The 72,089-nt window shown below is 36.7% G+C and overlaps 2 protein-coding genes across 3 annotated transcripts; one reads left to right on the top strand and one right to left on the bottom strand.

The window, feature by feature from the left end:
- The first annotated feature begins 29,533 nt into the window (after window positions 1–29,533).
- On the top strand, window positions 29,534–30,740 carry LOC107619150 (LOB domain-containing protein 27-like). The gene is made up of 2 exons (XM_016321390.3): window positions 29,534–30,519; window positions 30,638–30,740. Exons 1-2 carry the CDS (start codon window positions 29,717–29,719, stop codon window positions 30,738–30,740), a joined length of 906 nt encoding a protein of 301 aa, XP_016176876.1. The 5' UTR covers window positions 29,534–29,716.
- Window positions 30,741–32,708: 1,968 nt separating this feature from the next.
- Window positions 32,709–52,383, bottom strand: LOC107633730 (zinc finger protein BRUTUS-like At1g18910). 2 transcript variants are annotated; one of them, XM_088501658.1, is made up of 13 exons: window positions 51,962–52,375; window positions 50,397–50,615; window positions 39,253–39,447; window positions 38,984–39,175; window positions 38,829–38,887; window positions 38,446–38,668; window positions 36,400–38,054; window positions 35,720–35,938; window positions 35,489–35,623; window positions 35,095–35,329; window positions 34,936–34,995; window positions 33,134–33,205; window positions 32,709–33,042 (listed from the first exon to the last, which is right to left on the bottom strand). In XM_088501658.1, the coding sequence occupies exons 1-13, from the start codon at window positions 52,244–52,246 to the stop codon at window positions 32,941–32,943; spliced, it is 3,651 nt and encodes a 1,216-aa protein (XP_088357784.1). In that variant the 5' UTR covers window positions 52,247–52,375; the 3' UTR covers window positions 32,709–32,940. The 2 variants fall into 2 exon arrangements, with proteins under 2 accessions (XP_088357784.1, XP_016192820.1); XM_016337334.3 differs by having other exon boundaries at window positions 38,829–39,175; window positions 51,962–52,383.
- Window positions 52,384–72,089: the final 19,706 nt, after the last annotated feature.

Below are 72,089 nucleotides of genomic sequence, written 5' to 3'. Positions count from 1 at the left end.
AAAGATTCTTCAGTCTCAAAGAATTCACTTGCGGATGCAAGTTCATTACTAAGAAAGCCAGACTTGTGACTATCATCATCAAGGGAATTTGTGTCCTGGGTTATTCCGTCTGATTCTTCATAAACGACTTGCCTTGGGGATTGTGCACTATCCTCCTTAGCATCAACTGTAACGTCCTTGACGGAGTTCTCCTCAGTTCTGGATTCTCATAGAGGTTCAGCATCTCCTAGATCTTCAACCAACTCTTCTTCTTGTACAATGATAGCTTCTTCTACTTGTTCTAGTACGAATTCATTCTCTGTCTTGTCTACTGGAGTTTCTGGTATCTCCTTTATGCTCCGCTCTTCATTAGACTGTCCACATGGGGCTGTGGCTGATCCTTGTATATTTGAGCGCCTAGAAACCCATTGAATTACTGCTTGCTCCAGTTGTCAAATGGTTGTTTGAAGTTTATTTACTGTTTCCTTTAGGCGAACCTCTGCTTCTCGGGGTGCCGAATTTGGACATGATACATAGGAAAGTGGTGGTGGTTGGGAGTGATTGGATTGGAATCGGGGTAAGGAAGGATCATATGGTGGCGAATGGTGAAGAGAAGCTTGTGAGTGTGGTGGTTCGAGGTTATGTTGAAAGGATGGTCTATAGGCACGGGGTGGGGCTTGTTGGTAGTTACAAGGTTGTCCACCATATCTTTCAGCTGGGTATGCATTGTAGAATGGTCCTTGTCCAAGATATCTCGGAGGGTGTTGTTGCCTAAAGGGTTGATTAGATCCTCTTGGCTCCATCCATCCTTGATTGGTCTGAACTTGATGCACATTCTTGCGGTAACTTCTATTTCCTTCAACAAAATTAGAACCAAACTCAAAGCGAGAGGGGTGAGAGTTCATGGTAACTAATGCAAATAAAAATAAAAATAAACAAATAAACAAGTAAAAGAAAAAATATTTACAATAACCAATAATAAGGCACACGTTAGCAGTTCCCCGGCAACGGCGCCATTTTGACGTTAGGATTTTCGCCAGTAAAGAATTTCATAAAAACATTCGCGTTGTAGATATAGTCTCTAAACCGACAGAAATCCCTTCGTACAAACGTTTTGGTTGTCACAAATAACAAACCCCTTAAAAATTGTTAACCGAGTATTCAAACCTCGGGTCGTCTTCTCAAGGAACTGTAGGGAAGTATGTTCTTATTATTGGCTATAAAGGTTATAATCGGGGTTTAGAAGGTGAGAAGCTAGTGATTTAAATGACAAGTAAAGTAAATGGCAATTAAAATAAATAAAACTGTAAAGCAAACTTTTGGCAAGGTAAGAGAAATTGGAAGTCCAACTTAATTATCTCTCTCAACAATAATGAAAGTTGAATCTAAATTCCACTTAGTTAACCTTTACTAAAGCAAAGGAAAGTCAAGGGACTAATTAGTTTGACCTTCGAATCCTATTTAATTTCTAAGAAAAAGTTGGGATTATTGAAGTTCAGTTCAATTAGCAAGATAGCGATTATCAGTTATGTTGAGTTTGATAATGTTGAGTTACTGATTTCTTAACCAAGACCAAAAGTGGAAAAAGTAAAATTGCTGGAATAAAAATGTCCTTAGATGGAAAGCAATGGTAACACAAATTAAAGAGAAAGCAATCAATAACTGAAATACCTCAAATAATCATTAATTCAAATCATAACATGGAAAGGGTTCATAAGCCAAATTGGCAACATTTATAGATACGAATAAAAGCATTAAAGTAAAAGTAGCATAGAAACATAAATTAAAGTAAATACTAAACCTGGATCGAGAGTTACTCTTAAAAACTAAGAGAAGTCCTAAATCCTAATCCTACGAGAGAGAGGAGAGAACCTCTCTCAAACTAAATCTAAATCATGGAAAGTGAAAATTGGCGAGCTCCCTTTGAATGGATGCATTCCTACACTTTATAGCCTCTAATCTGTGTGTTCTGTACTTGGATCTGGGCCAAAAAGGCTTCAGAAATTGCTGGGGCATATTCTGTGAATTCTGGTATGTGGCCTCTGTCACGCGTCCGCGTGGGTCACACGGTCGCATCATTCGGAGCATTTCCTTGCCAGGCATTCGCATCAGTCACGCGTCCGCGTCAGTCACGCGTCCGCGTCATATACGTTCTGCTTAAGGCGCGCGGTCGCGTTAGTCATGCGGCCGCGTCGCTGCTTCTTTGCTTCTGGCACGCGATCGCGTCAGTCATGCGATCGCGTGGATGCCAGTTCCTTCAGGAAATCCATTTCGCACTTCCCTTCCATTTTTGTACATTTCCTTTTCCATCCTTTAAGTCATTCTGCCTTAGAAAATCTCAAACTACTCAACACACTAATCACGGCATCGAATGGAAATAAAGGTAATTAAAATAATTAATTTTAAAGCTTAGGAAACATGTTTTTCACATACATCACATAATAAGGAAGGGAAAGTAAAACCATGCAATTAATATGAATAAGTGGGTGAAGGATTGAATAAATCACTCAAACTAAGCACAAAATAACTCATGAAATATGGGTTTATCAGGCATTTTCTTAGCATCTCTCTGTATCTCTCCCAGGCATCATAAAGAGATTCATTATCTCCTTGTTTAAAGCCTTGGATGTCCAGCCTTAGCTGTGTCATCCATTTTGGAGGGAAGTATTGATTCAGGAATTTTTCTGACAGCTGTTTCCATGTCCTTATGCTAGCCTTAGGTTGGTTATTTAACCACCTCTTAGCTTGGTCTTTTACAGCAAATGGAAACAGTAATAATCTGTAGACATCCTGATCTACTTCCTTATCATGTACTGTGTCAGCAATTTGTAAAAATTGTGCCAGAAACTCTGTAGGTTCTTCCTGTGGAAGACCGGAATACTGGCAACTTTGCTGCACCATGATAATGAGCTGAGGATTCAACTCAAAGCTACTGACTCCAATGGAGGGTATACAGATACTACTCCCATATGAAGTAGTAGTGGGGTTAGCATATGACCCCAGAGTCCTTCTAGACTGTTCATTTCCACTTAGGTCCATGATGGAGAAAGGGAGATGATGCGGATTGCAAATAAATTTTTTTTTTTGAAAACCGAAATTAAAATAAAATAACTAAAAAATTTATTATATTTTCGAAAATTATAAGAAAAAGAAATAAAAGAAAATTGAAAACTAAATTAATTAAAAAGATTTGAAAAAAATGTGGGTGAGGATTTTCGAAAAAATGAAGAGAGAGAAATTGGTTAGGAAGTTTTGAAAAAGATATATCTTAAAGTTAAAGATACTTGTAAGAAAATAAAATAAAATAAAAAAAGAAAAGATATGAAAAAGATTTGATTTTAAGATTTGAGATTAGAAAAGATAAGATAAGCTAGGTAAGAGAAGATAAGGAATTTAAATTAAAAAGTGTTGAAATTTAAATTTTAAATTTGAAAATTGAATTTTGAATTTTGGAAGTTGAAATTTGAAATTTGAAATAAGATAAGATAAGATTTTGACAAAGATATGATTTTTTTTTAAAAAGATTTGAATTTTGAAATTTTAAAACTAAGATAAGATAAAATAAAAAAAAATTAAAATAAAATCTGAATTTTTAAAAGGAAAATTCGAAAAATTAATTTAAATAAAGGAAAAAGATAATTTTGAATTTAATGAGGAAAGAAAAAAACAATAAAAAGACACAAAACTTAAAATTTTTAGATCTAATGCTCCTTATTTTCGAAAATTTTGGAGGGAAACACCAAGAAACACCAAACTTAAAAATTTTAAGATCAAAACACAAGGAAAACTCAAGAACACTCTGAAGACTCACAAGAACAACAAGAACATGAAGATAGAACACCAAACTTAAAATTTTTAGAAAACCAAAATAAAATTTTCGAAAACTAAAGAAAAATCAACAAGAAAACACCAAACTTAAAGTTTGGCACAAGATTTATCCAAAGAAAAATTATTTTTGAAAAAATTTTTAAAAAGAGGATAGCCAATTACCAAGAACATAAGCACAACGCTCTAACTAATTAAGCTATAAATTTAACGTATTTTAATAAGATATTTAATAAATAAAGATATATATATATATATTTTGGATACTAATAATTCGAAAATGCACAAGAAAAACAAGAAAAATCACAAAACAAGAGAAACTAAAGATCAAACAAGGAAAATAAACAAGAACAACTTGAAGATTAAGAAAGAACAATGAACACAAATTCGAAAATTTAAAAGAAAATAAAAAACATGCAGTTGACACCAAACTTAAAACATGAAACTAAACTCAAACAGAAGATTAAATCATGAAGTTATTGGTTTTTTTTTAAATTTTCGAAAATAATTAAGAAAAAGGAAATAAGGATTCTAAAATTTTAACAAGAACAATAATAAAAGACTCTGACCCAAAAGACAAAATCTTCCTAATCTAAGCAACAGGATGAACCGTTAGTTGTCCAAACTCGAACAATCCCCGGCAACGGCGCCAAAAACTTGGTGCACGAAATTGTGTATGTCAATGTCCATATTACTATTTCTTACAATTTCGCACAACTAACCAGCAAGTGCACTGGGTCGTCCAAGTAATACCTTACGTGAGTAAGGGTCGAATCCCACGGAGATTGTTGGTTTGAAGCAATCTATGGTTATCTTATAAATCTTAGTCAGGAAATCAATTATAATTATTAGTATGAATTGCGAAGAATAAAAGAGCATGAATTGAATACTTGTTCTGCAGTAATGGAGAATATGTTGGAGTTTTGGAGATGCTTTGTCTTCTGAATCTCTGCTTTCTCCCTGTCTTCTTCTTCACGCACGCAAGGTTCCTCCTATGGCAAGCTGTGTGTTGGTGGATCACCGTTGTCAATGGCTACCATCCGTCCTCTCAGTGAAAAGGGTCCAGGTGCGCTGTCACCGCACGGCTAATCATCTGTCGGTTCTCACTCCTGCTGGAATAGGATCCATTGATCCTTTTGCGTCTGTCACTATGCCCAATCTTTGTGAGTTTGAAGCTCGTCACAGTCATTCAATCCCTTAATCCTACTCGGAATACCACAGACAAGGTTTAGACTTTCCGGATTCTCAAGAATGCTGCCAATGGATTCTAGCTTATACCACGAAGATTCTGATTAAGGAATCCAAGAGATATTCATTCAATCGAAGGTAGAACGGGAGTGGTTGTTAGGCACGCGTTCATAGATTGAGAATGGTGATGAGTGTCACGGATCATCACATTCATCATATTGAACTGCGAATGAACATCTTAGATAGAAACAAGCGTGTTTGAATGGAAAACAGAAATAATTGTATTAATTCATCGAGACACAGCAGAGCTCCTCACCCCCAACAATGGAGTTTAGAGACTCATGCCGTCAAAGAGTACAAAGTTCAGATCTAAAATGTCATGAGGTACAAAATAAATCTCTAAAAGTTGTTTAAATACTAAACTAGTAACCTAGGTTTACAGAAAATGAGTAAACTATGATAGATAGTGCAGAAATCCACTTCTGGGGCCCACTTGGTGTGTGCTGGGACTGAGACTTAAGCTTATCACGTGCTTGGGCTGTTTCTGGAGTTGAACGCCAGGTTGTAACCTGTTTCTGGTGTTGAACTCCAACTTGTAACCTGTTTCTGGCGCTGAACGCCAGACTGCAGCATGGAACTGGCGTTGAACTCCAGTTTACGTTATCTATCCTTGAGTAAAGTATGAACTATTATATATTTCTAGAAAGCCTTGGATGTCTACTTTCCAACGCAATTAAGAGCGTGCCATTTGGACTCCTGTAGCTCCAGAAAATTCATTTCGAGTGTAGGGAGGTCATAATCCAACAGCATCTGCAGTCCTTTTTCAGCCTGAATCAGATTTTTGCTCAGCTCCCTCAATTTCAGCCAGAAAATACCTGAAATCACAGAAAAACACACAAACTCATAGTAAAGTCCAGAAATATAAATTTTATTTAAAAACTAATAAAAATATAATAAAAAGTGACTAAAACATATTAAAAACTACCTAAAAACAATGCCAAAAAGCGTATAAATTATCCGCTCATCAAGGACACCGAAGCTACTGAAGATGTGTTTCTAGAGAAACTTAATCACTACTCTTGCATCATTAGCGGGTGAAGCAACTACCTCAACCCACTTGGACACATAGTCCACTGCCACAAGGATGTAGGTGTTCGAAAATGAAGGTGGGAAAAGTCCCATGAAATCTATTCCCCACACATCAAACAGCTCAATCTCTAGGATCCCTTGCTGAGGCATGTCGCGTCTGAGAGGCAGATTGCCAGCCCCTTGGCAGCTATCACAGTTATGGACAAACTCTCGGACGTCCTTAAAGAGTGTTGGCCAGTAAAAGCCACTCTGGAGAACCTTGGTGGCTGTTCGCTCACCTCCAAAATGTCCTCCATAAGCCATGGCAGTGCCATAGGATTTGCTGTCCTTCCTCTTCAGACACACACCGGTAGATTATACCGTCTGAGCACCTTTTGAAGAGGTATGGTTCATCCCACAAGTAGTACTTTGCATCATATATGAGTTTTCGAGCTTGCTGTCTACTGTATTCCTTGGGGATGAACCTTATGGTCTTGTAGTTTGCAATATCTGCAAACCAAGGGGTTGTCCGAATCACAAAGAGTTGCTCATCAGAAAAGGTTTCAGATACCTCATTAGAGGGAACCGCAGCCCCTACTAATGGCTCAATCCGAGATAAGTGGTCTACCACTTGGTTCTCAGATCCTTTTCTGTCTCTGATTTCTATATCAAACTTTTGCAGGAGTAGCACCCATCTTATCAGCCTTGCCTTAGAATCCTGCTTGGTGAGAAGATATATGAGAGCAGCATGGTCAGTGTAGATAATGACCTTAGACCCTATTAAATAAGATCTGAACTTGTCAATGGCATAAACCACTTCAAGTAGTTCCTTCTCTATGGTAGTATAGTTCTTCTGTGCGTCATTTAGAACACGACTAGCGTAATAAATGATGTGTAGTAGCTTATCATATCTCTGCCCCAGAACTGCGCCAATTGCATGGTCACTGGCGTCACACATCAGTTCGAATGGTAAGTCCCAGTTGGGTGCATAAATAATGGGTGCAGTTATAAGCTTGGCCTTCAGAGTTTCAAAGGCATGCAGGCACTCCTTGTCAAAAATAAACGGAGTGTCAGTGGTCAATAGGTTGCACAGGGGCTTTGTAATTTTCGAAAAATCTTTTATGAACCTCCTGTAAAATCCTGCATGTCCCAGAAAATTTTTGATTGTCTCAACATTAGTAGGTGGTGGTAACCGTTCAATTACTTCCACCTTAGCTTGCTCCACTTCTATCTCCTTATTTGAAATCCGATGTCCAAGAACAATTCCTTCAGTTACCATGAAATGGCATTTTTCCCAATTTATAACCAGGTTTGTTTCTTGGTATCGTCTCAGGACTAGGGCCAAATGGTTAAGGTAGGAGTCAAATAAATCTCCAAAGATAGAAAAATTGTCCATGAATACTTCAAGGAACTTTTCCACCATGTCAGAGAAAATGGAGAGCATGCACTTCTGAAAGGTTGCAGGTGCATTACATAGGCCAAATGGCATTCTTCTGTAAGTGAACACCCCAAATCGGCATGTAAATGCTGTCTTTTCTTGATCCTGAGGATCTACTGCTATTTGATTGTAACCTGAATATCCGTCCAGGAAACAATAAATTACATGTCTTGCTAGTCTCTCCAGCATTTGATCTATGAATGGTAAAGGAAAATGATCCTTTCTTGTGGCGTTGTTGAGTCTCTTATAGTCAATACACATACGTCACCCTATAACTGTTCTTGGGGGAATCAATTCATTTTTTTCATTATGAACCCCTGTCATTCCTCCCTTCTTGGGTACAACTTGGACAGCGCTCACCCAGGGGCTATCTGACATAGGATATACGATCCCAACCTCCCAGAGTTTTGTGACTTCTTTTTGCACCACTTCCTTCATAGCTGGATTCAGTCGCCTTTGTGGTTGCACCACAGGTTTGGCATCATCTTCCATCCAAATTTTGTGCATGCATCGGGTTTGACTAATGTCCTTGAGGTCACTTATGGTCCACCCTAGAGCTCTCTTGTGTGTCTTCAGCACTCTAAGTAGTGTTTCTTCTTCCTGTGGCTCTAGAAGAGAGCTTATAATCACAGGGTAAGTGTCCTCATCTCCTAAAAATGCATATTTCAAGGATGATGGTAATGGCTTGAGCTCGAGTTTAGGAGGCTTACTCTCTTCTTTAGGAGCCTTTATGATCTCCTCCTTTTCTGCTGGCACCTCCATATCAGGCTTGGCATCATAAAAGATGTCTTCCAGCTCTTCCTCGAGTCTCTCAACTATGTTTACTTCTTCCATTAGGGAATCAATGATACCAATGTGCATGCATTCCTCTTGGGTGTCTGGATGCTGCATAGCTTTAACAACATTCAGCACAAATTTATCCTCATTGACCCTCAGGGTTACTTCCATTTTCTGAACATCAATGAGGGTCCGTCTTGTAGCTAGGAAAGGTCTTCCTAAAATATGGGATGCATTCTTGTGCTCCTCCATTTCCAACACCACAAAGTCTATGGAAAAAGCAAATAGTCTAACCCTAACAATCATGTCTTCCACCACTCCTAATGGAAATTTGATAGAGCCATCAGCAAGCTAAAGGCATATGCGGATTGGCTTGACTTCTCGAGTCAAGTAGAGCTTCTTTATTAATGATGCAGGCATGAAGTTAATGCTTGCTTCAAGATCACATAGGGTTGTCCTTGTACAGGCGTCCCCTAGGGTGCATAGTATCATAAAGCTCCCAGGATCCTGAAACTTCTTTGGTAAGTTCTCTTAGATTACTGCACTGCATTCTTCAGTGAGGAGGACTGTTTCTACCTCTCTCCAATCCTTCTTGTGACTTAATATGTCTTTTATGAACTTAGCATAAGAAAGTATCTGTTCAAGAGTTTTTACAAAAGCAATCTTGATCTCTAATGTCTTGAGATAGTCTACAAAGCGGGCAAACTATTTAACTTTTTATGCTTGATATAGCTTCTGGGGAAATGGCATCTTGGTCCTGTACTCATCAACCTTAGTTGATGTAGGTTGAGTGCCTACAGTACGGGAAAGGGGGTTACTGACTTGCTTAGGAAGGGTGTTATCAGCACTTGCACATGTCTGATCACCCCTGCTTGGGCGTTCAAAGCCCTTGCTACCCACTTCCTGGCATTGAACGCCAGAAGTACTACTCCCTTCTTGGCATTGGACGCTAGGAGTATTGCCCCCTTCTTGGCGTTGAACGCCAATGGCACTCCTCCCTGGGAATTCAACTCTCTCAGAGTTTCCTTGCACTACAGTCTGGTTGTCTTCTGTCAGCTTTTCTTCCCTTTGTCTCCTGTTGTTCTGAGGCTGGGTGTTCAAGGTTTTTCTACTCCTCGGTTAGATAGCCTGACACTCTTCTTTTATCTGTTTAGATAATTGCTGCCTAGTTTGACTCAGTTGTGTCTCTATATTCCTATTGGAAGCCTGAGTTTCTTGCAAAGCCATTTGCAATTCCAACAATTGCTGTGAAAGGGTGTGTAGTTGCTGAGTCAATGGGCCATTTTGTTCTGGAGGGTTAGATTCAGTAGATACTGCTTTAACCTCTCCTTTCACCGAAGTCTCACTAACTGAGTACAGATGCTAGTTGGTGGCAACTGTCTCAATGAGTTCGTGAGCCCCTTTAATTGTTTTTCTCATATGTATAAAACCACCAACAGAATGGTCTACAGACATCCTAGCCACATCTGTGAGTCTGTAATAGAAGATGTCTAATTGCACCCATTCTAAAAATATGTCAGTGGGGCATTTCTGTAGCATCATTATGTATCTCCCCCAAGCATCATGAAGAGACTCATTATTCTCACCTTGGATGTCCAGTCTTAGCTAGGTTAACTTCCTTGGAGGGAAGTATTGATTTAAAAACTTGTCTACTAGCTGCTTCCATATTTTCAAGCTAGACTTGGGCTGGTTGTCCAACCACCTCTTTGCTTGGTCTCTTACAGCAAAGGAAAAGAGCAGTAATCTGTAGATATCCTGATCAACTCCTTCAGTGTGCACTGTGTCAGCAATTTATAAGAAATTTGCCAGGAATTCAGTAGATTTTTCCTGAGAAAGTCTAAAATACTGACAGTTTTGCTGCACCAGAGTAATTAGCTGAGGGTTTAGCTCAAAATTGCTTGCTCTAATGGGAGGTATACTGATACTTCTTCCATAGAAGTCAGGAGTGGGGTCCGTATAGGACCCCAAAGTTCTTCTGAACTGTTAATTCCCACTTAGGTCCATAGTGAACTCTTCTTGTTCCTATACACACAGTTAGAAAACAAGGAAATAGAAAGTGGGTGTCTCTATGTCAGAGTATAGAATACTTTCAGTGAGATGTCTTGAGAAGACAAAAAGAATGGAGGTAGAAGAAGAAGTGGAATTCAAATTATTTAGAGGAAAGAGAAAAGAAAATTAAAAATTAAAATATTTTGTTTTATTTTATTTATTTAATTAATTGATTTTCAAAAATACAATTAAATTAAAAGTCAAGACAACTAATTACTAACAAGATTTGAAAATTAAATGTGATTCTAAAAGTGGTTGTCGAAAATAAAAGAGAGAAAAAATCAATCAAAGATTTGAAATTCAAATTTAAAAGAAAGTAAAGATCTAAAAAGATAAGAATTTGAAACTTTAAAAGAAGATAAGATAAGAAGGAATTAAAGTAAAAAGATATGATCAAGATTTGAAAAGATAAGATTTGATAATTAAAATTTAAACTTTACTAACAAGAAAACACCAAACTTAACATTTTTAAATCAGGATAAGAAAAGATAGTAAAGATTTCAAAAATTTTAACAAAGATAAAAGAGATATTTTTGTATTTTTCGAATTATTAGGGAAAAGAAAAATAACCAAAAGATACCAAACAAAAAAAATTTAAGATCAAATGATGCTAATTTTCAAAATTTTTAAAAGAAAAATACCAAAAGACACCAAACTTAAAAATTTTAAGATCAAACAAAGAAAGGAAACAAGAACAATTCGAACACAATGAAGAATATTCAAGAACAATTTTCGAAATTTTAAGGAAAATAAGGGGGACACCAAACTTAAAAACTGACACAAGACTCAACCAAAAGATAAAGAAATTGAACTTGGTAGTTTGTCAAACTCAAACAATCTCCGGCAACGGCGCCAAAAACTTGGTGCGCGAAATTGAACTCTGCACAACTGAACCAGCAAGTGCACCGGGTCATCCAAGTAATACCTCAAATGAGTGAGGGTCGAATCCCACGGAGATTGTTGGATTGAGCAAGCAATGGCTATCTTGTAAATCTTAGTCATGCGATTAGAAAAAATGGTTATTTGTTGAAAGCATAAACGAAAAGTAAAGGAAACGAAATACTAGATTAGTGTAAAAGCAATGATAGATATTCAATTTAAGGCTTTGGAGATGCGTATTCTTTCTGGATTAACGTTTCTTATTGTCTACTTTAATGACGATTAATTCATTCAATGGCAGCCGTATTTGACTAACTCACGTAGCATTCTCATCAAGTTAGTCTCTTTTAAACTATGGCAGTCCACCATATCCGAGCAACTCATGTAGCATCCTCATACAGTTAACTCATGGCTTCCCACTATAGTCGAAGGTGAAGACCTAATCAATTTACTCTCCTTTACGATCCTACTCAAAACGTCACAGACAAAGTCGGATCTTCCAGATTAGGGAACACTGCTTCTCATACTCTAGCCTTAATGCCACAGAGACCTCAGTAACCCACGGTCAACGGGATTATATGTCACATATCCAAAGTCGCCCAGGCACGCTCTTGGAATCTGCAGTGTATTCTCTAGTTGTGGTTCAATGCTATCTGGGCCAGGACTCACACAGAACCCATGTAGAACAAGGATGATTGTCACAGGTCATCCTCAATTCGTGAAATGAAGAACAAAAATGCACAAGAGAATGGAATCAAATATGTATTGAAATAGAAACAATAATATTATTAATCCATCAGAATCAGCGAAGCTCCTAACCCTAACTTAGGAGGTTTAGTAGCTCATGCTTTTACAGAAAACAATGGTGTAATGTACAAATGGGAAAATATCCCTTATAGTGGTGATCTTTGTTCTATAAATACTAACCTAATAAATAAGAAGTACAAAAAGTATGATAGACTAGACTAGAGGTGCGAAAATCCATCCTTGGGCCCACTTTGGTTGAGTACTTGGGCTGAGCTTGGCGTCCAACTTTGAGGAATGGGCATTGAACACCCATTGGGGATGATTGGCGTTGCCTTGTGCTTTGGTGGATGTTGAACACCCCAAGGGGGGTGGTTCTTGGGCGTTCAACGCTGGCTTGTCTCCTTGGGGTGTTGAACACCAGCCAGGGGTGCCTTGGTGTTTAACGCCCAATATGGGCATGCTCCTTCGAAAAAAAATATAAACCATTATATATTGCTAGAAAGCTCTGGAGTTTAGCTTTCTAACGCCATTAAGAGCGCGCCATTTGGACCTCTGTAGCTTCATAAATGCCCATTTGAATGCATGGAGGTCAGAATCTGGCAGCATCTGCTTCGCTTTCCTTGCCTCTGAATCAAACTTTGCCAAAGCTCCTCAATTTCAGCCAGAAATTACCTGAAATCATCATAAAACACCACAACTCAAAGTAGAATCTAAAAATATGAATTTTGCACTAAAACCTTTGAAAACATAATAAAACTTACACAAAAGATAACTAAAACAATATGAAAATGATGCCAAAAAGCGTATAAAATATCCGCTCATCAAAAGGTCAGGCATATAAGCCAAAAGCAAAATGACCGAGCTAATGCCCTCTTCAAATTAGCCAATACAAAGCCTGGGAAAATAATAAAATCCCGATTCAAGAAACACTACAGTAATCTTCAGTATCAAAAGAAGTCAAAAAGACAAACATCCTAACAATCTAGAGATGGATGACTCCAAGCATTGAATATATCAAATTCAACATCCTTCCTCAAGAGTAAAGGGAGGAAAGAAGATTAATGAAAGAAGCTCAGCATTACATCTCAGTTTGTAATATTCTCTATAAAAGAGGGATCTCAACACCTCTATCAAAGTGCGTCCTGACTTCGAATACAAGAGGTTATAGATGAAACCCACAGTGAAATCTGTGAAATTCATCCGGGGGCAGGTCACCGGCAAAAAGGTGTTACGAGCTGACTTCTACTGACCGAATTTTCAGAGCTCACACAAATGCTATAAGCACATGAAACAACTCAAACTAGCATGGAAGAATCTCCCTTTCAACATACATATGGCACAGAAGCCATGATTTTCATCGACATAAATAAAGAAAAATCAAGGGCAATATTCTACAATGAAGTCAGAGCACAAAAGAAGAACTCGACGTCCTTTCAGAAATCTGAGAGCAAACTCAGATAAGAGAAGAGGCATTAAGAAATTCTACAACAAAAATTGGTAACATTCAAGCTCAAAAAAAAGAGCTCAACCTCCTTCTAGAAATCTGAGAGCAAACTCGGATAAGAAAAGTGGTTTTGAGACAAAGGATGGCTATGAGGTACGACAAGACTCGCCACAAAAGACCTCATCCTGATAAGAAATAATATCGGGCTACTGGGTCAGGCGAAGGGAAGTTGACAGCAAATTGGGTAAGACACTACAAGTTTACTGAAGTCTTAGGAAAGGGATACTACAAAGTGTTTGACCTCAAGGGTGAAGAACTGCCCAGGTCGGGACACGCCTCCAACATAAGAAGATACTACAATTTCTTACGGAAATTAATTTTCTACAATTAAAATACACCAATTGAAGCTCGACAAACTGCAAAAATCACGGGCCGACCCTATAAAGATCGCTCGGATAAAGTGACAAGGAACCAATTGGTGGAAAGAAGTTACATACGCGAATTGGAAAAGAACACCTCGAATCAGCTCGGGCCCAACGGGTTGAAAAAGTTGTGTTTAGAACAAGTCGCAAAAGTAACTTAACTGAATATGCCCCTCGAGGCATAAATTCAATTTAACAACTCGACTCACACGAGTAACAAATAAATCATACAAAATTTCAAGCCCACGAGCTCATCTCTACAAGTTCGAAAAATAAACGACTTGTATTAAAAACAAGTCGTATAAAATGGAACAAACTTCACAAAAACAAGTTGCCCGAAAAAAAAATTATTCTAGCATCCACCATAACATAAGGACAACTCGGTTTAAACGAGTTGTGCTAGTCAATCATATTTTCAACAAACTTGTATCAAGCACAAGCCATGTCAACGTGAGAGCAAAGCTTTAAAAGTGATTTGTATCAAAACAAATCATTAACGCAAAACATTAAAAAATTATTTGTATCAAAATGAATCACTAAAGCAAAATTGAAACAACTAGATATAAAATGAGTTGTAAAAAATTAAAAGGGACAAGAAAAAGAATCCTTCAACCAAACGACTCGTACAGAAACGAGTTGGAAAAGAAAGAAATGATTGTAAAAGTTTTGAATAAAATCAAAATGTAAAAACAATCCTCCAATTAAAATAGTTCGGGAAAAAACGAGCTATATCATAACAAGGATGATAACCTTGTAAAAACTTAAAAGGGGAGTGATGAGTGGATATTTTATACGCTTTTTGGCACCATTTTCATATAGTTTTTAGTATGTTTTGTTTAGTTATTATTATATTTTTATAGGTTTTAGTGTTAAATTCATATTTTTGGAGTCTACTTTAAGTTTTTGTGTTTTTTTGCAATTTCAGGTCATTTTTGGCTGAAATTGAGGAGTTGGAGCAAAAGCCTGATTCAGAGACAGAGAAAGCACTGCAGATGGTGTCTGGATCTGACCTCCTTGAACTCAGAGGAGCTTTTCTGGAGCTACAGAAGTCCAAATGGAATGTTCACAATGGCTATGAAAAGCTGACTTCCAGAGCTTTTCGGTAATGTATAATAGTCTATATTTTGCTTCAGATTAGAAGGCCCAAAACTGGCGTCCAACGCCAGTTTCCTGCCCCCTTCCAGCGTCCAGCACCCACAAAGCAGAGACCAGTGTCCAAACGCCCAGAGAGGCCCTAACCAGCGTTCAATGCCCTAGGAGCCTCATAGCATGTGGATCTCACCAAAGCTCAGCCCAAACACTCACCAAGTGGACCCCAAAAGTGGATTTTAGCACTAAAAAGACTGTTTTACCCTTACTAGTCATTAGTTTAGTATTTAAAGTAGAAGATCACACTTTGTTAGGGATCTTCGCCCATCATTCAACCTTTTTATGACCTCTTTTATCACTTTACACGTTTTACATAGTATTTTCCTTTCAGTATAAGTTTCTAAACCTCCTAACTTGAGGGGAGGAGTCCTGCTGAGTCCTATGAATTAATAAAAGTATTATTGTTTCTCTTCGATCCGTGTGTGATTAATTCTAAGATGTATATTTGTACTTCAACATGGTGAATAGGATTATCAGTGACAATCAGCTCTATTCATCATACTAAGATGAACATGCCTGACAAACACCCGCGTCTACTGGGTTCGTGTGAATACTTCAGTGGAAAGCACGAACCGCCAGCTTGAATCATACATCTCTCAGACGGCTAATCCACGACTTCGTTGGGACTTTTCGAGACACCAGTTTAGCCGATTTATGGGGAGATTAGGGTCTCTGTGATAGAGGCTAGAACCCAAAGATGCAACATTCTTTGATCCGGAAGATCCGACCTTGTCTGTGGCTTTGAGTAGGATCATTAAGGAGAATGGACTGTACGAGCTTCACCCTCAAGCAGAGATGGATCCACACTAACCTTGGGGTTTAGATCCGGAAGAGTATTGGCAGCTGCTCAAACCAGCATCAATCACTTACAGCCTGCCATTGAAGAGATCACTCACAAGCAAAGAAGACAGTAATACCAGAGTTAATTCAGAAAGACAACGCAACTCCAATCCTTAACCATATTCCTATTACTAATTACCCTTTTCTTTATTTACATGCCAACTTAGTTTAGATCTCACAAATATTTATCAATCAACTTCTGTTTTTGCCTGACTAAGACCTGCAAGATAACCATAGCTTGCTTCAAACCACAATCCTTGTGGGATCGACCCTAACTCCCTCAAGTATTACTTGGACGACCCAGTGCACTTGCTGGTACAGCTGTACGAAGGTGTGGGATTCATGCACCAATTTTTTGGCACCATTGCCGGGGATTGTTCGAGTTTGGACAAACTGACGGATTGTCTTGCTCCCTAGATTAGGTAATTTATTTTATTTTGTTGAGTCTTTTATTTTTATCTTCTTCTTTTTTTTTCGAAAAATTTAAAAAACTTTTCAAAAATATTTTTATTTTGTTTGTTTAATCTTTGTTCTTAGTTTGAGTCTTTTGTGTTTGTTCTTGGTTAAATTTTCGTTCTCTTTGAGTCTTTCCTATTTTCTGTTTTTTAATTCCAAAAATTTTAAAACTTCTTCAAAAACTTTGTTCAAAAATTTTTATTTTCTTTATTAGATCTTTGTTTTTGGTTTGAGTCTTTTTGTTTTTGTTCTTGTTGAGTTTTTCATTTTCTTTAAGTCTTTTTTTCAAAAAATTTTCAAAAATATTTTTCTTGGTTTAATCTTGTGTCAAATTTCTAAGTTTCGTGTCTTGTTGCTTTTCTTTAAACTTTCGAAAATTTTGTGTCTAGTTTTAAAAAATTTTAAGTTTGGTGTTTTTTACATGTTCTTGTGTTCTTTAAATTTTTTTAGTCTTGTTCTTGGTATTCTTGTCAATCTTCAAAGTGTTCTTATGTTATCTTTTTGTTTTGATCTTAAAATTTTTAAGTTTGGTATTCCTTTGTATTTTTCCTTCAAATTTTCGAAAACTTGGGGCATTAGATCTAAAAATTTTAAGTTTTGTGTCTTTTACTTGTTTTTCTCTTTTCTCATTAAATTCAAAAATAAAAAAATATATTTTCTATTTTTATTCTAACTTAATTTTTCAAATTAACATTAAAAATTCAGATTTCAATTTCAAATTTTTATCTTATCTTATCTTAGTTTTCAATTTTCAAAAATCCAATCTTTTCAAAATTAAAAATCATATCTTTTTCAAAATCTTATCTTTTTCAAATTTCAAAATTCAAACTTTAAAATGAAATTTTTTTCAAAATCAAATTTTAAATCTTATCTTTTTAAACTCTTTTTCAAATCTTTTTTGTTGTTTATCTTATCTTTTCTAATCTCAAACTTTAAAATTAAATCTTTCTTAAATCTTTTTAATATCTTTTCTTATCTTTTTAATTTCAAATTTTTAAAATTCAAATCTTTTCTTATCTTATCTCTTATCTTATTTTAAATTCAAATCTTTTCTTAATTAATTACTTATCTTGTCTCCTTTATTTTTCAAAACTTCCTAACTAACTCTTCTCTCTCAATTTTCAAAAACTTTCTCTTCTTCTCTCTCTTCTATTTTCAAAAACCACTAACTAATTTTCAATTCATTTTTTAATTATTAACCTTATTTTCGAAAATAATTAACAAATAAAATAAAACAAAAATATTTTAATTCTTATTTATCTCTTTTAATTATAATTCTTCTCTTTTCTATTTATATTATTCGAACTCTTCTTGTCTACCATCCTCCATCTTCACTTTTCTATCTTCTTCTTTCTTCACATCTCACTGGAAGCTCTTGGTTCAAGTGGCACAAAAAGCTTTCTTTCTTTCTTTCTTTTCTTTTTTTCTTGTTTATGACTAGGAACAGGGATAAAGAACCCCTTTTTGATCTGGATCCTGAACCTGAAAGAACTTTGAAGAAAAGCTTACAACAAGCTAGAGCACAACACTCCAGAAGAAACTTTTCAGAAAACTTTGAACAAGAATTAGGAGACATGGCCGAACCTGAAGGTGATGCCAGAAAGGTTCTTGGTGACTTCACCATGCCTACCTCTGACTTTTATGGCAGAAGAATCCCTGTACCTGCCATTGGAGCTAACAATTTTGAGGTTAAGCCTCAGTTAGTCTCTCTTCTTCATCAGAACTGCAAGTTCCATGGACTTCCAATGGAAGATCCACATCGGTTCTTAGCTGAATTCTTACAGATCTGTGATATTGTAAAGACTAATGGAGTAAATCCTAAAATCTACAAGCTTATGCTCTTTTCCTTTGCTGTAAGAGATAGAGCTAAGATATGGCTCAATTCCCAACCAAAAGAGAGTTTAGACTCTTGGGAAAAGCTGGTTAATGCTTTTCTGGCTAAGTTCTTTCCTCCTCAAAGGATGAGCAAAATTAGAGTGAAATTTCAAACCTTCAAACAGAGAGAAGGTGAATCCCTCTATGAAGCTTGGCAATGATACAAGCAACTGATCAGGAGATGTCCTCCTGACATGCTCTCAGAGTGGTCTGTCATAGGCGTGTTTTATAATGGTTTATCTGAGATGTCCAAAATTTTATTGGACAGCTCTGTAGGTGGATCACTCCAGTTGAAGAAAACACCTACAGAAGCTAGATAACTCATTGAGATGGTTGCAAACAACCAATTCATGTATACTTCTGAAAGAAATCCTATAAATCATAGGACCTCTCAGAAGAAAGGAGTTCATGAAGTTGATACTCTGAATGCCATATTGGCTCAGAATAGGATCTTGACCCAACAGGTCAATATGATCTCCTAGCATCTGACTGGAATGCAAACTGCAGCTTGCAGTAATCAGGAAGCTTCTTCTGAAATAGAAACTTATAATCCTAATCAACCCACCATGGAAGAGGTGAATTACATGGGAGAACCCTATGGAAATACCTACAACCCTTCATGGAGGAACCATCCTAACCTCTCATGGAAGGATCAACAGAAACCTCAGCAAGGTTTCAATAACAATCAAGGTAGAAGGAACTAGAATAGGTTCAATAACAGACCACCATTCCCATCTTCTCAAGGGAATATGGAAACCTCTAAGCAGAGCCTCTCTGACTTAGTCACTCTGGTTTCCAGCCTCTCTAAGACCACTCATAGTTTCATTTATGAAATAAGGTCCGCCATTAGAAATTTGGAGGTGCAAGTTGGTCAAATGAGCAAGAGGATCTCTGAGACTCCTCCTGACACTCTTCCAAGTAACACTGAGGTGAATCCAAGAGAAGAGTGCAAGGCCATAACCATGGAGGTAGATGCCGAATCTGAGAAGATTAGGAAGGCATTGAACGCCAGTGAAGAAGGTTTCACTAGGCGTTCAATGCCCATAATGGCAGGAAGCCTGGCGTTGAATGCCAGTGAGGAATCCCTCACTGGGTGTTCAACGCCCATCCTGGCAGCAGAGCTGGCATTGAACGCCAGCCAAGGAGCCACGGCTAGGTGTTCAACGCCCAAACATCCAGGCTTTCTGGTGCTGAACGCCAGTGAGGAACCCCTCACTGGGCGTCCAACGCCCAAACATGCAGCCATTCTGGCACTGAACGCCAGTAAGGAACCCCTCACTGGGTGTTCAACGCCCATACACCTAGGGTAGTTGGCGTTGAACGCCAACAAGGATACCCCTGCTGGGCGTTCAATACCCAAAATACTAGAGGGACTGGTGTTTAACGCCAGTAAGTGTTGATAGCAAGGGCGTTTAATGCCCAAAGAGCTATCAGAGCTGGCGTTGAACGCCAGTAAAAGTACACCCTTTGAGTGCTTAAGTCCCACTCAAGAACCTTCTAGCCCTAAACTCAAAGAAGTCCATGCTCATGTAAAAACCATAGAGGTTCCTTTGAATGCACTTCTGCAGTGTATGAGTTCTGATGACTACTCATCCTCTTATGAGGATGAGGACACTAGGAAAGAGCAAGTTACTGGGTACCTAGGAGCTCTTATAAAGCTGAATGCCAAGTTATTTGGTACAAAGCCACTGGAGGAAGAACCTCCATTGTTTTCCAAAGAACTCCATGCTTTGGTTCAGCAGAAACTATCTCAGAAGCTTTCAGATCCTGGACGCTTTCTGATTCCTTGCACCATAGGTGCCATGACCTTTGACAAGGCTCTGTGTGACCTAGGGTGAAGCATCAACCTCATGCCACTCTTTGTAATGGAGAAGCTGGGAATTCTTGAGGTGCAAGCCGCAAACATCTCATTAGAGATGGCAGACAAGACAATGAAGAAGCCATATGGCTTAGTAGAGGATGTCTTGGAAAAGTTGAAAACCATTACATCCCTGCAAACTTCATAGTCTTGGATATTGGAGAGGATGAGGATGACTCTGTCATCCTTGGAAGACCTTTTCTAGCCACTGCCAATGCTATCATTAATGTAGCTAAGGGAGAACTAACTCTACAGCTAGGAGAGGATCACATCTTGTTCAAGATGCCTCATCCCAATTCTCCCTCTAAAAGAAAGATAAATGTGCAACAGTTAGTGTTCTAACCCTCTCTTTCTGTGCTGAGCCTTGCAGAGCCCCCAGACACCAATTCTAAGTTTGGTGTTGGGTAGCCATCAACAAGCTCTAAGCAAAAAGGTGCTAAGAAGAAAGTACCTAAAGGCTAGAAGAACAGGAAAGTCCCAACTGAAGGCCTCTTACCTGGCATGAGAGTTGTCTTCACCAAGAAACCAGTTTTACCACACACAGTGAGTCGTATCCTATCTCTAGAGCACGTGGAGCTCATTCATGAGGAGACAGGAAGAAAGTTCACTGTAAGGGGCAAAAATCTGAGCCCATACTCACCTCTGTAAGGAGCTAACCGTCAAGCTAATAACGTTAAATAAACGCTTATTGGGAGGCAACCCAACCTTAATTATTATTATTTCTATTTTTCTTTCATTTTGTTTTTTTAAGTTATTTCTTTTAGAGTCATGATCATATGCAGCAGTCAAAACAGAGACAGAATTCATAGCAGTAAAAACAAAACACTCTGGATGGAGTGTTGTTAAAGTTGAATGCCAGCCAGGGAGCTCTGGCTGGGCGTCCAATGCCCCTAATGGGCAGCATTGTTGGCATTGAACGCCAGCCAGAGAGCAGACCCTGGGCGTTCAAATGCCAGTGCAGAGAGTAGAAAATCTGAATTTCTTAGCCTCTCAGGACTAGTGGGTCCCACAGCATCTTCACCTACCCCACTTACTTTCACACTTCCCCATACACACTTCTCTAAAACCATCATAACTCCCACCAACCCCCACCCAATTCAAAATCAAATTTCCCACCCAAAACCCAACCCATGGCCGAACCTAACCTACCCCACTCCTATAAATACCCCTCTTCATAACCTGTCATACACACACCTCTCATACACTTATACACCCCACATGGCCGAGCCCTCTCTCTCCCTCTATCTTCCTCTATCTTTTCTTTATTTTTTCTCGAGGACGAGAAAAGTTTTAAGTTTAGTGTGGGAAAAGCCTAGCTTTTTTCTTTCCATTATCATTCATGGCACCCAAGGTTGGAGAACCCTCTAGACAGAGGAAAGGAAAGGCAGTAACCACCACCTCTGAATCTTGGGAGATGGAAAGATTCATCACCCAAGCTCATCAAGACCACTTCTATGAAGTAGTGGTAGAGAAAAAAGTAATCTCTGAGGTCCCTTTCAAGCTCAAGAAGAATGAGTATCCGGAAATCCGAAGAGAGATCCGGAGAAGAGGTTGGGAAGTCCTAACCAATCCCATTCAGGATGTTGGGATTCTAATGGTGCAAGAGTTCTATGCTAATGCATGGGTTACTAAAAACCATGATACTAGTGTGAACCCAAATCCAAGGAATTGGAGCACTATGGTCTGAGGGAAAATCTTAGATTTTAGCCCGAAAAGTGTGAGATTGGCGTTCAACTTGCCTCTAATGCAAAGAGATCCTCATCCTTACACTAGGAGAGTCAACTTTGATCAAAGATTGGATCAAGTGCTCTCAGCCATCTGTGTGGAAGGAGTACAGTGGAAAAAGGATTCCCATGGCAAGCCCATTCAACTAAGAAGGGTTGACCTAAAGCCCATAGCTAGAGGATGGTTAGAATTCATCCAACGTTCCATCATCCCCACTAGCAACCGGTCAGAAGTGACTATTGACAGAGCCATCATGATTCATTGCATCATGATTGAAAGTGAGGTGGAAGTACATAAGGTAATTCCTCAAGAATTGTACATGATAGCTGAGAAGCCTTCCACCAATGCAAGGTTGGCATTCCCATACCTCATCTATCATCTATGCAATTCAGCTGGAATTGTCATAGAAGGAGATATCTCCATTGGGGAGGACAAGCCCATCACTAAGAAGAGGATGGAGCAAACTAGAGAGCATGCACATGAACCTGTGCAACCGCCTCAGCATTAAATCCCTGAGATGCCTCAGGGGATGTATTTTCTTCCTCAAAGCTGTTGGAATCAATGGCAGACTTCTCTTGGAGAACTGAGCACTAACATGGAGTAATTGACGGTGGAGCATCAAGAGCATTCAATCACCCTCAATGAAATAAGAGAAGATCAAAGAGCCATAAGAGAGGAACAAAGGGCTATGAGGGAAGTACAATAAAGGCAAAAAGAATGACATTGAAGAGATCAAGCATCACATTGGATCCTCAAGGAGGAGCACTAACCGCCTCCACTAAAGGTGGATTCGTTCTCTTTTACTTCCTTTCCTTTTTTTGTTTTCTGTTATGTTTTATTTGTTCTTTTGTTCTTGTTGCATGATCATTTGCATTGATGTCTTTAAGTTGTAAAATGTTCCATATATCTCACACCTTGCTTAAAAAAATTTTATTTGAAAAGAATTGAGAGATACATGAATTTCAAGTTTAAAATAAGAATAGTTTAATTACATTAATGTGGTGACATTGCTTTTGTTTTCTGAATGTATGAATGAACAGTGCATATTTGAAGTTGGAACTTTGAAATGTTGGCTCTTGAAAGAATAAGGAAAAAGGAAAAGTATTATCGGTAATCTAAAAAATCTAAATAAATTAATTCTTGAAGCAAGAAAAAAGCAGCAAAAAGAAAAAGAAAAAGCTTGCATGCAAAAAAAAAAGTGGGAAAAAAATAGAAAAAAAATGCAAACAGAAAAAGCCAATAGCTTTTTAAACCAAAAGGCAAGAGCAAAAAGCCAGTAACCCTTTAAACTAAAAGGCAAAGGTAAAAAGATCCAAGGCTTTTAGCATTAATGTATAGGAGGGCCTAAAGGAATAAAAGCCTAGCCTAAGCGGCTCAACCAAGCTGTCCCTAACCATGTGCTTGTGGCGTGAAGATGTCAAGTGAAAAGTTTGAGACTGAGCAGTTAAAGTCGTGATCCAAAGCAAAAGAGTGTACTTAAGAACTCTGGACACCTCTATCTGGGGACTAGCAAAGCTGAATCACAACCTGAAAAGGTTCACCCAGTTAACGTGTCTATGGCATTTTTGTATCCGGTGGTAATACTGGAAAACAAAGTGCTTAGGGTCACGGCCAAGACTCTGAAAGCTATGTTCAAGAATAAAAAAGAACTAAACTAGGAGAGTCAATAATATCATCTGGATTCTAAGTTCCTAAAGATGCCAACCATTCGAAGTTTCAATGAGTAGTGAGATGCCAAAACTATTCAGAAGTAAAAAACTACTAAATCCCGCTCATCTAATTGTAACTAAGCATCATTGGAAACTTAGAAATTTATTGTATCTTAATTTTCTTTTCTATCCTACTGTGTTTTTAGTTGCTTGGAGACAAGCAACAGTTTAAGTTTGGTGTTGTGATGAGCGGATATTTTATACGCTTTTTGGCATCATTTTCATATAGTTTTTAGTATGTTTTCTTTAGTTTTTATTATATTTTTATAGGTTTTAGTGTTAAATTCACATTTTTGGATTTTACTTTGATTTTTTATGTTTTTTTGCAATTTCAGGCAATTTCTGGCTGAAATTGAGGAGTTGGAGCAAAAGTCTGATTCAGAGACAGAGAAAGCACTGCAGATGCTGTCCGGATCTGACCTCCTTGCACTCGAAAGAGCTTTTCTGGAGCTACAGAGGTCCAAATAGAGCGTTATCAATGGCTATGGAAAGCTGACTTCTAGATCTTTCTAGAAATGTATAATAGCCGTATTTTTCTTTAGATTAGAAGGCCCAAAACTAGCGTCCAACGCCAGTTTTCTGCCCCCTTCCAGGCGTCCAGCGCCTACAAAGCAGAGACCAGCATCCAAACGCCTAGAGAAGACTCCCTAGCCAGCGTTCAACACCCTAGAAGCCTCATAGAATGTGGATCTCACCAAAACTCATCCAAAATACTCATCAAGTGGGCCCCAGAAGTGGATTTTAGCACTAAAAAGACTATTTTACCTTTACTAGTCATTAGTTTAGTATTTAAAGTAGAAGATCATAGTTTGTTAGGGATCTTCGCCCATCATTCAACCTTTTTACAACCTCTTTTACCACTTTACAAGTTTTACATATTATTTTCCTTTCAGTATGAGTTTCTAAACCTCCTAGGTTGAGGGGGGAGCCCTGCTGAGTCCTATGAATTAATAAAAGTATTACTGTTTCTCTTCGATCCGTGTGTGATTAATTCTAAGATGTATATTTTTACTTTGACATCGTGAATAGGATGATCAGTGACAATCAGCTCTGTTCATCATACTAAGATGAACGTGCCTGACAAACACCCGCGTCTACTTGGGTTCATGTGAATACTTCAGTGGAAAGCACGAACCGCCAGCTTGAATCATACATCTCTCAGACGGCTAATCCATGACTTCGTTGGGGACTTCTCAAGACACCAGTTCAGCCGATTTACGGGGAGATTAGGGTCTCTGTGGTAGAGACTAGAACCCAAAGATGCAGCATTCTCTGATTCAGAAGATCCGACCTTGTCTGTGGTGTTTTGAGTAAGATCATTAAGGAGAATGGACTGTACGAGCTTCACCCTTAAGCAGAGATGGATCCACACTAACCCTGGGGTTCAGATCCGGAGGAATATTGGCGGCTGCTCAAACTAGCGTCAATCACTTACAGCCTGTCATTGAAGAGATCACTCACAAGCAAAGAAGACAATAATACCAGAGTTAATTTAGAAAGACAATGCAACTCCAATCTTTAACCATATTCCTATTACTGATTACCCTTTTCTTTATTTACATGCCAACTTAGTTTAGATCTCACAAATATTTATATATCAACTCTTGATTTAGCCTGACTAAGACCTACAAGATAACCATAGCTTGCTTCAAACCACAATCCTCGTGGGATCGATCCTGACTCGCTCAGGTATTACTTGGACGACCCAGTGCACTTGCTGGTACAACTGTACAAAGGTGTGGAGATTCGTGCACCAGGGAGGGAATAAGCATATAATCCCTTCACCTAAGGCGCCAATTTATGCTCGACAAAGTGCAAAAATAATTTGTATTAAAATAAGTCATTTAAGCTGCAAAATAACTCAAACTAAACGAGTTGCATGAAATCCGATCAAAAAATAATAATCTACAATCTTTAAAACAGCTCGGTATAAAACGAGTTGTACAAAATCAGAATAAATTTCAGAAAGAGGATTTGTATTAAAACAAGTCATGCATCCTCAAAACAACTCGAATTGAACGAGTTGTACGAAATTATGACAACAAATATTCTCTAGTTAAGCAAGATGTGCTAAAACCAGTCATACAGAGCTTACAAGCCTTAAATAACTTAGAAAGAACGAGTTGTACAAATCAGTTCTAGAAAAAAGACTTGGTCAAAAACAAGTCGTATAAAACAGAACAACTCGCACAGAACATAAAAACGACTTGTAATATCAGATTGCAATACCATAAAGTAACAACTACCCTACAACAAAATGATAGCGCATGGAAAAAGCACACAAATAGTTACGGACAGAGGCGGATTTAGGGGGGACCAGCATGGGCCATGGCCCCTAAATTTTCAAAACTTAAAATATATTTGATATAGTGCTAAAAGTTTTAACAACATACTTTCTAGTTCAATGGTTACAAGAAGGCATTTTATACTTTAAAGCATGGGTTCAAATCCCATGTCATGCATTTTAAATTTATTTTCTTTTGTTCTTTCATTTTTTTTTTTTTTTTTGTAATTCTTCTATCTATTATTATATAAAAATACTTTGGTTTTTATAATAATTTCTAATTAAATGTAATAAGAAAATATATACATAAAAATAAATTAGATTAAATTTTATTTTTTATAATATTAAAATTAAAATATATTAAATAAATTATTTATCAATATGAATATATCTTATATATTATATTTATTAATTTATTTTAAATACATATATTAAAAGTATTAGAAAAACAAATTTATATTATTTATGTTATATCTTTTATAATAAGAATAAAAATTCAATTTTTTTCTTGTAATTCTTCTATCTATTATTATATAAAAATATTTTAATTTTTATAATAATTTTTAATTGAATGTAATAAGAAAATATATACATAAAAATAAATTAGATTAAATTTTTTTATAATAATAAAATTAAAATATATTAAGTAAATTATTTATTAATATAAGTATATCTTATATATTATATTCATTAATTTATTTTAAATATATATATTAAAAGTATTAGAGAAACAAATTTATATTATTTATGTTATATCTTTTATAATAAAGATAAAAATTAAAATTTTATAAAAAAAAATTTTGATATAAATGAATTTTTTAAAATTAATTTTAGTTTAAAATAATACTAAAATATATAATTATTTTTTTATTAAAACTTTCAGTTTTAATATAGCAGTTTTAATTTTTTTTATTTCCGACCCCCTCTTTATAAGATTTCTGGATCCGCCATTGGTTACGGAGTAACATTACAAAAACGTTATATTATTCAAAGCATGTTGAGTCGACCAACCTCCTTGGCTTCAGATCTTAAAACTACTAAACAACTCCATAACTCAACATTTCGACTTGGTAATCTAATTGCTCGTGTTCGACTTTGTAAAGCTTGACCTCGAGTAGGGACACTGTTCATACCCTGATCAAAAACACAAAAGTCAAGCCCAATAAGAATGAAATGCCCACCTAAGAGGGTGGCCTCTACCACATACCCGACCTCTTTAAAGAGGTCGGATACGATGAAAAGGGACAGTTTTGCTTATCCAAATAAGTAACTGTCTCCCCGAATCTTTCTCACTATCTCTATTTCCACTAAAAAATAGATTCCAACAAACTCCCAAGATAAAGGGAACAGTTATCCACCGATAAAGGTAGAACTACCCCAAAAGGTGGTTATCAATTCTACTATAAATACACTGACACCCTTTAAGTATATTCATCTTCTAATCTACTAAAAATCTACTAAAAATCTTCCTAAAATCCTTGCTAACTTAAGCATCGGACGGCAGCACCTCGGCTTGTGAACAAGTCAGACGCTGCTTCACAAGAGATCTGAATCTCACGTTCTAAGTCCAAATCAACGTTTCAGGTAACCCTCGGAAGAACAACCATAATAAAATCTAATACAATTTAACAAAATATATTAAATCAAACACAATTCAAACACAAATTTAACATAATAATATACATATAAAATTTTAATATATAAATTAAAATAAAATGAATTAAGATTACTTATATAACTTATAATTCATCAGACTTACATAACTTATATATTTGAGCATTTAAGTAAATTTTTTTCGTGGGAATTTCATAGAGTCAGAAGCACTTCATTTCTGCTACTTGTTAGCATCTTCGTTGCGGATAATGCCAGCAGATATTTAAAAGAAGTGCGAGTTATGATACGAGACTAAAATGCCTGTTATCTTGACTATTTGATATTTACACAGTTATTTTTAATTTATTATTATAGATAATTTTTTATTTATTAAATCTTTCTATCATTTTATATTTATTCATCACTACTATACAATAAATAATTAATATTTTTCTCATCAGTAAACCACAAAATTGTTCCAAAAATTTTCTATAAAAATTAAAAACATAATAAAAATATCCCAACACAAAGTAAATTGTTTTTATATATTTACTTTGAAAATAAGTTTAAAATAAGCCGATTTAAAATAATTTTCATCCTTAAACACTCTTTACCAATAAACAAAACTGGGATATATATATTTTCTAACAAAAAAAATCCATAATCCACTACTTTATTCATTATCTCTAATTATAATAAGTCATTTTTTTAAAGAGAATTGTACTCTATATTTTTTATGGAGTACATTCACATTTGCCATTTACTTTTCATAGAATTTTTTTTATCATGTTTTAAAATTTTCAGTAATATTTTATTATTTTTATGAATTTAATTTTAATATAGTGAGTATAAAATATTTTATATAATTTTTTAATTATATTCATTTTTTTAGACAAATATTCAAAGACCAATATGTGACGTTACATAATTAGATAGGTGTGTAATTTTTTTTATAAAATGTAAAATTTTATTTATCTTAGCCGTTAAGTTTGAAAGAATTTTAGTAATTTAGTTTCCTCCTCCTCCTCCCCTCTTATTGAACTGTCATGTTAAGTATTGAGTTAATGACATTTAGTCATTTACACACATAATGATTGTTGAGGATTAAACTTTGAGAAAATTACACTCTTCTTTTTAGAGATGTTAAAATAATATTTTTCTCCTTTTTATTTATAAAGGATACATTTTTCTTTTTTATAATTTTTAAAAAACTCACTCTTTAATCAATTTTAAATTTTTTGTGATGACTAACGTTAATTTTATCCATTTTTTTTAAATTTATTTTTTATAAAAATATCTTTTAGCAAAATTTTATTTTGTTTTGTGATTAAATTTTGTTTATCAAAATACCTTTTAACAAATTATTTTTTTAGAAAATTTTTAATAATTAAATTTTTTTTATAAGATAAAATTATTTTTTAATGATCAAATTATTTTTTTTCAAAAACACAAATGACAATCATCTTTGCTTCTGAAAGTTGTCTTTAAACGATTCATACTTCTCCTTCTCATATGGCTTTCTTTTCAGATTTTTTAAATTTTTTTTTAAAATATTTTAGTATAAATATAATTTAATTAATAAAAAATAATTTTTTAAAAGGTATTTTAAAAAATAAAATTTAATCGCAAAAAAATAAACAAATTAACTATTAGTTAATACAAAAATTTAAAATAGATTAAGGATAAAATTTTTTAAATATTATAAAAAAAAGAGTGTATATTTTATAAATAAGAGAGAGATAAGTATCATCTTAGCAGACGACTGAAATTTTCTATTAAACTTTAGATTGTGTGATTTATTCTCTTAACTTTACCCTAAACCATAGCCATATCCGATAAAAGTGGGTAATTAACAAGAAAGTGTCGTGCGCCTATCCCGTACTGTGTCCAACCAAAAAACTCTGCGAGACTGAAACAAACAGCATCCCAAAAATTGAAATATAGAAAATGGGAGTAGAGAGAGAGAGAAAGAGCACTACTAAGAAAGAAACCCACGCACCACTACCCCAACTACTGGTACTGGAAAAGAACCACGTCGCCACTTAAAAGTTGCTACGACCACTATATATGGTAACTCCAAAAAAACACAGGACTACCATTCCAAGACACCTGTCCCTAATAACGGTATCACTCGAAAAGAACCAACTCCAAACATTTGGCTCCTCTCTTTCACTTACTAAATATTCTCTCTTGTTTTACTCGGTCTTTCCATTCACTCCGCAGGATCCGCATATTAACAGAAAGCAAAGCCTTCTCTGAATTGGACGTGATCAACAAAAATCAAATGCAAACACATACCCCATCATTTCAGTGCTGCCAAAAAGCTTCACCATTGTTGCAAGTTGATTTCTTTTCTCTTCCTCAGAGGTTCCAGCATCTGAGTTAGGTGGTGGAAACAAAATTAAACAACCATGACCCTTAAGGGTGGAACCACACAGGCCTGCGCTGCATGCAAATTTCAGAGAAGAAAGTGCACTCCTGAGTGTCTTCTTGCACCATACTTCCCTGCAGACCAACCAAAAGTGTTCCTTAATGTCCACAAGCTATTTGGGGTGAGCAACATTGTGAAAATATTAAAGGACGTGGATCCTAGTCAGAAGAAGAATGCTATGGAGTCCATCATCGTTCAAGCTAGTTATCGCGATAAGTACCCGGTTCGTGGTTGCGTGGAAGAAATTTGCAGGCTGCAAAACCAAATTTGGCTGCACGAAGAAGAGCTTCATGCTGTGTATCAGCAGCTTGAGATGTGCAGGCAACACCAACAGCAGCAGCACCAAGGGATTCATCACGTTGTTCCTGATGATCTTGCATCACAGTTAGAGTTGGGAATGGCGCCACGCGCTGCCAACAATGCTCTTCCGCTGTTTAATCACGCGCCACAGCCCCAGCAGCAGCAGCAGCAACAGGTTTACAATACTTCTGTGGCTGCTTTGCCTGTGTCACAGCAACATTCATATTCCAACAGCAACAGTGTGGATTATAACTCCCTTTACATTGAATCCAAGGAAAACAACAATAATGGAACAAATCCTTTGTGGGTACCTTATGCAAATAACAATGGAAGTCCCATAGCAATGCAGTCTCAGATGGTTACCTCACAGGCACTATCCATGCAGCAAGAAGCTGCTGGGGATTATGATGAGATGCATCCATTTTTCGAAACAATTGATGATAGGCAATCATATATTTATTCCAAGGAGGCTTATGAATCAAGGTATATTTATCAGTTTTGGCATAATAATCAACCAGATAGTATTTTGAGAATTTAATGCAGAAATTACATAATCTATCTCTGCTCATTTTTTTTGCACTTTATATCTATCTGCTTGCAGCTCAGAAGAATCATTGAAAGATTCAAGAAAGTGCACCGAGCACGTTGCTGAGAATGAATTGAAGAGTGCTGCCGCATGCTTCAGCCTTACCAGTGTCAACTGATAAGTGAGCTTCGCTCCTCCCCTTGAACAAATTGAAAAGATCTAATAGGTTTCCTTTCCTTTTTGGATTCATTTTTTGCTTTTGATTATTAAATTTTCGATCCTTAACTTGTAAACATTTTAAATAGAAGCACATACTTTTTATCATCTATCAATTGCATGGCTTATGTAGTGGAAGAGAATATTATACAGACCTCATGTTTTCCTCAATTCTGTGTTCTGTTTATATGCTTTGGCTGTTATCTACTGCCATTCTTAAATGTTAACACTTTGAGGGCTGACATACCCATACAAAGGCTCTATTTTCGGGGAGAAAAAAATCAGCATAACTCCATACAAATTTGGGAGCAACTTTATATATTTCCTTCCAATATTTATTAACATCATCTCGGAAAAAAAAAATACTTATTTCAATAACAAAGCCTTATGAATCAAGAAAAAGCTAACTGTGCCGTCACAGGCCTAAGCCATATCGAGCATCATTATATGAGAAATTGAAAGGAGACATAACATGAAAAAGCAAGTAAAGAATATAAATCAAGCACCAGTATGGTGGTTAAATTAATATTTTCTTAAAAACATTGTAGGCCATTCTTCTATTATACACTTTTAACACTATAAAAAAGACTTTCTACTCTGTTTTTTCAACAAAGCAAGTAAATCTGGAAACAATATGGTAATTCATTTTGTTAAAAATATAACTCCGGAACATTCTTCTGTTGTCATAAGTGAAGAAGGCTTAAATAAATCAAAGTATTAAACACTCATTTGACAATCAATACGCTAACTGAAGTGCACTGGAGGGTTGGATATATCTGAATCAACATATGGCACAATATGAAGATCTTTGCTAGAGTAACTTCAATGTACTTAAATCTACCAGACCATGCATGCATTTTGAAACTAGAGGTTAACTGCCTTCCTATTTGTTGTACATGTTATAACTATTTCTGTATTTGAAGATCACTGACTAAGTAATAAATAGTTTTCTTCAGGATTGCTGTTTATTGGTTCTATCTTCTATGCATTGATGAGGGCTCTTCAATATCAAATAAGAAAATACTAATATTATTTGCTTTTCATGTTGTAAATAATTATCCATCTCCATATATTATCAAAATGTGAGAAGTGTGGTATTCCTTGGGTGCACTGAGTCTGAACCTCATTATTAGTGTCTGGGAAAAACTTCTATGATTGAAACTAGCAAATTACTGTTGGAAAATATGGATCAATATCACTCACCAAGTTCCTCCTTTTTGAAGTTTTTGTTTCATTAATGAAGCCTTTTTAGATTCAAATTTATTATTGAAAATAAAACAAGAAATGTAACCAGCAGAAAATTACAAGAACTATAACAAGTCTTTTTTCTAGTAGGGTAGGGTCATATATCAAACAATGCCTATGATTTTGGGCAAAGACCTAGTCTCCGTAGTAACCATTTCTCCTTTCTTTTATCATATTACAAAATTAAAAGTATAGAAAGTATTGTAAATGCATTCACTAATTCTTTATGCCAGTCCTAGTGTCACTATGTGCTGTACACATCAACTTCTAGCCTCTGTACTTCTCAATTAAAATCATACACAAACCTATAACTTCCTTATTATAGTTTTTTCTGGTTGTGGTCAAACAGACGAACACTGCTGCTGTAGTGCTGTATGAAATGATCAAATATGTCAAAATTATAGTTTATGAAGTTTAGGCTTATCCCTCACTCCTTTAATTTGCCAGTATATCTGATATCATCTCAGCTTTCTTGGCAGCCACTAAAGATGGCAATAGGTAGAATAAGGTGAGTTTTGACCCAACCTGACTATACCCCACACACTTTTAAACAAATCTCAATATCCACCCAAGACATCTTGCAGGTCCTAAATGAAAAATACTCGCACCTTATGAACCAAGATAGAACTAAAGCAACACCAGCACTAGAAGGCAAATCGCTATGAATGGAAAGTTATGGCTAGCATTTCTTGATTTGTAAACTGATCATGCATTGATGATTCTTGATAATTGCGGAGCAAGATTAGATTTTAAATCAGTACATCTCATAGGTAACAAGATAACTGTTTTTGCATCAGAATACTATTATTTTGGCTTATGCCATAGAAGGCAAACTTCAAAACATAAAGTACAATATAATGTTTTAATACACAGAAGCTAAGGAGACGCAGGTACTTATTATTCTCACAGTGGAAGTCTCATAGAACTCTGGTGTTGTAGGAACCACAATAAGGGCATTTGTGGTAACGCCAGTGGAAGGGAGCTACTCCTTTCTTTTCGCAGTCATTACATAATATAACCTACAGTTTTCATAGGGTCAATCAAAGATATGCATTTCATAACATTGTAAAGTTTATATCAGACATGATTCAAGTAAAATAGTTGACAAACCTGAGTTCGACTGGAAAGCTCATCAGACATTTTCTCTTCGGCCAATAAAGAATCTAACTTCTTAAAATAGTCCTGAAAGACATTCTCATGACTTTAGAGAGATGAATGATGATTACAACCAAGATAATTGGAGCACTGATAACAAAAATGGAAAACCAACTGGGATGTTCTGCTAATTCAAACAGGCAAATTGAATCGTGAACAGCTGCTAAGAGTTTCTTAATCCCGTATTACAGAATAAAGTGATAGAATCTCACAAAGTCTTAAAAAGTAGAAAGAAAGAAACGGGAAAAAGATCGCTTATGCAGTTAAAATATACGTCTCCAATGAATACGTGTCGTTTGGTATCCAGTAACAAATACAAATACAAAGAGACAAGAGAAACAAAATTTAACTCCACTTTTAAGACAGAATGCTTTATTTCTGTCTTTTGATCCAGAAACATTCCTTAAGTTGTTTGGGTGTCCTTAAGTTTATTTGACGAGTTTGACAAAATTTTAGCAATAAAAATAAAATTATTAAAAGATAAAAAAATAATTTTTTTTAAAAATAATAATTCATATTTTTTTAAAGATTTTTTTATTTAAAAAATATTTTTAATATAATAAATAAATAAAAAATATTTTTATATTATTGTATCTAAATATAATTATTAAATAAAAAAATAATTTTATATGAGATATTTAAATATAATATTATTTTTATTTTTTTAAAAAATCTTTTTAAATTTTTGTTTTTTGTAAAAACTCATCTAAACAAGTTTGTGACTCTTTTTCTCTATATTGATATACAAAATTACTATTTATACATCAAAATTTCTTGTAAAATAGGTTTTATAAAAAAAATTTTCAAGTATTAAAAATGTCTTTTATTTATTTTTTTAAAATAAAGTATTGTTAGTATTTAGAAAAAGTAAATAATTTATTTTTTTAATAAAAATAATTTTTTAAAAAGATGTATTCAAATAGATTTAATATTAAATAAAAGTATTTTATTTTAAAAAAATATTTTTTAACTCAAAAAAACCAATTCAAACCAACACATTATTGACTTTTAGAAAAAACAAATCATTTACTTTTTTTTAATAAAAATATTTTTTAAAAATATATCCAAACATGTATAAAACTCAATAAAAATACTTTATTTTTTTTATAAAAATTACTTTTTTTTTAAACCAACACTAAGTATTGGCAGCACATGTAGCCTTATAACATATGAAGTATCGATACTTCGTTGAGTTGCTGTGTCTGCGTGTCAGACACATTTTAAATACGATACTCATCGATACTCGTCGTCCGACACGCGTGTGTGCTGTGTCTAATCGTGTTTTAATAAAAAAATTATTTTCTAGACACACTTAAGCACATCTAAATACTATCATGTGTCAGTGTATTTAATTTTATTTTTCACATATATTCTTGAAATAAGTTTAGAAATCATATATATTATTATTTATTAAAACAAAAAATATTTTAAATACTTTATATAATTAAAAAATATTTAAAATTTTATATTATATTTTAATATCAATAATATATAAAAAAATCATTATAATTCATTTAAAAAATACTTTATATTTTATATATATGCAATGTACTCATATCTTATAAGATTTTAAAATTCGTATATTCACGTATCATGTGTCATGTCGTGTCAAAATTCGTGCCCGTCTCCATGCATCATAGCGTATAACTTATAAGGTTGTCCTCAAAGTTCAGTGATAAAATGTACTTGAAGCTACCTGGACAATATTTCCTTATACATACATACAGGATAAGGAATAAAGTCAAATAATAACTAACCTGCATGTCTACAATTGACTTGCTACATATGGGGCAGGTATAGTTAAAGCCGGTATATTCCTGGAAGAATCATCATAAATACTAATAAGTAGTTGTCTTTATTTTTTGCATACTTGAGGAGCTTTTCTATATATTTTATACTTTTTAAGGTAGTAGTACCTGAAAGCATGCTGAGTGCATCACATGACCACATGGAAGGGCTTTTACCGGAGCCAGGGATGTGAAGATATATTCATGACAAATTGGACAGTTGTCCTCTAAATGTTTTTCCCGGCATGTGTGTACCAAAAGACTACGCGACATACATGCATTGCAACTCATGCAATGAAAGTACGTGGTACCCAAGCCCTTCCCAACTCGGCACAGGTTACAATAGGGACAGTGGTAAATTTCCCTGTAGAAGATTTCAAGTGTTAACGGTTTTGCAATAATAGTTTTTCGTTTAAATGATAAAAGATTAATCGGACTAACAAAATTGGATAGCTTAGCATAAAGATAAACAGTTAGATAAAGGTGACAAAGCACAAGTTCCAGAGAAATTAAGTTACATTACTTTTCATCCTCAAATAATCTGCAGATCCAGCAGTAATATTTTGCCATGGTTAACTTGCAGGAAGAAGTTGAGCATGTGGCATTAATGGGCTGAATGTTTAAGCACTCCATGCACATCATTTTTGTAATAGATTTCCTAAAATATATAATTAGGCAATCGGTTTAAATATGAATTCAGAGAAATGAGATTTCTTAATTCAAAACTTAAAATATTAACTGACTGTATGTTTACCTGTCAATTATATGGTCTGATACCTCATTATGGCAATGTATGCAAGTATGAAGTTGGTTGCAACAGGGGCAAAATATCTTACAGTTTCTCCTGTAATGTTTGCAACCATAAATTAGTTTGAGAGGATCCCTATAGGATGGATGCTTCCCAGGAAATTCCTGCTCATCATTTTTGACATCAACTTCTGTAAAGGATATCTTCTGTCTAATAATCCAACGGCTGAAATAATGTAGATATTAATGTCAAATTCCTATGTCAAATTCCTCCGTCATATTTCCATTGGTTCTTGAAGAGTAGAATAAAACTATATAAGTTCCACATAATTCATGTATACTTAAAAGTTAGGATGCAAACTTCAGTTGATTTTAAATATCAATATTCTCTGATGCATGTTGCAATAATTCATGTATATTCCACGGCTATTCAGATGTAACAAATAGATTTGATCCTCTTGGTGATGCATAGTTTACCACTTTGCAAATTTCAATGATAAAAAAACGAGATTCCATAACCTTGCTATTAAATTGTGTTCTGATAGTCTTATGTAACAAACGTACAAAATTAGCTAAAAACACTCTTGGCATTTTGATTATATGATTCTTTAAAAGAAAAATAAGTAGTTATAAACAAAGCAACGTTATTAAATAGATGCTCCAGAATATGAGATGTGTTTGACCTACCTTATTAGCAGGTTCTGTATTATGTATGACTTTTCTTGAGGATCTAAGCAGGAATCGCGAGTTACCCTTCTTATTGCTTTCTCCAGATCATCTTGACTCAGTTTCAGAAGTCGGTCATGATGCCTGGAATTGTGACGAAATTGAAATGATTGATCTTCAATTTTGATTGGATTTGTGATTCCTTCCTTTTCTTGATTCCAACCATGTTTGTTGTTATCATGAAAACGATTTGTGGATTTTGAAATTTCATTTTTATTCTGTGCTGCAGCTTGAACCTTAACGGTGCCATCAAATTTGTTGTTAGACAGCTGGACATTATCACCAATATGATCCTTCTGATGAAAATCAGTATTTGTGTTGGATGAGGGTTCTTCTTGTAATTCATCAAGAACTTCTTCAGAAAAGTATTTAGATATAATCTCCAGTGGCTCAACAGTCTCTTTAAGTGCATGCTTTGTTCCCTCTTCTGGCTTAGTTATACTGTACCCATCCCACCATTCACTTAACCACTCGTTGAACATTGTATTTTTAGTAGCCATGGACCATAAGAACATTAAAACATGCTGTTCTTTCTGTGTTAACGATGCCATTAGCCAAGGTATCATATCTTGCAATATCTGTGCTCCTATTCTTCCAAGCATACATCCTATGATCTTCCCTTGCTCTTTATTTGAGAAGAATTCTCTACTTAGAGGCCAAATTTCAGCTTCCTCCCGGTCAATATGGCCTGAAAGTGATTTATGCATTGATTTGCAAATTTGTTGCAGCTTCCTACATAAATGCTGATACCTTACCAAGGATGTAGAAACCGAAATATCTAATACAGACATCTTATGAAGGATGTGGGATATTTTATTGAAGTGTTTAACTTCAACATTGTGATCGAAAGCATAGGCATGGCTAATGTTTTTTAGCCTACCACTTGCCTCCAAAGCTGGGAAAACTATTTCATCCTCTGCATCACTATGGATTTGATAAAGAAAATATATGATGTGGAATCGCTTGTGGAAATCCATAAGCAACTCAGCATTGTCTTCTAACTGAGCTGAGCCAAGAACTAGGTAGTCCAAATCTTTCTTGATAGCCTTGTGAAAGAAAAAAATTATGTCAATTGGTTTTGGATCTTCAAGAAAGGAAACAGAAGAACTATTTGCTGCATGGCATCCCAGCTTCTGATGCAACTTAACAACTGTGGCCGGAAAAAGTATATGCAGATTAATTCCTGTGGAGTATGGTGTCTCGTACTTGTTGGATCCCGAAGGTGAGGGATAGGACAGACACATCTTGCTAGAGACCTTATGAGGCAGGCAGTCAGAATTTAAAGAAAACCCAGGCGCTTTCTTGATTTGCTCAGGTAAGAAAGAGTATTTGCTTTTGAACATATGGTGCAAGTCCTGTCGGAATTTTTCAATAGCAGTTTTACCTGAATAACCAATGCGGAACCACTCTTGTAAGAGCGATGCAAAACCTTTACAGGCAACATGATTTCCTTTCTTTTTGAAATAGAGAATGGACCTGGATTCTTTTTCAGGCAGGTGAACTGAAAACCAAGTTATAGCACCCTTTACTAACCCAAGTGGCATCATATACAGGCTCAAGCTCAGAAGTCCCTCTTGCATCCCATTGCTGCAATTCTTTCTAATGATAGGAAATACCTGATCAAAATAAGGGTGTCAAAATTTCAAACATTTTAAGCATCCCTTTATAGAGGGAGTACAATGTTTTCATAAGAAGAAGTAATCAAAACTAGACTTTTCCTAGACACATCACTAGTTGTATTCTGCCTTTCATTTCTTGTTCGTTCTTCTCTCCTAGTAAGAACCATAATTATGAATAACTTAATTAACGAATGTGTATGCATATGCTGGTAGGTCCGTTTAGTAGAAATACAATAGTTTCAAAACCACAATATGCGTATATGTCCCATCATAATATATGTACTAATATGATGTTCTCTTGTTCCCTTCCTAGATTGGTAAAAGAAACTAAGAACCAAGTAATGACTTTAAAAGGTACAGTGCAGTTGTAACCAAGAGAAAGGTATACCTCATTTTCTTGAAAAGCAAATTGCTTTCTGAGCCTTGATACGAATGAGTCAAGTTTTTGACAAAGGTTCCCTACGAATTCGCACAAAGGCATTCCACTTTCCGATCTATAGAATAACAACTGCTGTAAATCTTCAATGTGACTTACGTCACAAAAGTGTTCCGTAGACTTTGACAACCAGTCACCAGCAAGTTTCTTCAATACTAATCTTTTCTGAGCATTGCTGTGATTGGAAATTCATATTCAACGATCAGACAACTGAACAAGCATTCTAGAAAGAAGCGAAGGATAGTTGTTCATGAACTTTAGCAAGAAAAACTTGGCTAAAACGAATTAGTTAGATAAAATTTGACGAGCACAGAAAAAAATGTCAGAGGCATTACCTGTAGAAGGTGAGGACATCAGCAAAGAATTTCAGTTGGATAAGCAGTGATTCTAAATTCTGAAAGCAGCTGCAGTTTTTTATTAAACAAAGTTCTTTCAGAATTTCTTCCAAATCCTTTATGATGGCATCATGCCAAAGATGAAGAACATTAACCTGGGTGATCCCATCTTTGTCTTTTGAGCCATTCACTTCCATCTGACTTGAAAGTTCTTTGAAGTTCCTATTGCAAGAACCCAACGGAAATGATCTTGCAATATCTAAGGATTGAGCACCACCTTGAACTTCATCCTTAAAAGAGACTTCAGTGAAGCTTTGTTTGTTGCTTCCAATCCAAGAAACCAAAACCTTCGATATGTTATCTGAATTAGAAAAATACACAAAGTTCATAGAAAGAGATAATCAAGAAGTGAACTGGGGCCTACCTCTTGGAGTGTTTTTTCCATTGGTGCAATTTCATTTATACACTGAGTGACTTCTGCTTGTTTCTCTTCGGAAAGGAAGGATACCATCCATGGTAAAAGTTCCTCCAGCAATATTATAGGAACACTACATATGAATTGCCACACAAGCGAAGCCTGTTCTTCGGTAGGTAATTTTTGTATCACCAGTGGAAAAACCTGCATCAATATACAATTTTTTTATAACAAAAATGTCACTATTGAAATTCAATTCCACATTGTACGAAAAATACTCGAACCAGGATACATCTTTTTATTTGAATTAAGTAGGTTTAATTCAACTTCAAAGACTAACATATGAGAGTGAGGGTTGTCTAAGCGCTTATAAAGCCTAAGTTCCATTTAGAGGTGATGTGATACTCTCAACAATATTAAAGAATATGATACCAAAATTATAGATGCTATGTAGCCCATATAGGTCAAGAAAGATGATCAGTTCGTACGATTTGTTGTCTTGTTTTACCCATCATGTGGTTCAGACACTGCTTTGACAGATAATAACTGTATGTACCAACAAACTTAAAAGTAAAGCAATTAATAGTGCTGGCCAAACAACCAATCGTAACTGCTACCCAATTATCATTTTTCTTTGGTCAGATCAATGTCTGCTGAATGCTAGCACACTATAATATTTTCCTTGGATAGATTAATAATATTAATATTTCCTTTTTTTTATGTTTTTGTTTTGAGAGTATTTCCCTGTGATCTGATCCGCTATACGCTTATAGTAGTTATTTGCATGGTAAATGCTATGGTGCCTAAAAAGTGGTGCTTATTTACTCAAAAAGGTTAAAAGTTATTATTTAATTTAAAAAATATAAAAATAAATAATTTTAAAAAAATCAAAACTTACTACAAAAGTAAGTTAGATAAAAACTCATAAGCACCATAGAATTGGCCTATTTTCATATAGTAGGTTGTCAAGCAAATTCAGTACGAAGGACAATAAAAATAATTTTTTGTTGAATTTAAATTTTGAATTTTTTTTAATTAAATTTTGAATATTCTTATTTTTAAGAAATTTTTAAATGTTTTTGTTACGGCTTGGCCCAGATTGAATGTGGGCCGGCCCGACTTGGGCATCACCCGACCAGGATGGTTAGGAATAAGGCGCCCGATCGCCGACTCGGACACGCGTCCCTGACAGCTTCGCTACAGCAGTTAACAAGATGTAAGACTTGGAATGCCGGCTAGCAGACCGGAAACACGACCAGCACACCCCAGAGCAAAGCCACTCTCGTTCTCATTCAAGGAGCCATTCCAGACGCACAGCCAGCCCTCAGGCTGAATCCGAGAGCGCTGGGGAAAGAGGGCGCGCGAGAAGACGCCACGACCCCCTCATCTACGCCAGGCACGAGAGGCGGCGTACGACAGATCGCAACCACGAGGACACTCGTCAGGAGGACGACGAAGGGAGAACAACGAGAATGCGGGGACCCGTGATAATGGGAGCGACCCCATTTCATCGTTCCATCCTCGAAGTCCGGTTGCCAAAACACTTTGACAAGCCAACGGACATGAGGTATGACGGAATGCAAGACCCGCTGGAACACCTCACGGCCTTTGAGGCCAGGATGAACCTGGAGGGAGTGGGAGACGAGGTAAGGTGCCGCGCTTTCCCGGTCACCCTGGTGGGACCTGCAATATGGTGGTTCAATAACCTCCCGCAGGGCTCAGTGACCAGTTTTGCGGACATCAGCCATACCTTCCTAGCCCAATTCACGACAAAAATTGCAAAAGCAAAGCACCCAATCAACCTGCTTGGAGTGACCCAACGGCCCGGAGAGCCGACCAGAAAATACCTAGACCGATTCAACGATGAGTGCCTGGAAATAGACGGGCTGACGAACTCAGTTGCGAGCTTGTGCCTGATAAACGGACTCCTGAACGAGGACTTCAGAAAGCACCTCACCACGAAGCCGGTGTGGACCATATAGGAGATTCAATGTGTAGCCAAGGAGTACATCAACGACGAAGAAGTTAGCCAAGTCGTGGCCGCCAACAAACGGCAGCCCTCTTACAACCAAGACCGGCACCGCGGGAGTAGAGAAGGACAAAAGGAACACGCTAGGGACGGCGGCCCGAGCAAGGCACCCAGACCGTTTCCTTATGTCGGGAAGTTCACCAATTACACTCCCCTCACCGCACCAATCATGGAATTTTATCAACAAATCGCCGAAAAGGGGATCTTGTCGAAGCCCCAACCACTAAAGGAACGAACAGGGGAAAACCGAAGCCTCTACTGTGACTATCACAAGGGCTATGGACACAAGACACAGGATTGTTTCGACCTGAAGGACGCATTAGAACAAGCGATCAGGGATGGAAAGCTAGCTGAATTCTCCCACCTCATTAGAGAACCGAGACGACGGAATCGCGACCACGACAGCGAAGACAGGACACGGGCAGCAAAGCGACGCCAAGAACCGGAGGACGACGACCGAGGCCTCACGATAGTGAACGTGGTAACAGCTAGGAATGCGGCGCCTAGGTCAAGGTCGGCACACAGGAAAGACGCCGAAGTTCTGGCGGTCTCCTCGTCCTCAGCACGAAGCACGAGGAAGCACCCATCCATTTCATTCGGCCCGGAGGATCAATGGTTCGACGAAGTCGGAGAAAGCCCTCCCATGGTCATAACGGCCAGAGTAGGAACCGGTCTCGTCAAGCGAATCCTTGTAGATACGGGGACCGACTTGAACATCATGTTCCGCAATGTGTTCGACGCTTTAGGCCTAAGGGACGCCGACCTACAGACTCACTAGCACGGCGTCGTAGGGCTCGGCGACCATTTCATCAAGTCGGATGGCATAATCACCCTGCCGACCTCATTGGGACAAGGCCAGGGGAGAAGAACAATAATGGCGGAGTTCGTGATCCTACGAGACTCCACCGCCTACAACATCATCCTGAGGAGAAAGACCATCAACGACCTATGAGGAGTCATCAGCACAAGGATGTTGGTAATGAAGTTCATAACTGAAGAGGGGTCAGTAGGATCTATGAGGGGAGACCTGGAAATGGCAGTCGCTTGCGACAACGCCAGTCTCTCGTTAAGAAAGAAATCTAGGGAAGCATCGGGGGTATTTCTCGCCGACTTGGATGCCAGAATTGACGACAAGCCCAGGCTCGAACCAGAATGGGACCTGGAAAAGTTTAGGGTCGGGAACACGGAGGACAAGATGACGTTCGTGAATAGGAATCTCCCCCATGAATTAAAAGAGCCCCTGATGGAAATGATCAGAGCTAATGGCGATTTGTTTGCCTGGACACCCGCTGATATACCGGGGATAGACTCTGGACTCATGTCACACCGCCTAGCCATCAGGCCGGAAGCCAAACCAGTGGCTCAAAGGAGAAGAAAAATGTCTCAGGAAAGGGAAGAGGAAGTGGCCAGACAAACGGCCAGCCTCCTTGAAGTAGGGTTTATCCGGGAACTAGACTATTCTACCTGGTTGTCAAATGTGGTCCTGGTAAAAAAGCACAACGGGAGATGGAGGATGTGTGTAGACTACTCTGATCTCAACAAGGCATGTCCCAAGGACTGCTACCCCCTCCCCAACATTGATGCACTCGTTGACGCGGCCGTGGGGTACCGGTATCTAAGCTTCATGGACACCTACTCCGGCTACAACCAGATACCGATGCACCGGCCAAATGAGGATAAAACAGCGTTCATAACGCCAGGAGGGACCTACTACTACAAGGTGATGCCTTTTGGCCTGAAAAACGCGGGGGCGACATACCAGAGGCTGATGAACAAAATATTCAGTGATCTTATTGGCAAAACGGTGGAAGTCTACGTGGACGATATCCTCGCAAAGACCGCCCGACCCGATGACATCCTAAGCGACCTGGAGAATGTGTTCACATCCCTCCGACAACACGGCATGAGGCTCAACCCGCTTAAGTGCGCCTTTGCCATGGAGGCCGAAAAGTTCCTGGGGTTCATGATGACCCAAAGGGGAGTGGAAGCCAACCTCGAAAAGTGCCAAGCGATACTCCAGATGAGGAGTCTGGTTTGCATCAAAGACGTTTAGCGGCTGGCGGGAAGGCTCACCACGTTGTCCCGATTCCTTGGTGCATCAGCAGCAAAGGCCCTACCCTTCTTCAACCTGATGAAGAAGGGAATAGCGTTTGAATGGACTCCCGCGTGCGAGGAGGCATTCAACCACTTCAAAGAAATCCTAGCAGCACCACCTGTGCTCGGAAAGCCCAGAGCCGGAGAACCACTCTACCTATACCTAGCCATAACAGAAGCAGCGCTTGCAGCGGTGCTGGTGTGAGAAAAATGGAAGGCCCAGCAACCGATCTACTTCATGAGTAGAGCGCTGCAAGGGGCAGAACTTAGGTACAGCAAGCTGGAGAAACTGGCACTAGCGCTCTTGATCTCTTCCCACAGACTACGACAATACTTCCAGGGTCACCAGGTGGTCGTGAGAACGGACCAGGGGATCCGTCAGGTGCTCCAAAAACCTGATTTGGCGGGGAGGATGATGACCTGGGCCATCGAGCTGTCCCAATACGATCTGAGCTACGAACCCCGACACGCGATTAAGGCACAAGCAATGGCAGACTTCCTAGTGGAAGTAACCGGAACCGAGGACACGGGCACACGGTGGAAGCTCCATGTAGACGGAGCTTCCAACCAGACGTCCGGGTGCACCGGGATCATCCTAGAAAGCCCGGCCGGAGTTATTTACGAACAATTGGTTAAGTTCGAGTTTCCCGTATCAAACAACCAAGAAGAATACGAAGCCCTTCTGGGGGGCTTGGTTCTAGCTCAGGAAGTCGGGGCCACAATGTTGGAAGTATGCAGCAACTCACAGGTCGTCACCGCGCAAGTAAATGGAAGCTACCAAGCCCGAGACTCGCTGTTGCAAAAATACTTGGAAAGGGTCAAAGAGCTGAGCGAACAATTTGAGGAGGTCACGGTCCAACACGTCCCAAGGAAAAGGAACACACGAGCAGACCTCCTATCCAAGCTGGTAAGCACGAAACCTGGAACCGGCAACCGCTCCTTCATCCAAGGCATCACGAAAGAACCCGCAGTTGCTCTACACCTGACCAAGATGAGCCCCTCTTGGATGGACCCCATCACCGATTTCTTGAAAAACGGCAAACTCCCTGGGGACGGGAAGGAAGCCAAAGCATTGAGAAGGGAGGCTGCCAAGTACACGGTCATACAGGACCAGCTATTCAAAAAGGGACTCAGCCAACCTTTGCTGAAGTGCCTACACCCCGACCAGACGGACTACGTGCTCAGAGAAGTCCATGAGGGATGCTGCGGCCACCATATCGGGGGCAAAGCCCTAGCAAGGAAGCTTATCCGAGCTGGATATTACTGGCCGTCAATGATGAATGACTCCAAAGAATTTGTGAAAAAATGCGCCAAGTGTCAACAGAACGCCAACTTCCACAGGGCGCCAGCTTCCGAGCTGAGCCTACTGACGTCTTCCCGACCTTTTGCACAATGGGGAGTCGACATCTTGGGGCCCTTCCCGGTTAGCCCAGGGCAAGTCAAGTCCTCATAGTTGCCGTCGACTACTACACCAAATGGATAGAGGCTGAACCGCTGGCTAGCATATCCTCATCCAATTGTAGAAAGTTCATGTGGAGGAAGGTGATAACCCGGTTCGGCATTCCGGAAATCGTCATTTTGGATAATGGGACGCAATTCACCGACAAGAAGTTTGCAGAGTTTCTCACCGGCCTGGGATAAAACAGAAGTTCTCCTCGGTTGAACACCCCCAGAAAAATGGACAAGTGGAGTCCGTAAATAAAGTCATCCTGCTAGGCCTCAAGAAGCGTTTAGATAGTAAAAAAGGCGCATGGGCCGACGAGCTCGCCTCAGTCCTCTGGTCCTACCGAACAACCGAGCAAAGCTCTACTGGGGAAACCCCCTTTTGCCTAACATACGGGGTCGACGCGGTGATACCTGTGGAGATTGGCGAATCGAGCCCACGACTACTTCTAACGGGAGTAGAAGAAGCGGTGGAAAAAGACCTGGTGGACGAGGCCAGAGAGATGGCCCACTTGTCGGAGGTAGCACTGAAACAAAGAATAGCCCTGCGTTACAATACCAAGGTCCTCAGAAGGGAGTTTGAGGAAAGAGACCTCGTCCTGCGACGAAACGACGTCGGGCTACCAACCCCAGGAGAAGGAAAACTGGCGGCAAACTGGGAAGGTCCCTACAGAATCAGAGGAGTGCTTGGCAAAGGCGCCTACAAACTGGAGAGACTCGACGGCAAAGAAATCCCGAGAACATGGAATGCAGGTAACCTGAGGAGATTCTATTCGTAGCTTGGGTACACCGGTTAAGCGGCCTGACGAGCTAGATAACCTTTTAATTTCCAGTGATTTACTTTCATTAAGTGCCTACCATGTTCATAAACTTGTTTAGCTGACGATTAATGTTTACTTGTCTGAATTCTCCCATATACTATTCCCCAATATATATCCCACACCATCGCGTTCTTCAACGGCAACCCGGGACTGATCACCCCGGGAGCCAATCGAATCATAGCCATAACAAACGGCCGCGATAATAAGACCAAGACGGTTTCAACCAAGTTACCAACACAAACGGCAAAACGGACACAAGCAATAAGTCCACACCGAAAAAACGGTAACAAAACAAAAAATGCTACTAAACAGCAAGATAAAGGTGATAATTATAAGCCGACCAGGAGACCACTAAAGTATAACAAAAGTTAACGGTCTCAACAAGTGTTCTACAAATCCACATAAAAAGCGCAAGTTACAAGAGTTCACTTTCGGAGCATGTCAACAATCTTGCCGTCCTGAATTGTTTTGAAGACCCCAATAGCCGACGTGTCGAAGTTTGGGACCACGATCTTCACCTGGGCCTTGAGAGCCTCTTCGTTCATAAAGATCACGTTCTTTCCCTACTCCCTGACCGCCCTATATTTCCTTTTCAGCCCTTCGACCTCAGCTCGCGCAGCCTCAGCCGACGAGACGGCCGCGTCACGCTCCTTCTCCATAGCGACCACCCGACCTTGCACGGCGTTAAGCTGGCTCTCTAGAGGCATCTCCCGCTCGGTTAAACGGGAGACGGTGGCATCAGAGACCTTCATTTTTTCCTCAAAGGACGCAGCCTTCTCCTCGGCATCCTTGTGCCCCTTCTCTGCCGCGGCCAGTTGTTCCTGAAGCTTTTCGACCTGGAACTTGAATTCGTTGTTGGCCTGGGCAGCAGTATCGAGCTTCCTTCGCAATGCCTGCATGCCCGATAACTCGAACTCGGCCTTTCGAGCTATCACCGCTCCGCGGAGAAGGGTGCGGTACATCCACCTCGCCTGCCCCGCGAGTTCGGTACTAAGAAAGTGATCCTCCGTACCGGGAATCAGCTGATTATCAATAAAGGCCCCAGCATCGAAGTTCCTCTCCATCACGGTGAGAGTTCCTTCCGGGCTGGAGGATGCCCTCTGCCTCTTGGGAGTAGGGACAAGCTTCAGATCATCATACTCCCGATGGGTAGAGGACGACTGCCCAATACCGGCCGTCTCCTCGCAAATAGGAGAAGCCTGCATCCCGGCAGAATTCTTGTCGGACATCTCGATATCCCGAGGCGAAGGTACAGCTTGATCCTCTTTCTCCTCGGTAGGGTCTTCTGGATTCCTGGCAACCTTCTCGTCAACCTTCTCCTCGTCGCTATCCTCCAAGAAGGTCTTAACTAAACCTTCGAGTCCGGTTACCGAAGCAGAAATCTCCACTACAACAAACAAACAAATACGTCAGTCGTGAAGTTGGCGATAACAAATTAAACGATAAGCAACACAAAAGTATAAGACAAAACAGCTCACAAATATAACTCCTGGCAACCTCTCGTTCACCCATAAGGAGGTGGGGGTTCACGTGGTTCTTTCCAAAGACCGCCCACAACACATCGGCAATTCTCTTATTTACGGCGGACATCCCCTTATAGGTCACCTTAATGAAGGTGTTGGACCCCACCCCGAAGCTCCAATACGTCGGGATGAGGCGTTCCCCCTCCAACGACAACCAAAAGGGATGGCGACCTTTGGCGGGACGGACCTTGAAATACTTATCCTTGAACCCATCATAAGAGTCCTCGAACAAGCCAAATATCCTCCGACCCTGGGCAGATCGGAAAGACAAGAACCCTTTCCTCGCTTTCCCCTCCTTGGAAGGGTTAGTAAGGTTGAAGAAAAAGAGAAAGATGTTCACAGACACCGGCAGCTCGAGATATTCACACACCATCTCGAAACAGCGGATAGAAGCCCAACTGTTTGGATGAAGCTGCGACGGCGACACGGATATCCGATTAAGAAGCACCATCTGGAAGTCGGAAAACGGTATGTGAACGCCTACCTGGGTGAACATGGCTTTGTAAAACTAAATCCAGTCGGCAACCCGGGGGGAGTGGAAATTAATCTCACACAACCGTTCGTGGGAGGCAAGAATGAAGACGTCATAATTGGCCTCCTCGTCTGTCCCCCCACACAGATACTCGGCTTGTCGGAACTCCGTCAACTCCCCCTCGTCCATCTGATTTGGCGAGTCCTTCACATCCTTAGTCACCCAGGCATAGGGGTCGTAATTCGCGACGGAAGGAGAAGCCCGGGAAACGATGCAAGGCATACCTACAGTGGGGTACCACTCCATTAGTCTATGAGGTCGGGAGTCCAAAAAAAGCCCAGAAACCATGTTCGTCCTATTCAACAGTTAAGATCAAGGATGGCTAAAAGTTATCTATCATGCAAGCTACCTAAAAGCCTACCCTGGAATGGTACCCCTCCCCTAACGCATCTACTTGGCACTAAAAAGTCATCTACCAACAAAAATCAAACAAAACAACAAGAACACGGAGCGAATACAAGCAACAAACGTACAACAATGACGCAGAAAAGAGAAAGGATCAAAGATTACCTGAATTGGTTGCGAAAACTGAGAAGGAAGAAAGAAAGATGCACGAGGATGCTAGAACGACGCTTTGAGATTTTTGGAATAAAGAAGAGGGAGATAGTAGGGAGATAGTAGGAGCAAGAGTGGGAAGGAAAAAAATTAAAGCAAAACTGTTTAAAACTGCCACCCAGGAAGCGCGAAAGACCTGGGGGCAAAATAGTCTTTGCATACAGGGTTTTCTAGCCCATTATGAGCATTAAATATCCCGCGCGAAGAACGAGGCGGCAAGCGGTCGTTTCAACAACGAACAGACACGTGCGCAAGAGGCACGTCCCCTCCACGGATGGCCGACCTGGCGACAACGCACGAAAGGAGAGATGACGCGCCACCAACGATCCTCACGGTCGTTGCCGGTGCGTCGGGGGCACTGTTACGGCCTAGCCCAGACTGAATATGGGCCGGCCCGACCCGGGCACCACCCGACCCCGATGATTAGGAACAAGGCGCCCGATCGCCGATCCGGACACGCGTCCCTAACAGCTTCGCTACAGCTGTGCAAGGGAGGTCTCCAAGAAGGTGGGCCTGCCGTTGCAGGGCCCACCTCTGACATGGTAGAAATGGGGAAGGACCTACCCTTCCCCCAAAGTACGTCACATACCACTCAATCTTTACTCGCATGCACACTTCACTGACTTGAGCGTCGGAGTGTCTTTGCAGGTAACACCCCCCTCTACATACGAAGAGCTCGGGACCTCGCCTACCCTCAGCCCAGAGACGTGCGGCCAGACGACTTTCCCTTCTCTGATCAGGATATCAACCTAACCCGTCCGGTATCCGACCTACCGAACAGTTTTTTTTCTCGTGTTGAAGTTATCAACAATATTAGTTTGTGTAATGTTAGCTTTTACGACTATCTCTAAAGTTTATTTGGATAGGCCTATATTATGTTGAGAATATTTTTTATTTGAATAATGCTATTTGAGTAATAAAATTTATGATTTTTTATTAATATTTTTTCAATTCTAAACTTTAAACCTTAAATTTTATATCCTAAATCTTAAAATTTAAATTCTAATAGTATAAAAATAATATGTTGGCCTAAAATATTAGTTAATATTAATAAAAATATTGGACAAATAGTTTTTATTTATTTTTCAGAGAGATAATTATAAAAGTAGTAAAAACTGGTTTATATGTTTTGAATGTGTAAATTAATTTATATTTGTTTATATTTGAATGTTTAGGCTTGGCAAAACCAGAATTTTAATATTAGGAGGGCCAAATTTTTATAACTATTTTCAATTTTTTTAAAAAAATTTACAATATTTTTAACTTTAGATGTATTGTGTGATTTAATTATTCTGTTACTTTTAATAGTTCCATCAAATTTTTAATTAAACCTTTATAATGTAAAAGTTTATAATTGTGTTTTTATATTAGATAAAAATTAGGTTCACTCACACTATTTTTGTTAAAAATACAAAATATTTTTGAAAATTTTATTTTTGCGTCTAATATAAAATACATTATGAAATATTCTAAAAGTAAATATTCTAATATTTTGCGTTTTATGCTAAAAATAATAACCAGTAAATATTTAATTATAAATTTTTATTTAATATAAATATTTAATTATAAATTTTTAAATTATAAAATTTAATTAAAATTTTAATAAAATTGCAAGAAGTAATAAAACTATTAAATCTTATTATAATAGAAATAAACTACATACACCCACTCCCTATATGATGGTGGTCAAATACTCAAATCTATTTTTAAAAATATATATTAACCGCTCTCACGAGATGTAACACATAATATATTTTAAATTGTTATATTTTGCAAAAATACAATACCAATATTTTAAAAAACATAACGTTAACCTTCTTTACAAAGATATTTAAGTGATGAATAATATCACTTGAATAAATAAAGTGACTGACGATAAATTTTACCAATTTTTAAGAGAGTTCAAAGAATATTAAAATTAAAACTTAAGCAAAATATTTTCTGTATTTTTCCTGAGCTGTATTTTTTTTCCCTTTCTAAAAGTAAGTTGTGGCACGTTTGACTTAAAATTAGGAGGAATAGAGGATGGAGTGTTATTTGGACTATTGAGAATAATAAAAATGTGGGTCTTACAAATTCTTTTCCCAACTAAGTAAAAACACACATAATTCTCTATCTAACCATTTTCATAAACTACAACAATAGAAATCAACTACCTGCTCTTCTTCTTTCAGCATATGTTGGTAGATGGAAGTTTGCAAGATGCCGATGCAGTACACAAGTTCTTGGAACAGCTTGGAAATATTCTTATGAAGGGACATCGGCTCATCCAATAAGTGAATAATGGAATCGTAGAGGTCATTGGTGCTTTTATGTTCAAGGGAATATGTAGATACCACATTTTTCACGTGTCTATCCAACGCAATGAAGATAACCTGGGGAAAAAGTTGTGAAGTTATATTCAGGAATCAGAAGAGCGAGCCTTAGCTTAGATGGATGATAATCGCAGTTATTTATTTAGTTGTTACCTTTTACATCTATCAGTTATTACTATTAAATACAATAGGATATAATATGAATCACACTAATTAAATTTTACAACTCTTCATTTGATAATTAAAGAAATAAATTTCAGGGTTATATATAGCTGAAAATTATATTATTTAACATTAAAAATAATTGTATAATTTTAAGTATAATAAATATATAATTATAAATGTTAGCCAAACAAAATCATAAATATTATGTTAAATAAAGTAACTTTAGTTATTAAGTTTTTAGCATTATTCAAAGATAATTGGTATAAGAATCTCTTCTTAACAAATACGCACAACTCTTATAGCTTAAATTTTATCTAGCGTTAACAAATAAAATAAATCAATAATTTTGCTCAAATATATCATAGTTTTTACTTGTTAAACTAGTATTAACAAACGAAAATGTAACTCAACTACTCAAGTAACTTGCTAGCAAATTGCAAATGTGCAAGGTTATTCCGCTATTTCTTAAAACTTTTTTTATTGGTATTTATATCCTATCATTTTGGACCAACGTAACTTTCAGTATAGAATATACTGATATAGCTACTTCTCCCAATACGAATTTTTTTAAGTTACCTTCCCAATATAATCCGTGGAACACTATTGTTGTATACGAATTAATTAGAATGTTTGCTTCTCTTTCGGACAATTAGCAATTATTTTTGTTTGGACTTGAAACAGGAACCTACTTAGATACAAATTTTAGGCCAATTATACACTGCATACACTGTGACGTAACATGTAAAGTTTATTTAATAGAAAAAATAAAATAAAATAGCATCATCATCTAAGAACCAGACAAGTTTTGGTAGAAATAGATTATTCGATTGTCAACCAACACAAAACAGACTCTGCAAAATTTTGGATTAAGATCGAACTTCATGACTGGAACTCCAAATTCCTCAACCATCGCATACAAATTATAATTAATCACGAGGCATACAAATCCATGATTTCTTAAGTTTATCTATATTCTCTTCTTCGCGATTTGCAACGTTGACAATAACAACAACAATAACAATAATAATAAAGCAAAAGCTCAAAACACAAATTGATAGCTCAAGCCTCAATTAAACGCACAGTTTAGCAAAACAAGCAGTTAGGTAGTTACTTTCTATACCTTCATGTGCTCAACAGTATCAACATTTCCTTTCTTTCCCTATTTTCCTCAGATTTTCTAAGCAACCAAACATGATTAGTAGCTACTTTATATATAAGTTCATATATCGGTTAGAACTGACCTCGTCTTCCGCAGCACAGTGATACTTGAAAGCCAGTTTAAGAAACCGGAACCGCCGTTGAAGCTTGAGAATAACTTCTCGTCTCAGTTCCTGAGACCGATCATCGAACGACGCCGTTTCTGCCAAGCGGCGGAGCTGGCTGAGTTCAGAGCGAACAGCGTGGTGGAAACAAACAAACAAGAGCACGGGAGCGTCGACGAGTCGAACTCGGGAGAGAATGTCCGGTAGTTCGTTCTCGTCCTCATCGTTATCGGAGAGGGAAGAAGAATGATCGCCGCCGTCCATCCACGGCGAGGTCTGCGGCAGAAACCACCATCAAACAGTTACAGAAAAGGAGAGAGAGAAAGGGGAGGTTAAATGAAGCTTTGAAGGGAATTTATTAGAGCCTGTTTGGGAGTATTTTTTAAGAAAAAATGAACGTTGAAATTAAAAAAAATAGTTGGATGTGATATGCATAATATTGTTGTGGCTGTTGCCACGAGTGCTAGATAGGGACTTTGGAGCAAAGGGCCAAGGGTTGTTGCGTCTTAGCGCTTGGTATTGGAATATGATATGCGAGAGCGGCATGGAGAGTGCCTTGTTTTATCTCTTTATGAGTTTTGAATCTGGGACGGTAATTATTGAAGGCGTGAACAAGCCAACTATGGATTTTGGTTACCTGACAACGCTTGTCTAGTTTATGATTTTTCTTAATTGTCATTTTTTTCGGCCTAATAAAGCTCTTTTGGTGGTTTAAAAAATTTGAATATAGAAGTAGAATAAGTGATATACTTTAACATGTTAATTTTTAGTATTTTTTAAAATGATCATCTAATTTGTATTTAAAAAATAAAAAAGTCGAACATTTTGATTTGTGTTTAAAAAATTAAAAAAGTTTAGAGTACATAAATCAGATCGTCCAATTTGTGTACTCCAAATTTTTTAATTTTTAAACACAAATAAGAGGAGTTGAGTATAAAAATTAGACGGTCCGATTTTGATATCTAAAAATATAACTATCTGATTTTTGTACTTCTTCAACATCAGACGGTCTAATTTGTACTCCCTAAATTAAATCATCCCATATTTTAAAAAAATACTACCGTCGTTCACAATTAAAAAAATATCATTATTAATCTAATATTATAAATAAAAATATGGTTTTAGGTCTATATATGTCTAACTATTAAATTTAATTTAAAATAAAATTTTATTATGTTTGAACAATTTATTAGCATAGTATTGCTTATGCTTCTTTTCTTTGAACAATTTAATTTTATTATGTTTGTAACCCCATTTGCATCATTTTAAATTTCGTTTGTTAGATTTTAATATTTTATATTTAATTTAAGATTTTTTTACTCCACTTTCCAAAATATAAAAATCCGTTTGCTAATGCTTGGTTGTACCATCATGGTGAGAAAGCAATGTATCAAAGGCGAAGAAAGATCTTCAAATGGAAGATGAGAAAGAAAAAAGATTTTAAATTATTCTTAAAAAAGCTGTACGCAAAAGTTTGGGTATATATATATATTTTTGTTGTCATATTTAGTCAGGTTGCGACTTGTTAAATGTATACCTTTTCTTTTAGGAATGTAAGTGCCTGTTGTAAACAGTTAATATGTGCACTAGATTTCACAATTAATTTCAGCATTCGACAAAGAGAGCTTGTGCAATTTCAAAATCTAAAGCACCATTGTTCTTATGTGAAGATATAGGTGGAAATTCTCTCAAATCCCTGTCATTCGGGCTGGAAAGATGGTTTACTTTGAGTTAAACTTCAATCCAAATTCAAATGCCAACTTTCTCGATGATTGATCCTATATCTTTACATCATCTGCCTGTTGATTGCGGATGTGTTTAATAAACACGTTGAAAGCACAAAAAGTCCGTTTAATTTTTTTGAATGCTGTAATTTTTGTTTGCTAATTTTTTTTTTCTTTTAAATGTGAACATAATTTTGGGTTTAAACTCTTGTTCACCAAAAGCAATAAATTGTATCTTTTGCATTTAGTTTTTGCATTCACTTGATAAATTAAAAAACTAAAATACTAAAATACTAAACAACGTGAACAATGGATATATCAGATATTCAATTTACTAGGTGTGCGGATGATTATCCTAATATTAAAATTTAGGTGGGTAATAGTGTGTTTTTACTTTATTAAGTTAATTTTAGAGTCAATTGTTCACATTGTTTACAAAAGTCATTGTCTACCTAACAAAAAGTCTATTAAAAAATTAATTGACATTCTACTAATTTTGTCATTCAATCTCATTTACAATAAAAAATACCAAAAGCAATCATCAAAATTATTGAATTTTTTTTATGACAATGTTTTACAAATAAATATTTTTTTAATATTATTATTAGAACTCTTTGTTAAGTTTTAATTTTTATCAATTATTTATTTATTTTTTTTGTTAATAGTATGAATATTTTTTTTAGATTTTTTTTAATGTTCACTTATGCATACTATTGTATTTTTTTAATAGAATTTTTAGTATTTATTGTTCATATAAATTTTTTTAATTATTTTTATTAATACGTATTTTTATAGAATTTTATTTTTTATTTGATTTTGTATATTTTTTACTATATATTTTAAATTAGTATATATTTTATTTATTATTATTAATTTTTATAATATAAATTTCATTAGAAAGATATAATTAAATACAAAAAGAGTATTAAAGAAGAGTACTAATAAATTATAACCAAGAGAGTACTAAATTTCAATATATAAATTTAAATTTTTTTTAAAAATAATTATAGTCAAAGAGTATTAAAATAATATAGTTTTAAATGATATAAATTTATGTCTTTTTAATAATTTTTATTTAAACGTAATTTTGAATAATGTAATCCAAACAACATTTATCTTATTATAATTCATTTTGATACAAAATTACCAAACACAAATCATGTTAATACCAACTTATTTTTTATTAGAGTCAATTTATAAAATCAATTTTATACAAATTTTCGTTTACATATTCTAATCCAAACGCACACTTTATTTTGTTGCGTATGAAAGAGCCATGGAGTTTGATAGCGGAAAGTACTAGTCTTTTTCTCAAATTTGGATTCGGATTTTTATGTTGGAGTTACTGTTAGATATCTTCACTTGCAAGTCAAAAGATGATATGTATAAGGTTGTGGTATAAACATAAATTATTACACAGTGATATTAAATTTTTTCTTGTGGAGAAAATTCTCTGATGATCTGGGATAATTTTAGCAATTTGGACAGAATTAATACGCTAAAAGTCAAGACAATAAAATTTATCGTCTTTTAACTTAGAAAATTCCTCCTAAAAAGAGCAAAATTGGGTGAAAACTAAAAAGTAAAAGTTGTAACGAAATTAATTAATTTTTTGCAAAAACGGTGTATTACGTGTTTTTTTTATTTTTCTTTTGTGAAAAAGTATTCTTTATTAAAAATCACCAAAAAAATGATAAATAGATTTCTATTTATTTCAAAAATAAAGTTTTTCATCAAATTTAGTTACAACAACTATTTTGATCTTTGAAAATGTAGGATACATATACTAAATTAAAACGAGTTCATAGAAATCTATGTCTCTTATTTACACAAAAAAAATTAATTATATTTTAATTTGATAAAAAAAAAGTATTTATCTTCATGATGAAGATAAGAAATTTATTTGTTTTTTTTTTCCTCAAAAGCATTGTATTCTATAGTATGATCTTTTGAACTTTGCACAATTTTTTTAGCATGTGATATTTTCTAGTTTGGTAGGTCAAATACTAATTTATCGCGAATTAAAATTTGCTGACTATTAGGTTGCTGCGTTTACAAGAAGAGATTCAATTTTTGATACTTGTTTAAATAGACAAATGAGCTAAACACTTAACCAATCTAAGTTGATTTGTTTACATAAATTTTACAAATACTTTTTTTGTTCTCTTTTTGGGGTTAACATCGACTGAGTTCTCCATTTTTTGTTATAAAAATTCTAATACTATATTATAAAATCACTCTACCAAAAAGATTAAGCTAATTAAGATAGACACATAAATAAATTTAATTATGAAATTTAATACACATTTTAATATGTTTTTCTTTTTTCCTTTATTTCTCTTCGAATTGTTGTGTCAAATTGTATTAATAATTTTGGAAGAAATAAAAAAAATTAGTGTATCAACAGGTATATTAATTAAAGATCATACTAGAATGAAGCATATTTTTCAACAAAGAATTAAGATTTTTTATAATAAAAAAATACAAAATAAAATATCATATATAAGACATATTTTTTTCAAAAATTTAGTTATAATTTTCACACTTTATCCAATATTATACTTCACAAAAAAATATTTCTTTTATTAAGTGCAACTACGTATGAAATTTGAGTGCATTACATAATTTATCTCACCTCGTTCATTTTTTTAATACATCGTTTTGACTGAATGAATATTACTAACAATTCTTAAGTGTTAATGAAAAGAAAATAATAAAATAATTTCAAACACTTTTATCAAATAAGAATATACTTAAGAATCCAATAATAAATTTACATATACAAATTGAAAAAAATGCATAATATCATAAAAGTATGTAAGTTAAAGAATCACTAGAAAATTGTCCCAATAAAAGAACAGACATTGGACACTAAAGTTTTAACATGTTTATAGAGAAGTAATTAAATAAAAAAAGCTTGTAATTGAGCTCTCTAATTTTGGGACACACCTCTTAGAAAGATATTTAAGATTTTAGGATTTTATCTAAGGATAACAGAAGAATCATGCTATTTCACGTTATATCTATTCAATTATTTTTTTTTTTGTCTAAAGTCACACACTCTTTCACCTTAGATCATGATAATAAACAAGGGTAGGTATGTCTCCTGCATGCAAACATACTGACAACATGCATTTTTCATGTTAGTCAAAAAGTAAAGAAAATCTCTGAAAGGTTATGCATATTTTCTAAAAAAGCAAATGAATTTCTGTGCCACCAACAACACGCAGCCCTCGTGTTGATGGAGGCTCACCACGCGTACCTCCTACCTGTAAAAGTTGCTTGCACCAAAAGTAACACGCAACTTGGGTGTTGATGGCGATCACCACGCAACCTCTTTCCTGCAAAAGATGATTCCACCTAAAGCAAAACGTAGTCTCCGTATTGGCTCAGACAATGTTATAATTCTACATTTCTACATAACACACCATGATGGAATATAACTACATAGTACACAAATATTTTCTATGTTAAAAATAATTTCTGAATATTATTACATAAATTTCATTAAAAATTAATCAAATAATTAATTACACTAATCTTATTTAAAATAATATTAACCAAAATAATCAAAACTAAAAATAATATTAACTAAATAATAATCTCTAGATTAGCATAAATAATAAACTTATGTAATTATGTTGTCTCAAATGGTTGACAATACGTTCTGCTATCAATGCATAATCATGTACCATTTTACTAAACACAAGTCTATAATTTTTTATGTATAAATCTCACACTAAATTCACTAAATACTCTCTCTAAATATACTGTTAGCTCTCTGTACACTTTTCGCCCTCTGTACTTTTTTCACTCTCTTCACTATGTGATTCTACTTATTTGAGGAGGGATGATCGAGTGAGGGAATTTTAAAGCCAAGCTTCAGTAACGTCACATGTTCCCGAAGCAGGCATGTCTACTGCATGCAAACATACTGACAACTCGCATTTTTCGTACTGGTCAAAAAGCTAAAAGAATCTCTGAAAAGCTATGCAAATTTTCTGAAAAAGAAAAGGAATGTTTGAGCTATTTGCAGCAACACGCAGTTCACGTGTTGATGGAGGCTCACCACATGTCCCTCTTTCCTGCAAAAGCTACTTCCACCAAAAGCAACACGCGACCTGCGTGTTGGTGGGGCTCATCACGCGTCCTTCTTCCCTACAAAAGCTGCTTCCACTTAAAGCAAAACATAACCTGTGTGTTGGCTCAGACAACGTTGCAGCTCTACATTCCTGCATAACATACCATGATGAAATATAGTTATATAACACAAATATTTTGTATATTAAAAAAAATTTCTGAATATTATCACATAAAATCTGTAAAATTTAATCAAACAATTAATTACACTAATATTATTTAAAATAATATTAACCAAAATAATTAAACTAACAATAATATTAACCAAATAATCTCTAAATTTGCATAAATAATAAACTTACGTAATTATATTGTCCCGAATAGTTGATAATATATTCTGTTGTCGACGTATAATCACGTACCATTTTTACTAAACACAAGTCTATAATTTTTTATGTATAAATCTCACACTAAATTCACTAAATACTCTCTCTAAATATACTGCCAGCTATTTGTGCTCTCTTCGCTCTCTATACTTTGTTCACTCTCTTCACTATGTGATTCTACTTGTTTGTGGGGGGAGCTCAGGTGGGTGCTTTTAAAGCCAAGCTTCTGCTGCGTCGTGTGTTCCCTGAGCAAGTATGTCTCCTGCATGCAAACATATTGACAACACGTATTCTCCGTGTTGGTCAAAAGGCGAAGAGAATCTCTGAAAAGTTGCGTAGATTCTTTAAAAATGCAAAGAAATCTCTGCACCACATGCAGCAACACGCAGCCCCTATGTTATTTGGTGGTCCCTCTTCCCTGCAAAAGATGCTTCCACAAAAGCAACACGCGGCCTACGTGTTGATGGGGGCTTGCCATGCCTCATTTTTTTCCTGCAAAAGCTGCTTCCACCTAAATCAACACATAACCTATATGTTGGCTCAGACAATATTGTAGTTTCATATTTCTGCATAACACATCATAATGGAATGTAGCTGCATAACACTCAAATGTATTTCATATTAAAAATAATTTCTCAATATTATCACATAAAATCCATAAAAAACTAATCAAATAATTAATTACACTAATATTGCTTAAAATAATATTAATTAAACAAAAAAAATTATATTAACCAAATAATTTCTAGATTCACAAAAATAATAAACTTACATAATTATGTTATGCCAAATAGTTGACAATATGTTCTCCTGCCGACATATAATAACGTACCATTTTTACTAAACACACATGTTTAGTTTTGTATGTGTAAATCTCATACTAAATCCACCAAATACTATCTCTAAATGCACTGCTAGCTTTCTTTACTATGTGATTCTACTTGTTTGAGGAGAGGAGCTCTGGTGCGGGGATTTTAAATCCAAGCTTTCTGCTGCATCGCGTGTTCCTGAAGCAGGCATGTCTTCTACATGCAAATTTACTAACAACGCGCAATTCCCGTGTTAGTTAGAAAGCGATGGGAATCTCTGAAAAGCTATGCATATTCTATGAAAAAGCAAAGGAATCTCTACGGTACTTGCAACAATACGCACCCCCCCGTGTTGATGGAGGCTCGCCACGTGTCCCTCTTCCCAGCAAAAGTTGCTTCCACTGAAAGTAACACGCAACCTTTATGTTGATGGGAGCTCGCCATGCGTCCCTCTTTCCTGCAAAAGATACTTCCACCTAAAGCAAAACGTAACCTGCATGTTGGCTCAAACATTGTTGTAGCTCCACATTCTCGCAAAATACACCATGATGGAATATAACTGTATAAAAGACAAATATTTTTCTTATTAGACATAAATTCTAAATATTATCGCATAAAATTCGTAAAAAATTAATCAAATAATTAATTACACTAATATTGCTTAAAATAATATTAACCAAAGTAATTAAACTAAAAATAATATTAACCAAAATAATTAACCATTTTTACTAAACACATATTTATAATTTATTATGTATAAATCTCACACTAAATTCACTAAATACTCTTTCTAAATACAGTGAAAGCTCCCTGTACTCTCTTCACTATCTTCACTCTTTATACTTTCTTCATTATGTAATTCTACTCGTTAGTGTAGGGGATGCTCCAGTGAGGGGCTTTTAAAGCGAAGCTTTAGCTGCATCGCGTGTTCTTGAAGCAGGTGTGTCTCCTGCATGCAAATATACTAACAACATGCATTTCCCGTGTTGGTCGAAAAGCCAAAAGAATCTCTGAAAAGCTACATGGATTCTCTGAAAAGTAGAAGAATGTCTGCTTTACCTGCAATGACATGCAACCCGCTTGTTCATGGAGGCTTGCCACACGTCCCTCTTTCCAGCAACAACGGCTTCCACCAAAAGCAACACTCGAGCTATGTGTTGATGCGGCCTCACTATTCGTCTCAATTCCCTGTAAAAGCTTCTTCCTCCTAAAACAACATGTAATGTGTTTGTTGGCTCAGACAATGTTATAGCTTCACATTCCTGCAAAACGTACCATGATGGAATATAATTGCATAACACACAAATATTTTCATATTAAAAATAATTTCTGAATATTATTACATAAATTCCATAAAAATTTAGTCAAATAATTAATTGCACTAATATTGCTAAAAATAATACTAACCAAAATAATAAACCAAAAATAAGATTAACCAAATAATAAGCTCTAAATTAGTAAAATAACAAACTTACATAATTATGTTACCCCAAATAATTGACAATATATTTTGTTGCCGACGTATAATCACGTACCATTTTTACTAAACATATGCTTATAATTTTTTTATGTATAAATCTCATACTAAATCCATTAAATACTCTATAAATACACTGAAAGCTCTCTGTACTCTCTTCACTCTCTTTACTATGTAATTCTACTTGTTTTAGGAGGGAATTTCGGGTGGGGGACTTTTAAACCCAAGCTTCTGCTGGGTCACGTGTTCTCGAAGAAGGAATGCTCCTGCATGCAAACATATTGACAACATGCATTTTTTTGTGTTGGTAAAAAATTGAAGGGAATCTCTGATAAGTTGTGCAGACTCTCTGAAGAAGCAAAGAAATCTCTGCGCCACCTGTAGCAACACGCAACCCCGTGTTAATAGAGGCTCACCACACATCCCTCTTCCCTGTAAAGTTGCTTCCATCGAAAGCAACACATGACCTGCATGTTGATGGGGGCTTGCCACGCATCTCTCTTCCTTGCAGAACCTGCTTCGACCTAAAACAACACGTAACCTGCATGTTGGCTCAGACAATGTTGCAGCTCCACAATCCTCTATAACACACCTTAATGGAATATAGCTGCATAACACACAAATATTTTTCATATTAAAAAAATTTCTCAATATTGCTTAAAATAATATTAACCAAAATAATTAAACTAAAAATAATATTAACCAAATAATACTCTTTAGATTAGTAAAAATAATAAACTTACGTAATTATGTTGTCCTAAATAGTTGATAATATGTTATGTTACCGACGTATAATCACGTACTATTTTTATTAAACACATGTTTATATTTTTTATGTATAAATCTTACAGTAAATTTACTAAATACTCTCTCTAAATACACTGAAAGCTCTCTGTACTCTTTTCACTCTATGTACTCTCTTCACTATGAGATTCTACTCGTTTGTGGAGGGGTGCTCGGGTGGGAAGACTTTTAAAGCCAAGCTTCTGCTTTGTCGCGTCTTCTCGGAGCAGGCGTGTCTCCTGCATGCAAACATACTGACAACAGGCATTCCCCTTGTTGGCCAAGAATCAAGGGGAATCTCTGAAAAGCTTCACAAATTATCTAAAAAAGCAAAGGAATCTATGTGCGACTTGCAGCAACACGCATCTCCCGTTTTGATGGAGGCTCGCCATGCATCCCTGTTTCCTGCAAAGCTGCTTCCACAGAAAGCAACATGTGACCTGCGTGTTGATGGGGGCTCGCCACATGTTCCATTTCCCTACAAAAGCTGCTTCCACCTAAATCAACACATAACATGCGTGTTGGCTCAGACTAGGGATGTTTGCAGTGCGATTTGGTTCGATTTTTTAAAGAAAAGCCATCCGATCTAATTTTATATTAATAGTGTGGTTCGGTTTGGTTTGATTTTTTATTAAGAACATTCGAACCAAACCAAACCGGATTTAGGTTTGTTTGATTTTTCAGTTCATTCAAAAAATTTCATGTTAGTGTACCAATTCCACAAATTTTTCCTCTTTCCTGCACTAAGAATCAATTAACAAAATCCATCATTCCATGTTATTACCCAATTCAAAAATCAATAGAAAAATGATTCAATTTCAATTTAATTTGTTGCGTTTGTAGGAACTAAAAAATTTTTCGGTCACCTTGCTTCAAATTCCTTGAGGCTAGGCATTGTTTCTCCTTTCACATTCTATTCTTCCATATTGCTTAAAAAACTCAGAACAAACAACCCTAAACATGCAAACAATAATAAAAAAATAGAACCATAGCTTCAACTCTAAACCAAAATTATTACAAATCAAAATCAAGAACCCAACCATAGAATAAAGAACAATTCAACCAAGTGTTCATTACAAATTAATCAACAAGAAGCAGACTAAACTAGAACTAAAAAAAAGGAATAGAATCAGCACACAAAAAATCAAAACAAACCTAAGGCTTAGGCTCTATTACAGAGGACGATGAGATGACGACAGCAATGAACCAAAAACTAGAGAAGGAAGGACAGAGCGGCTTCAACGACGGAGAAGAAGAAACTGAATGGACGGCACGACTTCAACAACGAAGACGAAGGGGCTGGACAGATGACACACGACTTCAACAACGACAAACGAATTCAACGAAGGCCGTTCCGATTGTCGAAGATAAAAGACGCATGGAAAGGGAATCGCTCAATCACTTTGTGTGTGGATGTGTTGTGTGGTGTGTGCGGCAGCAGTGATGAACGAATGTGAAAGAGAAGAGTGTGAACAAGTGTGAGAGTGTGAGGGCTGTGTATCGCTATGTGTTAGTGTTAGGGTTAAGTTTGGTGAGGATAAGGATATTTAAGGGTTTATTATGCTGACCAGTTTGCTTTGGTTTATTATAGTTTTTTTTATCAAAACCAAACCGAACTGATGAAAAATAGCAAAAATTTAATTTTTTGGTTTTTTTAGTTATCGGTTGTTTTATTCAGTTTATCAGTTTTGTTTGGTTTGGATTGGTTTTGAACACCCTTGGCTCGGACAATGTTGCAACCTCACATTCCTGCATAACAGACCATGATGGAATACAACTGCATAACACACAAATGTTTTCCATATTAAAAATAAATTCTGAATATTATCGCATAAAATTCATAAAAATTAATCAAATACTTAATTACACTAATATTGCTTAAAATAATATGAACCAAAATAATTAAACTAGAAATAATATTAAGCAAATAATAATCTCAAGATTAGCAAAAAATGGCATGTTTCCTGCATGCAAACATACTGACAATATGCATTTTCCATGTTAGTCAAAAAATGAAGAAAATCTATGAAAAGTTGCGCAGATTCTCAGAAAAAGAAAAGGAATCTCTGTGCCACCTACAGCAACATGTAGGCCCCTGACGATGGAGGCTCGCCACGCGTCCCTCTTCCCTGCAAAAGCTGCTTCCACCTAAAGCAACTTGTAATATGCGTATTGGCTCAGACAATGTGGAGTTTACATAACACACCATATGGCATATAGCTACATAACACATAAATATTTTTCACATTAAAAATAATTTCTAAATATTATCACATAAAATCTATAAAAAATAATCAAATAATTAATTACACTATTTCTGCTAAAAATAATATCAACCAAAATAATTAAACTAAAAATAATATTTACAAAATAATAAGCACTAAATTAGCAAAAATAATAAACTTATGTAATTATGTTATCCCAAACAATTGACAATATGTTTTGTCGCTGACGTATAATCATGCAAAATTTTTCAAAACACACGTGTTCATGGGGACGCGCCATGCGCCATGCGCCCCTCTTTCCTACAAAAGCTACTTCGACATAAAGCGACACATAATTTGCATGTTGTCTCAGACAATGTTACAGCTCCATATTTTTACATAATATAATATGATGGCATATAAAGCTACATAACACACAAATGTTTTTCATATTAAAATTAATTTTTGGATATTATCACATAAAATCTATAAAAAAATTAATCAAATAATTAATTACACTAATATTGCTAAAAATAATATTAACCAAAATAATTAAACTAAAAATAATATTTACAAAATAATAAGCTCTAGATTAGCAAAAATAATAAACTTACGTAATAATGTTATCCCAAACAGTTGATAATATGTTCTGCTGCCGACGTATAATCACGCACCATTTTTACTAAATACACGTTTATAATTATTTGTGTATAAAGCTCACACTAAATCCACTAATTACTCTCTCTAAATACACAGACATCTCTTTGTACGCTTTTCTCTCTACTCACTCTTTTAACTATGTGATTCTACTCGTTTGAGGAGAGGAGCTTGGTTGGGGGTTTTTAAAGCCAAACTTCTACTGTGTTGCGTGTTCTCGAAGCAGGCAACTCTTCTGTAAGCAAACATACTAGCAACACTCATTTCCTATGTTGGTCCAAAAGCGAAAAGAATATTTGAGAAGTTGCGAATATTCTCCAAAAAAGCAAAGAAATCTCTGTGCTACCTGCAACAACACAACCCCAATGTTGATGGAGGCTCGTCACGCGTCCCTCTTACCTGCAAAAGCTGCTTCCACTGAAAGCAACATGCGACCTATGTGTTGATGGAGGCTCGCCATGTGTCCCTCTTCCCAGCAAAAGTTTCTTCCACCTAAGTCAACACGTAATCTGCGTGTTGACTCAGACAATGTTGCAACTCCACGTTCCTCCATAACACACTATGATAGATTATAGTTGTATAATGATAAACCACAATTTTATGATTTATCTTGTGCTAATTTGAGTAGTTTTTATCAAGTCTTTGCACATTTATTCATATGATTTGCACGATTTTACAATTTCTTCCCAGATTTTGTTCTATAATTGAAAACTTGCTTCCCAAGCCTTTAAATTGTGTATTTTAATGTCCTTTTATACCATTCGATGCCGTGATCTGTGTGTTCAGTGTTTTCAGGCTTTATAGGGCAGGAATGGCTTAGAGGATGGAAAGAAAGCTTGCAAAAATGGAAGGAACACAAGAAATAAAGGAGACAACCAGTGAGCATTAACGAACAGATCTTTGCTAGTAAAGAATTTTGTAAATAAATTCTCGTTGAAAGTATAGTTTCTAAACCAACAAAGAATCCTTTCATACAAAAACTTGTTTGTCACTTAAGCAAACCCAATAAAAATAAACCGAAGTATTTAAACCTTAGGTCGTCTCTCAAGGAATTGCAGGGAGGTGTATTTATTATTGGTTATAGAAGATTATCTTTTTGGGGTTTTTGAATAAGGAACAAGAAAAATAAATTGCAAGAAAGTAAATTAATAATTATGAAAACAGGACATTCTATCCTAGTTATCCTTATCAATTGTGATGAGAATTGTTCATTGCTCCCACTTAGTTAACCCTTACCGAATAAAGGAAAGTCAAGTGGACTAATCAATCTGATTTCTCAAGTCCTAGTCAACTCCTAAGGAAAGACTAGCTTTAGAGGGATCCAAATCAACTAACAAATTCCAATTATCAATCAACAAGGAGTTTGATAACTCAAGTGTCTCCGATTAATCAATTCAAGCTAAGAATGTAAAAGCTAAATTAAATTCATAAATATGAAATACCTCAAATTGCATTAAATAAAGAAATCAAATCTAACATGGAATTGCTAAACCAAATTGTCAACATGAAGTAATCAATAAGAGAAATAGATAAACTAGAATGCTAGAATAAATAAGAGTAGAACAGAAACTAAATTAAAGGAACATTGAACCTGGAATTGAGAATAAATAAACCTAAAACTAAGAGAAATCCCAAATCCTAAAACCTAGAGAGAGGAGAGAGCCTCTTTCTCTAGAAAACTACATCTAAAACCTAAAATTATGAATAATCAAATCATGCTGTGATTCTCCCATTCTGCAGCCTCTATTCTGTGTTTTTGGGCTTGAAATTGGGCCGAAAAGGAGCCCAAAAATTGCCCCCAGCACTTTATGCAACTTTCTGCACGTGGCGTCTGTCACGCGTACGCGTAGGTCACGCGTGCGCATCATTTGGCGATTTTCCTTGTCACGCGTATGCGTCAGTCACGCGTTCGCATCGCTCGTGTCCTGCGCTAGGCACACGTCCACGTCGTCCATGTGTGCGCGTCACTGCCAGTTTCTCAAAACTTCATTTTCTCGCGTTCCTTCCACTTTTGCATGTTTTCTTTCCATCCTCTAAGCCATTCCTGCCCTATAAAGCCTGAAAATACTTAACACACAAATCACGGCATCGAATGATAATAAAGGATACTCGAAATTAATATTTTAAAGGTCTAGAAAACATGTTTTCAACTATTTCACAGAATAAGGAAGGATTTGTAAAACCATGCAAATCACACGAATAAGTGAGTGAAGAATTGATAAAAACCACTCAAATTAGCACAAGATAAACCATAAAATAGTGGTTTATCAATCTTTCCACAATTAAATATTATCATGTTCTCATGCTAAATTCAAGAGAAACTGAAAAAGAGTGAAGGCAGAATGGTGGAATCTATGCAATGCAATCTATCTAAATGCAAGCTACCTATATGAATCATGCAATTCTAATTACTATCTACCTATATATATAAAGCTCATATGTGGTTAAATTGAGTCAAACTTTTCAAGGAATCATATATGCACAACCAAGGGTTAAATCATATTAAAACATATTCACAATTGAGTTGAGTTAATCAAAAGAGTTCACAACTTGCAAGACAAACAGTGATCAAACATGGACATGTGGAGATGAGCTATTGAACCCTCACTGGATTTGTATATGCACTCTAATCACTCACTGTTTGGGGTTAATCACTCTACTCTTCTCTAGTCATACTTCCTAAGACTTTGTTCTTCATCTAACCAATCAACAAATATTTAATGTACACATGCAAACATCATGAGGTCTTTTCAAGGTTGTAATGGGGTCAAGGCAAAGGTGATGATATATGTATGGCCAAGTGAGCTATAAATTGAATCCTTGATTAGTCTAAGTTCTCACCTAACATATACATACTCTATATAACTCTAAAATTATGCCTAACTACCCAAATTTCCCACTTTTGTATCACATACTCATGCATCAACTTTTCTTTTAATTTGTATCACATATGCATTGATCTTTTACTAAACTTAATACTGGGGTAATTTTGTCCCCTTATTTATTTATTTAATTATAGGAAATTTTTTTTTGAAAATAAACATAACATATCAATGCACATAGTATTTTAATTATTTTGGTCTCACATGAGCATGCACCCAAATTCCAAATATTTTGTAAATTCAACACTTTCCTATCAACCCAAGTTCCTACGGTTCCCCACACTTAATTGACAGACAATCTCTATTTTAAGCTAACCAAAAATTCAATTTGGGGTAATTAAATTATTTTTCTTCTTAAGGCTAGTGATGTGATAAAATACAAAATAAATGGGATTAAAAGGCTCAAGGTGGCTAACAAAGGTGATTAAAAGGGTAGGCTATTTGGGGTAAGTGAGCAAAAATCAAATAATGGCCTCAATCATATGCAAGTATGTAAATACACTAAATAGTGGACATATAGAAGGAACAAAGTAAAGTCTGCAATCATAGTGAAGAAACACACAGGAATAAGATATTATGGCTAAATAATGTAACCATGCAATTAAGCTCAAAAACTCACGGGTTGTGTGTGTGTGTGTGTGTGTGTTTTTTTTTTTTTTTTTTTTTTTGCTCAAAAACCATATATCAGTCATGTATATCATGCAAGTAAGAATAAAGAGTTTCAACTTAAATCAATGTGAATCTTTAAATGGCTTTCCTAAAAATAATTATATTCCTCGAAAATGTCATCAATTTACCAACATTTATTACTATATATATATATATATATAATATATATACTAAGTGGATTGTTGTGATTATGAAAAACTTAAAATTTCTAGTTTACTCTCTATTTTGAATTAAACCAAATTCTCATATGCTAAAAGAGTAAGCTAAACTTAATAATCCATATTTTTTTCTATATCACAACTAATAAACTAAGAGTGCGATTTAAGCTTAAATATCTAAGATATATACAGCCCAAAGTGCAAAATGTAATAAAGTAGAAATAAAAAGAAGTACAGTAAAAGAAAATGTGCAAGTACTGAAAGGAAAATAAGATAAAATAAAATAAAATAAAATAAAAATACAAGAATGAAACAAAATAGGATGAAAAGGGTCTGAAATAGTTTACCAAAATAAAATTCGCCAGAGATGGTGACCTCCCCACACTTATATCATAGCATCGTCCTCGATACTCAGTCAAGCCGGGTGTGAAGGGTTATTGCCATCTGAGGGGTGTGCGACTGCTGGCTCTGTGGGCTCTAGCAGTGTAGGAGCCTATGGCTCTGCCTGTATAGGGGCCTGGGGCTCTACCTGTATAGGGGCCTGGGACTCCTCCTGCTGTGTCTGCTGAGGCTCCTCCTGCTGTGCTTTCTGAGGCTCCCCCTATTGTGCCTGCTGAGGCTCCTCCTCCTGCTCATCCGCCTCCTCCTCAGAGGGCTCTAATGGTGTGTCAGACTCGGAGGGGATGTTAGTATGTCCCGACCTGATCATCGGCTTTAGATGCTCGTAGCGTCGCTTACTGCGACGCTCAGACCACTCATAACGCCGCTGGTTGCGGTGCTCCATCTGATCCAGGCGCTCAAAGAGGCGGTGCACTAGGAGGTAGATGGGCTGGGAAGCAGAAGATGGTGCTGTGGGTGTGGGTGGTGCAGCAGGTGCTGAAGGTGCTGCAGAGGATGTGGCTGCATCAGCGGAGGCAGTAAGAGAATGAGGTCTGTGGCCCAGAGCTTCGAACCTCTTACCGTGTGGGATAATCTTCTTGCGGTCGGCAGCTGGTGACTTCTCATCCTCAAGCTCCCAGGGTACCTCAGCCTGGTGGGCCATCTGGGTAATCAGATAGGGGAATGGCAGAGTGCCTCAAACATAAACCCTAGCCATGTACTGCCGGATGAACCGTGGAAGGTATAGGTCCTTGCCTTCCATAACGCACCAGATGAGAATTATCATAGCAGCTGGCACCTCTGTCTTGTGAGTGCTCGGCATAACATAGTTGCTCAGGATTTGTTGCCATAGCCGAGCCTCATCATTAAGATAAATAATCTTGATGCCCTTTGAATTTACCGTCGACTTACCCATAGCCCAGGGAATAGCAGGATCAATGGCTATGTTGCGCTTCACAGCCTCCTAATCAAAGCTCATAAATCGGAGGGACTCCTCAGCCTTCTGATAACCGTCTGGCTCGTCTAATTTAGGCAAAAAATGGAGGATATCTTCTATGGCCTCCTCAGTAACCAAGATCTATTTTCCTCTTAGCTGTACTACATCCAGGGTTGTTTTGTAATAGTTGCAGTAGAATTCACAGACCCAAGATGTGTTTACCTCTGTCAGATTCCTCTCTAGAAAGAACCAACCTCTCTATTTGATTTGTTCTGCAGTGTACTGCTGTAATGCAGGTGGAATTCTGAGAGTCCTTTCTAGATAGAGGTGCCTCTTTTCAGCAAAGACCGAAATTTTAGTTCACAGTAGAGGTTTGCAAATTTAACCGGGTCAGAAGTAGGCACTAATTGATCTTCTTTTTCCTGTAGAGTGAAATTCTTCTTATGCCAGGAATCATCATGTACAATATCTGACAGAGCGACAGACGACTGTCCTCTTTTTCGTTTACCCGTGCCGGCTTTAGCCTTGCCTTTCCCTTTGGGATCAGACATCCTGAAAAACAGAAATACCAGGATACAATTTATCAAACTAAAGTAGAAAAACAGGAAGGCAAATAGTATGCAAGCAATATAAGCAGTAGATGGGAAAAAGAGGAATGAAAGCCAAAGCATGATGTAAGTCAGAAAGATATAGAATTTTGGACTGAATGCAAGGTAAAATTCAAAGAATTCAATCAGAAATCACAATCCAAAAACTATTAAATGAATTGCAGAATGCTTGTTTGTCAAGAAACAACAATAAACATGCCTTGAAAGGGGTGAAAGGAGTTAGTGTAAAACTAAGAGAGAAGTTAGGAAGTTAAGAAAGTCAAAAGTTAAAAAGGAAAGTTAAAATTAGTGGCATGATGCTGTAGTTCCTAGCAAACAGAAGTTCATAAGATTGAAGAACAAGCAACTCATGTTCAAGCAAGGAATGCAGATTATGGATGATAAATCAGGTAGTAAAGAAAGCACAAAGAGAAATACAATCATCAACAATGCAATCCAATTGAGAAGGGAACCAATTGGAATAGGAATGGTAGCCCAGCATCTCATGAAATGGCCTTGGTTTGAACTAAATAAAGCATAATGTCAAAAGCACTAAAGCTAATTTATGAGTGAAACTTAAATAAAACAGTGTTTCAGAAAAAAATTGGGCAGCATTCTGGCAGTAAAAGGGGCGTTCCTGAAAAATCAAACAGCATAATAATGCAAGCAGTAGCAATTTCAAACAGAATTAGCAGCTTATACGAATCTCAGAACAAGTTAGACAAAACCAGCAAGTAATATGGCATTGAGCAAAAATTTCAATCAAGACAAACTCAAGGCAGAATATCAACCAAAACAACAGCAGAACACTGAAGTAATCAACAATCAAGCATGGTTGAGTTTAAAGATACAAGTGTGAAATTGAAATAGAAATTGAAATGGAAGCACTTGATGAAGCAAAGGAAATTTCAGAAAAGCAGCAACATGCAACGTTCAATAAGCCAACAATTTCAATCAGCACATGAAGTACAATACATGGCAGCAGCATGAAGACGGGGTAGTTCATTTGACTCAGACATTATAAATTATAAGAAAGTAATAGGCTAGGCCTAAACTCAGTTTATCAGTAACCATTACAGCACGAAAACCATATGTAAATTCAGAAAAATGTAGCAATTGAGCCAATCCAAAACAGTAATTGGCAGTTATATGCAATTAGCCTGGCGCATCAAATTCAGAAAGCAATCAATAATAAGGGGTATGAATGCAAGGAATTAAGCTCACTAAATCAACAAGGAAAAGCAAATCGCAACAAGAATGCAAATTTATATGAGTTTATATAAGCATTGGTATCAAACAATTAAGACCAGATGAAGTAAAACAGTATCGAACAGCAATGAAACAACAGTGAATAGCAACATCAACAGCCAAGCAATTGTGAAAAATGGATAATTCAAACAGCAAGAACGGAGCACTTATCAGACCTAAATCCTCTAACCACAACCTAGCTACCTAACCACCTAGAATCCACTACGAAGCATACATATCTAACTAACCTAAATTGAACAGAATGTAAATTATGCGAACTGAATAACTTGAATAGAAAAGAGTGGAAAACGCAGAGAAGAAAGCAGCAAAACCTAGGTAGGTAGTGATAAAATTGGAAACGAGGTGGGAAGGGGGTGGTACGACGGCAAGGCGGTGGCAGACGACGGCTTTGGTGCTGTCCGTGGCGGCCTTGGGGCGGCGGGAGGTTGAGAGGGAGAATAGGGGGAAGAAGAGGAGAAGAAAGGAGGAAGGGGGAGGGGTGAGCGACGGCGGTCTAGAAACGCCAGACGGAGCGGTGGTGGGAAGTGGGTGGTGGCAGTGGGGTGTGGTCGGCAATGGAGGGTGGAGGGGAGGAGAGGGAGAGTTGGAGAAGAGAGGGGAAGAAAACACGTGAGCGAGGCTAGGGTTCTCGCGTCAGGGGGTTTTAAAATTTAAATCCACGCGTACGTGTCATGGACGTGAACGCGTGAGAAGGGATAAGTGGAGATAATGCGTACGCGCGCGGCACACGTACACATCGTCTAGATTTGTGCTAAACGCACGAGTCTAGCATCGTTTTGGTGCAACTCTCTGTTCCATTTGAGGGGGCAAAAAATTTGCAAGCGACGCATGCGCGTTGCACACGCCCACGCGTGGTGTGTTAAAATGAAATTGACGCGTACGCGTCATGGATGCGTACGCGTGGGCCAATTTGTGCCTATAGCACACTAGCCGCACGATTCCAGCCTAACTTTCTGGTCGTTGGACGGAGACGCCGATTGGGGATCGACGCCCATGAGTGGCTTTCGCGCACACGTGGTGTGGCTCTCTCTTCTCTCTTTTTTTGATGAATATGCAGTATGCAGGATGCAAAATGCAGATGCAGATATTATGTATGAACACTAAGAA

Source organism: Arachis ipaensis, chromosome B1 (genome assembly GCF_059453495.1).
Source record: "Arachis ipaensis isolate K30076 ecotype BB chromosome B1, ASM5945349v1, whole genome shotgun sequence".
NCBI lineage: Eukaryota > Viridiplantae > Streptophyta > Magnoliopsida > Fabales > Fabaceae > Arachis > Arachis ipaensis.
This window is presented reverse-complemented; position numbering and strand designations above follow the sequence as displayed.

Bases quoted from the DNA above. Each gene is read 5' to 3' on its own strand.
- LOC107619150 (XM_016321390.3), top strand. From the start codon at position 29,717: ATGACCCTTAAGGGTGGAACCACACAGGCCTGCGCTGCATGCAAATTT. The intron at 30,520-30,637 runs GTATATTTATCA...ATCTGCTTGCAG, and splicing joins AAGGAGGCTTATGAATCAAG to CTCAGAAGAATCATTGAAAG.
- LOC107633730 (XM_016337334.3), bottom strand. From the start codon at position 52,246: ATGGACGGCGGCGATCATTCTTCTTCCCTCTCCGATAACGATGAGGAC. The intron at 33,206-34,935 runs GTTAGTTATTAT...AATGTCTTTCAG, and splicing joins AGTCAATTGTAGACATGCAG to GACTATTTTAAGAAGTTAGA. The intron at 33,043-33,133 runs GTTTGTCAACTA...TGAAAACTGTAG, and splicing joins AGCTTTCCAGTCGAACTCAG to GTTATATTATGTAATGACTG.